General features: G+C 35.5%; 3 protein-coding genes across 9 annotated transcripts in view; 1 reads left to right on the plus strand and 2 right to left on the minus strand.

Annotated features, from left to right (window-relative positions):
- Nucleotides 1–14,881: 14,881 nt before the first annotated feature.
- Nucleotides 14,882–16,006, minus strand: LOC137834084 (uncharacterized). The gene has a single exon (XM_068642149.2). The coding sequence runs from the start codon at nt 16,004–16,006 to the stop codon at nt 14,882–14,884; it is 1,125 nt and encodes a 374-aa protein (XP_068498250.2).
- A 4,462-nt stretch (nt 16,007–20,468) lies between these two features.
- LOC137835249 (putative leucine-rich repeat receptor-like serine/threonine-protein kinase At3g14840) lies at nt 20,469–51,760 on the minus strand. Of its 2 annotated transcripts, none has more exons than XM_068643658.2 (24): nt 51,325–51,760; nt 51,080–51,239; nt 43,026–43,097; nt 42,817–42,885; nt 42,615–42,686; nt 42,450–42,521; nt 42,113–42,184; nt 41,929–42,000; nt 41,761–41,832; nt 41,607–41,681; nt 41,410–41,490; nt 41,044–41,112; nt 39,962–40,042; nt 26,603–26,671; nt 26,483–26,515; nt 26,269–26,309; nt 23,576–23,937; nt 23,047–23,242; nt 22,822–22,962; nt 22,232–22,350; nt 21,898–22,108; nt 21,558–21,795; nt 21,196–21,346; nt 20,469–20,992 (listed from the first exon to the last, which is right to left on the minus strand). In XM_068643658.2, the coding sequence occupies exons 1-24, from the start codon at nt 51,422–51,424 to the stop codon at nt 20,597–20,599; spliced, it is 3,024 nt and encodes a 1,007-aa protein (XP_068499759.2). In that variant the 5' UTR covers nt 51,425–51,760; the 3' UTR covers nt 20,469–20,596. The 2 variants fall into 2 exon arrangements, 1 of the variants encoding a protein (XP_068499759.2); XR_016520889.1 differs by having other exon boundaries at nt 20,854–20,992; nt 21,196–21,393; nt 51,325–51,622.
- A 19,607-nt stretch (nt 51,761–71,367) lies between these two features.
- Nucleotides 71,368–72,089, plus strand: part of LOC137835250 (protein TIC 20-IV, chloroplastic) — a 3,489-nt gene continuing 2,767 nt past the window's right edge. For 2 of the 6 annotated variants that reach the window (XM_068643662.2, XM_090302424.1), the window contains exon 1: nt 71,402–71,481. The gene's annotated coding sequence lies outside the window, so the exon portion shown is untranslated. Of the gene's footprint in view, nt 71,853–72,089 lie in introns of all 6 variants that reach the window. The other 4 variants (XM_068643661.2, XM_068643660.2, XM_068643663.2 and 1 more) reach the window with 4 other exon arrangements.

Consider the following 72,089-nt stretch of genomic DNA (forward strand, 5'->3'; position numbering starts at 1 on the left):
AGAAAATATTAAAAGCAAGAAATCTAAACTGATGTGAGTTGATTAGGAGATGATTCATGAATAAACACTTTCAAGAATTAGGATCAAGATTATCAAGCAATTCAAGAACACAAACAAGAATAAGAAACTGAATTGAAACTATAATACAAACACACTAAACCAAATAGAAACCCATTAACATGAAGATGAACCGATTGGATTGATGTATTGATGCATTTGAACCGATTAGAATAACAAACCAAAAATTTCAACCGATTAAAATAAGAGATAACTACAAACTACCGATTGAAAACAACAACTAAACAAGTTCTACTGATTAGAAATAAGAACAAACAACAAGATATGTTTTAGAGTTTTGATATGGCATGGAAATGGAAGACGAAGATGAAAAGTTGGTGAAAACTAATGTGGTTGTAGACAAGGGAGTGATTCACGTCACTTGGAAGATGAATGGCTCCAAGATGAGTGAGGAATACCGCCACTTGAGAGCTCCCAATGACTCACAAGATAAGATTAGGAGAAGGAGAACAAGTGTCACAAAAAAACCCACTCAATTTGAGGAGAGTAACCTTTCTTTCAAATTCAATATCAATTATTTTTGTGTACAATAGTCAAGCACATCTTTATATAGTGTAGAGAGTTGGTCATATGAAAAGGCATGGGAAGGCAAAGGCATATGAAAATGCCGCCCAACAAGTTACATGCTCCATGGAAAAAGTGACTTTTGGTACTACTCTTCATAAGTCCTATACTCCTATTCATACTTCCCTTTTTATGTTCTATTTTAAATCTATTATAAAGATATTACAAAAAAATATATTAATTGGGCTTGGGCCTCATTTTGAGATGACTAATAAGAAGAACTTTAAATGCTTTGGGCCTTGTCCATTTCTTCTATTGATGAAGTCTTTATTTGCTTGTTGAGATGACACTTCAAGTATAGCATCCTTGGTCATCTTCATGTATTTTTGGGTCACATCATGCCCCCCAAGTTGGAGAGAATTCGACCTCGAATTTAGAACCCCTGCAAATAACATAGTGAGTTTCTACATAGAGAAGATATTTCTAAGATTATGATGTGCAACAAACTTATGTGCATGAAGCTTAGGGATTTCATACGGGATAATTCTATATACATGTCATGATTGTAATGGATGTTTCGGGAAGAGATAATTTTTTTGTGAAAATCCTCTTAAAAGTGGGAAACCTTCAGGAGGTATGTCAATAACATCCCTAAACTTTCTTAATAAAGATGTCAAGTATTTAGAATTATTGGGAAATGAAAATGTAACAACGTAACATAATGCTTTCCTATCAAGCCCCCTTTCACTCGAGATAGGTTTCTGTGAGAGAGGGGTTGTTACAATGAGGTAACCTAAAAGCAGTCTATAAAAGAGACTTGAGATCCCTGGTAAAGGTACACTGTTTCTAAGACTGAAACTGCTTACTTAGTTATTGTACCGACCAGTCCTCGGGCGTCGTTGACTGCTAGTAGACGTGAGGCCACGTAAGCTGGGTCCCACGAGCGGCATGGGCCAGAGCCTTGCAAATGGCACGCCCAGGGTGTCGAGGAGTGGCCAGGCCTCGGTCATGTAAGGTGGGTCCCACAAGCAGTACGCCCAGAGTGCCTCGCAGACAGTACGCCCAGAGGGATGAGGAGTGGTCAGACATCGGTCATCAGGATATGCTGACGTGTCATCGAACCTCGACAAGTCAAACATCATAGCTGGGCCACGAGAGGTGGATCCCAGACAACACACCAGTTACTAGCAAGGGAGAAGCCTAGGTCACGAGTGTCCATGCGTGTGGTGTGGATGACGCTTTCAGGCGTAACACGAGTAAAGGGCCACTGGAAGAGATAAGGCCCGTAAGGGTTACGTTCCAGAGGTAAACTGCATGCATGGCACGTGAACAGCTAGGGCACTCCCAAGACGGATGGCCCCAGAGATTAGGTGCACAAGTTGGTACCCAGGTGGTCATCCCGTCAGAGGTTGCACTCTAGTAAGGGAGCCTTACGCGTTAGATTGCCCTAAGAGTGGGTGATAGCGGCGCTAAGGCACACCCTCAGTAACCCTAATTGCAGTTAGCGGAAACCCTAAAGTATATAAGGGGTAGTATCAAACCCAATAAGGTACGCAAGTTTTTACGCAATACACACACATAATATACACAAAGCTTTTCACAGCTAAGTTTCGGTGTTTCCTAGCCCTAAGATTGACTTGAGCGTCGGAGTGCAAAAGGCCTCTAGGGCGCCCTTTGTCTTTGCATTTTCAAGTGTTTGATCAAAGGAAGGCACGAACGAAGGCAGGCATAATTGGGTGTATGAAGGCAATCGAGTCAACTGGTGGGAACACTTATTGTTTCTATAAGCCCTGAACTGACTTGATCGTCAGATTGCAATCAATGAGTAAGGCCACCTCTGTTTCAACGGATCTTCTTTCAAACATCCAAAAGGAAGCACAAAATCCATCAGAAATAGGAGGAACCACCGCTTGCCTTTGAAGTCAACCGACGACCAGGTCAACCGGCAAGAACAGTTTTTGAAAACATTCTAAACCAAGAATCTACCGGCATTCGTTTTAAAAAACTTTTTATGTCTAAATAAATTATAAACATTGAAGCAAATCAAACTTTTAATATGATTTAATTCATAAAAAAATATTTTGAAATCAAATGAAGTCTTGTAGAAGATATTTCTCTCTTTTTCGAATAGTTTCTTGTTTAGAACATCACTTTTGAAAAACTTTTTCTATCTTTATGAATTTTTAGAACGTTGAAGCATATCATAGTCTTAAATAAGATGTATTTCATTCGAAAAACATTTCATAGTGATAGAATTGAGAATTAGAGTTTTCGAAAGACTTACTTCGTTGAGAATACAAAAACTTTCCATAAACAATTAATCAGTTTCAATAAAAACTTTGATTTATATGAGTTAATATTATATCAAATGAGGTTCAAAATTATTCAAGCAATATTAGAAAACATTTTTAGAACACTGGGATTGAGTTTAGAAACTACCTGATACGTCAAAGCATCTAACACGTAAAAGAAGAATGGACCATCTAACGTATACGTGAAGGCTAAACCGTCTAACATGTTTTGTGCTTTAAGACCATCAAGCACATCTTTCTCTACGAGATCATCTAACACTTTGAGCTCCACTGAGACCATCTAGCGAGTCCAACTTAAAGAAACTGTCTAACATATTTAACATAGTGAGACAATCTAGCATGTTTAGACCAACTTTAAAATCTAAAGTAATTGGTAGCTAATTAGATATTAATTTATAAACTAGTTTATAAATTTATTAATAATAGAAACTATTTTAATACCAATAATTTTTTTAGTCTCTAAAATAATATCTAATTTAGTCAATATAGTGACTAATTACTTTTTGTCTTTAAAATTGATTTCTATTTAATGATTTTCTTGTATTTGAAATTGATTTCTATTTAATAACTTTCTAGTAGTGTGAATTTTTCTATAAAATATGTAAGTGAAATGAAAAATGTTTTATCAATTAGTATTAATAAGGAAAATGATTTTTTTTTATAAGTATGTAAGTTGTTTTTTATTATTTGAGATGAATGTAGGATGCATGTATATTATAAGAAAAGTTCTTTTTCAAAAGTAAATTGTTAGATAAAATTAATCACTAATTTAATTAAAAAAATGAAAATTTAATTTTAATTTCTAATTATTGATAATTAATATTGGAAATTAATTTAAATTTTGATTAAAAAATTAGTTTATGTACTACATTACTTAAGTAGTTATAGAAATCAATATGACATTATTTATAAGTCATATTATTTTAAATAGTTATTCAAATATCACAATTTATTGGACCGGTTAAAGACCTAATTTTGAATTCTGAACACGATTGGTTATAATTTAGTAAAATAACAAGAAGAATTCCGTTAACGGAGAATCGAAATGTCATCTAAGTTTAATTTTTTGTTTAGATATTTTAAAATGAAGGAAAGAAAATTTAAAAATAAAAAATATTATCTTGAAAAAAAAAATTCAAATATAAATATTTTGAATAAAATTGTACAAAAATATATTTAAGAAAATAAAAATTTAGAAAGATAATGATATTGCAGAATAATATTTTCTAAAAATAAATATATTAAAAATAATATTTAGAAAACTAATTATTTAAAATATTATAATTTAAAAAATAATAATTTAGAAAAGTAATTATTCTAAGAACTAATTAATTAGAAATTAAAAACGTAAAAATTTAATTTGATAGAATATTAACTATTTAGGGAAATGACTATTTATTTTGTATTGAATTAAAAAATATAATACTAATAATTATTTATTTATAAATAAAATACAGATTAACTAAATGTAAATGTAAAAATAAATTATATCTTAAAAATATTCTATGTCAATTTTCAATCTTTTATTTTTATAATTGTATAATTTATTTTTAATCTCAGATGTTAAAATAATTATGATAGTAATAGTAGGGGGGGAAATAGGGAATAGTGTTCTTGATAAAAAAAAATATTTTTGTAAACTATGACCTTTTTCGAATAATGATTTACAAAAATAATTATTACATTTATAAATATTTTAATTATTATATTTATTATTCAAAAATTAATAATTTAAATTATTTAAACTTTCCACTATTTTTTAATTTTTTTTATATGAAATTTTGCAAACCAAAACAAAAAAAAAACAATTTATTTTAAAATTTATAAATGTTAACTTTGTTAACAAATTTTTATTATTTATATCTTTTTTAAATAATTATTGGACAGTATATATGTTTTTATAAGTAATTATTTCTTTAAACAATTAATTTTCCAAATTATTAAATTTTATATAATTATTCTTTTAGATATATCATTTTCAAAAATTATTTCCCAAATCATTTTTAAAAAATAATTTTAAAACCCAAAATTATGAATTCCTTTCCTTCATGTTTATATAAAAAAGAAAAAAGAAATCAGTTTCAGAATTCATTTTCTCGGAAATAAATTCTGAATTATTATAACAAATGGTGTTATTTGATAATTACATGGTACTTACTCTATCCAAGTAAAAGATAACTAAAAGTATGCCTTTTTTAAAACAATATCTTATAACATCAATATGTCCTCTGAGACCTTTATAATACATACGACTTTAAATTAGTGAATAATTCTTATATATAACAAAAATGTTAACCAGAACTTTATGAATAAATCAAAAGCCGATCAAAACAAAAATAATATACTTTATATTATTTTTATAATCTCTATTTAGTTATGTACCATGGCGATAAATGCCACTACTAAATAGTAAATCAGAAAAGTAATAAAAGTAAAATTTTCCACTTCAATGTTCTAAATTAATTTTCTGTAATGCTAATTAATAATCGTGAACAATTCTAACCATTCAGAATATATAATGTAAATTAAAGCATTATTATAGCAAGTTGAGCTTGATTTACTGATTAAGAATATATTATAAATGAAATGTGATAACATAATTGTAAATGGTATCAATAAATTTAGCACTATTTTAAAAAAACTTCCTTGTCTTTTTTTACCCTCTTCTATATAGAAAAAATAAACTTTATGTATAATTCTACAGCAAAACCTCGTAGCATTATCATTGCTGTCAAAATATGCCGGTGGATGTTGCAACATCATAGTACAAATTCACGAGAAATTTGACCCAGTGCTACGGAGGTGGGAATTAATTGGCCAACTAGAACAGTTCCAACATTAATTTCCAGAGTACAAATGACCATTCTCTAAGATGATTCCTAGAGTATAGGTGACCACTCCGTAAAATCATGAAAGCCAATTTTCACATGTATTTTTCACTAGTATTGAAGTCGTGCACAACACGGGATATTTTAAAATTAAAATTAAAATATTAACAAATGAAACAGATAACGCAACACAAATACATAGGTATGAATAGTTGTTAAATTTGAAATGTGGATCACATGATAGCATAAGTTAAAACATTTTAAATAAGACAACACATAGAATTTAAACATGAGATTGTAGAAGCAAAGTAAAAAAAAAAAAAAAACAGAAACATAGTTGTAGAAATGTAATTACCAATATCTACATTTGTATTTGCATGTGAAACAATATTACTTTAAAGCATATTATATTATTCAATCAACAAATTTAATCAAAAAATTTAAATGAAGAAATTTAAAATAAGCAACACAATATCAGTGAAACAGTTATTAACAAATTTAATAAGTATTACATAACGATATTTACAAAAAATTGTACTAAGTAAGAGAAAAAGTCAATCTTAATGAATTAGATAGGTTTCTTCTTTTAACTGTCATAGATTGAGCGTTGAACAATATTAAATTATAATGTCAACATATTTCAATGAGCATACCAGATAACTTAAATGTAAAATTGGTGGATATATATGAAAGTAAGCGATTAATTTTGTACCTATCATACTTGTGTTGTCACTGTAAAATTAATCATGAATGAACGTAAATTGAACACATACAATTATGTTCACAAATAGATCTTATTATATCATGATTCTCACACAAAACATAAAGTGAAGAAGAAATAGGCACTTACGTTGATCCATGAGTGATCCTAATTGAGCAGTTACTTTATCTCCTTTATCCCAATCTATCTCTTGCAATTCCGTTCTTGTCACACACTTTCGTGATGGTTAACAGTGAGACAACTATTATTTGCAGAGACAGAACCCTATAGCCTTTAGTACCCAATCTCCATCAGATGTAGGTTTTCATTAGGTATATCATCAGATATATATTTCTCACATTAACCAATGGACCTTTAATTCTATTATTATTATTAAATCATATTTGGGCCCAAAGCCCAAACTCTAAGTCATGTGAGTCACTTTATAGAAATTAATTTACATAATTTCTTACAGTCACGTCTTAGAAAAAAATAGTAAATAAAAGTATTATTTTGTCCAAATGCAAACATATAAATAAAAGATTTTGATAAGACATTATATTTATTACAATTTTGCAGCAGACACACAATTATGATTAGAAAAACTATATTATCCTACAAATTAAGATAAGAAACAATTAGTAAAAAACAAATGTTATACTGACGGGTGGAGTTCACATTGGCCAAGAAAGTCGTCTTTTCAAGGAACATATTCAAATTAGAGAACAGTAGACAACAAAACATTTATGATCCTAAAATGATAATAAATACAGTTAGTAAAAAAATAAAAATTAGATAATTTGAAATATGGTAAATATTTTAAAAGTTCAAATGTTTACCTGTGAGATTCAACCGTGTTTTTCATCAAATGATTAAATGAACACTATTGAAATAAAACCATAAATTACTCCATCATAGTCGGTAATGACTTTTGATTACAAAACATTTTATCATTTCTGAAATTAATAAAAGATATCAATAACTACACCTATTAACAACAAAAGATTGTAAATCCGGATTGCGCAAATACATGCAGAATTAATCCTTTATACTTGTGAAGATTTAAGTATTATCTTCATGAAACAATTAAATAAACACACAAAACTGACAATATATGGTTGTTTGTTGGAGAGAATCATATATGTCATTACAAATTGTTAGAATATATGGCTTTAAACTAGAGGGGGTGAATTGTTTAAAGAGAGTTTTCACAATCTTTTAAGCCTTGAATGAAAATACTTTGCGAATACCTTGATTAAGAAATTAGTTTTTCAAAACACAAAACTTAAAGCACTGCACCAGCAAAACAAATGGTTGTTTACACGAAACAATTAGTTGTTTATACCAGTAAACAAATATCAAACTGAATTTAAAGAGTTAGGGATAGAGAAAATGTACACAGATGTTTATACTGGTTCACTTCAAACCCAGAGCTACATCCAGTCTTCTCAGAAAACCTCTGAGGAAATCCACTAAGCAATCACACCTTGATCACTTACACCACAACCAAGAAAGTGACCTTCATCCCCTCAAGACACACAATTCTTTTGGCCAACACACCAACACTAAGATTTCTTATCTTGATCCCCTCAAGAACACACAGCAAATCTCAGCAAACACACAAACGAAACTTTTTTTACAGAGTACAAGGATTACACTTGTTACAGAAGATAATCTGAAATCAATACAAGCTAAAATCCTATTCCACACACTTTGATCAATCACAAACTCTAAGCAATCTCAGCTCTTTCAAAAACTCAAAAACTCTTATTCAAAATCTTGTTTTTCAAATCTGTTTTTCTAAATTTATTCAAAGATGTTGTTTGTTATCAAATCTTAACAAACTCTTAAATTGCATTTAAAGATTGGTCAAAGCATTTAAATGGAGCGTAAGTATTTAAAACATTTAAATCTCACTCAAAGATAAAACAGTTTTTCTGTTATGGTACCAAAACAAACAATCGGTTGTTTCCTCGAATCAATCGGTTGTTTTGGTTTTAACAGCTTAACCATTTGAAAAACAGTTTTCAATCTTTTCTAAAAACATCTAAGTATAAACAATCGGTTGTTTCGACAAACAATCGGTTGTTTTTAACTTAGTTTGAAAAACATTTTTCTTTCAAAAAGATTGAGAATGCCTATGCTTTGGATTCAATAAAGAGGTGGATTACAATACTCGAACTACCCCAGATCCTAACTAAAGCAGCACAACAACAACAAGCACAACCAAGATTTCAACATCCTTCAAAAGGTTTGGATTCTTCAAAACTTGAACACCACTTGAAAATTGAAAATTGAAATGGTCATAGTCATGACTATAACATTAATGTATAAGTGATTAGTCCAAGATCATACAGGTAAACAATCACACTTACTATCTTGGGTCGAAAAGCACTTGTCATTATAAAGAAGTATTAAATGAGAGTCACACTTTTTATATGTAAAAGAATGAAACAAATCAAATGATTTGAAAATATAATAATGTTCTATGTGTGATGTAACATCATGTTTTAAAGATTTTCAAATACTTCCTTGTAAGTCACATTAGTAGTTGAGGTAGTTTGTTGTCTTCATCTAAAATTAACATTTTCAAACCTTTTTTAGATTTCACTCGAGAAACAACATCATATAACTACCCATGTGTGAATACCGATCTTGGAAGATAAAGCACAACTTTAGAAAGTGTTTGACCTTGAATTTTATTTATAGTCATTGCAAAGCACAAAGATATTGAGAATTGTCTTCTTTGAAACTTGAAAGACAATCCTGAATCTGAAGGAATCAAGTCCATTCTACGATTGAATATTTTATGACCAATGTTTTTGCCTTAATCACAGTAGCACAATTTCTTCCCCAACTCATTAACTTGTAATCTTGTGCCATTACATAGTCCATTTGCTTGATCAATATTTCTTAAAAGCATTATTGGGACACCAACTTTTAGTTTTAGGCAATGATTAGAAATTCCTGAGCATCTAATACCGTTTAAAAACTCCAATGTAAACTACCCAGCTTAAATGTCTTGTTGTTCATCATATTGGAAAGGTGTTTTTGAACTTAAGTAAGTAACTTCTTCCCTAGGCATTAAACATATGATAAATTCATTGACTTGGTCTACACATTTAGTTGTTGGACAAAGTATTGCACCATCATGAAAAAAGTTAGCATTGCTCATATTATGCAAGAATCTAGGATACACAAATTCAGCTAAGTTAAGTAAACGTGAATCATTGTGTTCGATTAGGAGATGTTGAGGTATTTCAATTATGCCTTCAACCATTTCATTTAAGTTCATATTTCCATCTCCAATCTTTAGAATCCAATCAACAAATTCTTTGATGTCTGCAACACTTTCAACTGATTCATGACTTGTTAATCTCATATTCTCTAAAAGTTTAAAAAACTTGCAGTCTTTCCATAATTGAGAAAAGTCTATTTCTTCCTTGACAATGTCGTATCTTGATCCCTTCCTGACAACAAACAAAATTTTCCTAAAATCACCTCGCAATACAACAAATTTACCACCAAAAGGTTTGTTACTGTTCTCTTCATCTACAACCTTCATAATATCTCTTAAAGTTCTGTCTAAAGCCTGACAAGATAGAGAGGATGAAGAAACTTAGGTGAACGAAGAGGATTCAATGAAGGTAGAAGCATGAAGGTAGTCACACCACTTGGAGGAGGGATCCAAGATAAGACTTACATGAAATTTTAGAACACTCAGAAATTCACTCAAGCAGTTTCATTACTCAAAATTCAATGTGATTTATAAAAGAGGGTGGCCACCTATTTATAGTGATAGGTACCATGTGATTAAGGCATGGAGGGAAATTTAAAATTCAAAATAAGCTAGCTTAACTGCTTAAAATGTGTCACTAATTGTGGATCTAGAAGGCGTCACACTTTACACATTTTTTTTAAAAAGGCTATCATATTAGGCATCACTATGAAACTTGATATCTCAGCTAGGCTGACACCTCAAGTTTCAACAATCATTTGCCACCACATGAAAAAAGTATTATTAAAAAAAAGAAAAAGAATGTTTTGGTTGATATTCATAATGTTGAATCAAGTGTGATTAAAAGCTTTGAAGAATCCAAATCCTAGCGTTTGATGGAAGACTGAAGTTGCTTGAAGTTGCTGTTGTGTTTTAGAGTAGGATCTGGGGTAGTTTATCTTTGTAATCCACTCTTTGTTGAATCTAAAGCTTAAGTGTTTTCAAATCTTTTAAGTTTAAAGTGTTTTTCAAACTAAGTGAAAAATAACCTGTTGTTTTGTCGAAACAACCGATTGTTTTATACTTAGGTGTTTTTGAAAAGTTTGAAAACTGTTTTGGTTGGTTGACTTGCTATCAAACCAAAACAACCGATTGATTCGCACTTTCAATCGATTGTTTGTTTGAAAATCCTAACAGAAATAGTTTTGTTAGTTAAGTGAGCTTTAAATGATTTTATAACCGAATACGCTCCTACTTTAAATGCTTTGACCATTCGTTGAATGCTATAAATAGTTTGTTTAAGTTTTATAACAAACAACAAGAAAGAAAAACAGATTTGAGTTCTTCACAAAGTTCTTTCAAAGATTTGAGTTTTCACCTTTGAGCTTTAGTTTATCAAGAGAGAGTGGAATAGGATTACATCTGTATTGATTTCAGTTCATTCTGTAACAAGTGTAATTCATTCTGAATACTTTGTACATTCAGGTTTTGTAAAGCCAACAAGGGTTGTGTGCTCTTGAGGTTGTCAAGATTAACATTCTTGGTGTGTGTGCTGAGCCAAAGGAAGTGTGTTTCTTGAGGGGATCAAGGTCACTTATTTGGTGGTGTGTGTATGTAATCTAGTTTTTATTACTTAGTGGATTCCCCAGTGGTTTCTGGGAAACTGGATGTAGCTCTTGGTTTAAGAGTGAACCAGTATAAACTGTTTGTGCATCTCTTTCTCCCTTAAACTCTTTAAATTCAGTTGTTGTTATTTTTACTGGTATAAACAACCGATTGTTTCTACGAAACAACCGATTGTTTTTCTGGTGCTTTACTGTTTTGAGCTTTGTTTCTTGGCTAACTGAATTCCTAATCTGGTTTCTTGCAAAGAATTTCATTTTAGCTTAAAAGTTTGTGAAAATCCACTTTAAACAATTCACCCCCCCCCCCCCCTCTCGTTTAAGGCCATACATTCTAACAATTGGCATCAAGAGCTTGGTACTTGAAAAATAAGATTAAAAGAAGACATGCAGATAACAACCAAAGCAAGGAAAGCAGATTAAAGGAAGGCAGATTTCATACATAAAATTTATACAACTTATCAAATTGTTCCCAAGTTACAAAATAAGTACAGGAAGGGAGAAGTCACTCAGCATTGACCAGCTTCCCATCGACGATCCTTTTGGTCAGACCGGTTTGAGATAAGTCCACCCAGGATGCACACAGGCAACCTGAGCCATGGCATCCTCAAACCCGGCCCCATAAGCTCTAGTTGCGTCGATGATGAGTTCCTCCTTCATTTCGCTAAAGAGTTCATCCTTGCGGACTAACTCTCCTTCCAACTGGCCAAGACGCACCTCTTGTTGGGTCGCCATCTCCTCCAGCCTGGCCATCTTGGCCTGCACCTCCTTGGCCTTCTCCTTCAGTTCAATGACCTTCTCGAATAAGAGCCTCTTGGTCTCCTTCCTGGATTGGCGAAGATCCGCCAACTCCTGATGCAAGGAACTTTCACGCTGGGTGAACTTCTTGGCCTGAAGGGCTGATTCCTCCCTCAGCTTCGACACCTCAGCCCTCAGATATTGTACTTGAGTTGAGGTGCGGCTGGATGCGATGAGGAAGGCCCCAAGACCTTTGGTTGCATGCCCTCCCAAAGGGTCTTCACCTTGGTCGTCCATTTCCTCGCCTTGGAAGGTTTGGAGAATCTCATGGAGAAAGTCGGGAAGCTCGGCAGCGGGAGGCATTCCAGAATCGCCCCCAGGGACATTCTCCCCCCCCACCTTCGTGCACCACCAGGTCACGAGGAGAAGAGGCGCTCGGGGGGTTATCTCTGAAAGAGGGGGCGCAACCATCCGAAGCTGAGTGCACTGAGACTACAACCTCAGCGCCCCTTTTTCTCTTAAAGACGAGGCCAGGGCAGGTGTCCTCGTCCTCGGAGGCAACGGTCTCAACCACCCCTTTCTGCCTAAGATCTGCGGGGGCAGGAGCAGAAAGGCCTGAAGCCGGAGTAGGTGCAGGAGGGGCTTCAGATGGACCAACACAAGCTTTAAGCTTGGAGGCTGCCTCGGCCAACATCCTCTTCTTCTCCGCATTTAGCATCATATCTACACAAGAGACACAATACATAAGAGTTTGGATCAGCAAGGACACAAGCAAAGATAAGTACACAGAATAAGAGAAAGCAAAGGAAATTGGGGGGGGGGGGGGGGGGGGGTACTCGAACTTGATCAGTTCAGCGGTTTCAAACACCGCCCCCAACTTGGAGAAGAACTCGCAGGTTTTCCGATCGCACGGGGTCAAGTCCTCGAGGTTCCTTGGCTTTTTTAGCCCTGGTTTCTCCACCCAATAGAGTGGGAACCCATCTAGCAGGGTGGGGTCACGCTACAACAAACTTATAAAGAACTTATTCTTGAAGCCTTTGTAGGACTGCTGAAAGAGAGTTAGGAGAACTCTCCCCGTCACTCCATTGAAACTCAGTCATAGTCTCTTGCCAGGATTCTTCGCCTCGAAGAAGTGCAAGAAGACGTCCACTGAGGGCATATGGCCGAAATGGTTGCACAGGATGGAGTGCAGCTAGGCAGGGGCCACGATAACTTATGTGAGGAGTGCGCGCTCTTACCCCGTGAATGGCAACCGGAGCTTGATCCGCTTGAAGATTGTGGAGTACATGAAGAAGAAGGGTTCTTCAGGGCTTGCTCGATCATCGACACATATGGGTTCGCCTTCCGTACAAGGTTGGACCGACACGTATGCATCGTGTTCCCTCCCAAACACATGATGCTTTTCATCAGCCTCACCCTCCTTGTATGTTATTACGTCTTTGTTGGAGGTTATCTTAGAAGTTTCAACCAGGAGTTCATCAGAAGCCCGGTGATAGAGGGTTTTGTAATCGACAAAAGGAGGAGGGTTCGATGTGGTTTTGGTTCTGGCCATCTAATAAGAAAGCTAAAGAGGGAGAGGAGAAAGGAAGAAAAGCGAATGTTTAGAAGAAGATGATGGTGTGACTCAATAAACTAGAAAAACAGAGACTTGAAAACGAAGAACAAAGAAAAGGTAAAATGCAGAAAACATAAACAGTCCCAGAACAGTTATGAGCATCAGAAGCATAAAGCAAGAGCGATCGTGGAGTAAAGATCATACCTTTGAATAAATTAGGTTTCAAAGGTAGAGAGATTTTCAAAGAAGAAGAGAGAGCGTTTCGAGAACGAGAAATGTTTGGGAAATGCTTAAGTGAAGTAATGAAACAGTGAAGGGAGCGTGGGGTTTAAGGGTTTAAACGTTGATCTTGCCACATGTACGCTGATAAAAAGTATGGTGAGATGTCACTTAGGTGCACTGTTCACGTCCTATCACCCAGTGCCACATAGGTCGCCTAGGGCGATCACTTAGTTTCTTCGCTTAAACAAGTTACAACTCGAGACTGGGGGACTTGTGTACCGACCAGTCCTCGATCATCGACTCCAAAGAAGACCTCAGACATCGGACATCAGTGTCAAATAGTAAAGATGAGCCATGTAAGATGGGTCCCACAAGCAATATGAGTTAACATGAAGTTAACACCCAAATACTAAGAAAAAGCCTAAGTCATGGGGGATCCATGCACGTGGGGTGTAAAGCGCATTCGAGTGCGACACAAGTAAACAACCCTTGGAGGCGCTAAGGCCCATTAGGGCTAGGGTTTCCAAGGGAAGACTGCATACATGGCACGTGAATACTTAGGGCACCCATAGAACAGATGGCCCCGCAACATTGGTGCATGAGTTGGTACCTCGGCGGCCATACTGTTAGTCGTTGCACTCCAGTAAAGGGAAGTCTTATGTGCTAGATTACGCTAAGATTGTGTAATAGCGGCGCAAGGACGTTCCCCCAGAAACCCTAGATGTGGGTAACAAAACGAAAGTAAACCCTAACTACAACCTATATAAAGGGTGGTAAGAACCCTAGCAAGGTACACCGTTTCTAAGACTGAAACTACTTTATACACTTACTGTTTCTTTGCCCCAGTACTGACTTAAGCGTCGGAGTGCAAACGGCTGTCAAGGCGCCCTTTTGTCTTTGCAGGTGAGATGTTCTTCAACCCCAAAGAAGTTTGATTCACAGGCGTGCCAAAGACTATCGTTCGAGTTAACCGAAGACCAAGTCAACCGGCAAGAACAACTTTACACAGGGTGCCTACTCTGATAATCTTACCGAGACAGGTCGTCTTACCTCGTGCTAACAAATAAAAAAATTAAAACACCATCTTTCAAAAACAAACTCATTATTAGATGACCTTGTTCACTTTCCTCCCTTCATTGGACTCTTCAATAACGAAGTTCTGGAATCGAGGAGAACTTTCTTGGATCTTTACCGGTATCATAGCATCTGACCCGTATACCAAATTGAAGGGTGTCTCCTTAGTTGTTGACTTAGGAGTGGTGTGATAAGCCCACAGAATTCGAGGAACTTCCTCTGACCAAGTTCCTTTGGCTTTCTCTAGTCTCCTCTTCAACCCTCTCAGCAAGACCCTATTGGCCAACTCAATCTGGCCATTTGTCTGGGGATGTTCTACTGCCACTATGAGATACTTCATTTGCCGTATCTCCACAGGAAAAGGACCTAAGATGTCTATTCCCCAGGTATGGAAAGGCCACGAGCTATAAATCGACAGCAACTCCTCGGCTAGTGCGTGATGCCAATCAGCATGCTTCTGACACTGCTCGCATCGTTGTGCATACTTCACGAAATCCTCCTTCATCGTCGGCCAATAATACCCAACACGGATGACCTTCAAAGCGAAAGCTCGTCCACCTACGTGACTGCTGCAAATGCCCTCGTATAGCTCGACCATTATATGGGTACACTGATCTCCACTACCACAAGTGAGGATAAGGTGGGTATAGCCGTGACGGAAGAGCTTGCCATCTATCAAGGTATACTTTCCCGCGTTCCTCTTTATCATCTTGGCCTCTATAGGCTTGGCAGGAAGTAACCTATCAGTTAGGTAACATTGGTAATGGGTGATCCAAGTCTCCGTGGTGTCAACTTGCAAGACCTCAAACAACTCCTCTCCAAGTGATCCATACGCAGCTATCTTGGGGGCCTTCAGAGTCTCATGAGTCATCGAACGGTGCCTTATCCCCCTTCCTGAGCTAACTCCCAAGACCTTGGCTTGGAGGACATCAAGATGTCTTCCTTCATCCGTCCCAGGCGACTTCAAGGTCTCTTGTATCACTGACCTTTGTCGACTCCTCTTCCCAAAACTCATTATCTTGGACAACAGGTCAGCTTGGGAGTTTTGCTCTCTAGGAACATAAACAAGTTCAAATGCAGAAAAGACTTCTTTGAAAAGCATGACACACCTGAGATATGAGGCTAGCTGTAGATCCTTGGCCTGACACTCACCCATGACCTGCCTAGTGACAAGCAACGAGTCACTCTTCACCAACAGACTCCGAGCTCCTAACTCCTTGGCCAAAAACAACCCTACTATAAAGGCCTCATACTCCGCTTGGTTATGACTCGCTTTGAACGCAAACCTCAGGGCTTGCTCGATCAACAGGCCACTTCGTCCCTCCAAAATGACCCCGACTCCCCTACCCTGTTGATTGGAGGATCCATCTACTGAAAGGACCCACTGGAAGTCAAGAGGATCGGGTTGAGGATCCGCAGATGCAAGCTCTACCTCGAAATTAGCATACACTTAATCCTTAATCGGTCCTCGGGGTTCATACTCTATATCAAACTCAGATAGCTCCACAGCCAACTGAACCATCCGACCAGCTATGTCGGTCTTTTGGAGGACTTTGTGAATGGGCATATTTGTCATCACAACCACAACGAAACTCTGAAAATAGTGGCGGAGCCGTCGTGCTGTGAACACCACAGCTAAAACAGCCTTCTCAATAGCTTGGTATCGCGCTTCTGGTCCCTGTAAAACCTTACTCACAAAGTAGATCGACTTTTGGACCTTATCTTGATCTTGCACAATGACTAAGTTGATTGCTTGATCTGTGCTTGCAAAATAAAGACTAGTGGGGATAGCTAGAAGCTGTTAGAATATATGGCCTTTAACCAAGATGGGGGGTGAATTGTTTGAAAGAGATTTTTGAAAACTTTTGAAGGTTTAATGAAACTCAATGAAGAAATCTAGAAAAGGAACCAAGTTAGCCAAGAATACAATCGGTTTTAAAGTGAACCACAGAAAAACAACCGGTTGTTTCTTCGATTCAATCGGTTCTTTATACTACCAGAATTTAAAACAACTTAAAAACAGAATTTAAAAGAAATCAGAGTAAGAGAAAAACACACAAGCAGTTTATACTGGTTCATTCTTAAGCCAAGAGCTACATGTTGTCCCTAAAACTTTTGAGCTAGCATCAGTCTTGAAGATTAACTTTCATAAATCCAAGCTAGCAGGCATCAATGTTGATAAAGACGCTCTTGTATGCTACACAAAGACCTTGAATTATGTGCAGATGAGAGTCCCTTTTAAATAGTTGGGCCTAGAAGTGAGACGGAACCCAAGGAAGAATCAATTTTGGGAGTCTGTTCTAAACAAGTTAAAAGCTAGACTCAGTGTCTGGAAAGGGAGATTCCTATCCATGGCGGGGAGAATCTGTCTAATCAAATCAGTTATCACTGTTGTCACTTTTCTACCTTTCCCTTTTCAAGGCGCCAGACTCTGTATGTAAAAGTATAATCAGTATTCAACGAAGGTTCCTATGGGGTTGGGGGAAGGAGAAGAGACCAATCTCTTGGGTAAGCTGGGAAGACTTGTGCAAACCGAAAGAGGAAGGTGGACTGGGGTTCAGAGATATACGAAAGTTTAACTATGCTTTCCTAGCTAAGTGGAGATGGCGCCTTTTATCAGAAGAGAAAGGAAGATGGAAAGAGTTGTTGGACTCAAAGTATGGCTTGGATTTAGACAGCTCACATACACTAGTGAAATTCCAAACCTGGTGGTGGAGAGACTTATCTAAAGTATGTAGAGAGGAAGGAGGAGTTGGTTGGTTCCAAGAAGAATTAGTATGGAAATTAGGAGGTGGAGACAAAGCTAGATTTTGGGAGGATGTGTGGGTTGGTAACACTAACCTCAAAAACTTTTTTTGCCAGGTTGCACTCTCTGTCTCTAAATAAGGGCCAAAAGGTAGAAGAGGTTGGAATGTGGGAAGTATCAACATGGAGGTGGAATCTAAGATGGAGGCGTGTCAGATTCGAGTGGGAATCCTTGATGGAAGCAGATCTTATTATGCACATTTCTCGGGCCAATATGTCTAGAGAAGAGAAAGATATTCAGGTGTGGAGGTGTGATGAAACAGGGTTGTTTTCTGTGAACTCAGCATATGAATGCCTAGCTAAGCAAGAAAGAGGTCCCGTCATGATGTGTTCAAGTACCTGTGGAAGACTAAAGTGTTCCCCAATGTGATAACCACAGCATGGAGGGTACTCTTGGGAAGAATCCCAACAAGAATGTGTTTGAGCAGGAGAGGGGTGACGTTGGACACAAATCTATGTGCATTGTGTCAGACAAATGATGAATCATGCCAACACCTATTCCTAGAATGCAAAGTAGCCCAGAGTGTTTGGTCGTTGTGCTTTAAATGGATTGGTATCTTGTTTGTTCAACACAATGATCTATTGACTCACTTTGAGAGTTTCCATTTGACTCAGGCTAGTAGTACACAAAATCTATTGTGGAAAGGTGTTTGGGCAGCTACAGTGAGGTGTAGTAGATGCAATGGTCTGGGAGCATAGAAACTTTATTGTTTTTAAGCAAAGGGTAGTAGATGCAGAAAAAATAAGAGATATTCCAAACGGTCCAACTCAAGGCGTGGCTTTGGTTAAAGCATAAAGTGCACATTTTTAACTATTCTTTTGTGGATTGGGTCTTGAAGCCACTTATATGTATTGGAAGCTATAAGTAAGCGGGGTTAAGAGAAGTATCCAATGGTCCCTAGAGAAGTGGAAGGTTTGGTGGCATATCTGGTCTAACGGCCTTGAGCTCAACTCTAATTTTGGCTTAATAGGAAACAAAGTAGCAGGGGAAGTGTACAAGGGCGGGAACCACTAATTGAAGGGAGTAGGGGGAGGAGTATGGGTTATGATTCTGCTCTGGAGTGCATACAGAGATGTATACCTCATCTATGATATCCAGTTTTTCAGCCTGACTGCACGTGCCAAGCCAATAAGTGAAAGAATCATGGTGTTTGACAGCCAAGCACCTACAGAGTTTTGAGAACTCCTTTTCATTTGGAGGTCTGGAGTTATAACAGAATGATGAATAGCTGCCACTGTACTCTGGTTGCAGACCCAATTATGCAGAGGTTCGGTTTTGGGTTATCTTATGGCATGAAGCATACAGAAGACGTAAGAAGAAGTGAGTGAACTAGGTGTTACTAGTGTGGGGCAGTATTTGACCACTGACAGTATTAGAAAGGTCTCGAGAGCTGCGGGAAGTGAGGAAAAGGTGTGATATAAAGGATTGAAAAGGCTTGAAATGGTGGGCAGTCATGTGAGAGGTTTGGTACCAAGTGTTGGAGATACCAGCTGAACAATCCAGATGGGACAGGTGAACCAAAACCAAGGCATGATATGTAGGAGCAGGTGCTGAAACAAGTCTAAATGGGGTTATCTACACAAAGCACAAGGTATTGCTTGGATGAGGGGTGGGAAATGTAATCAAAGGGTAGATTACGTGAAGGCACAGTGGTTAGATGGAAGGAAGCAGGAAAGGGAGTAGTCATGGGTATCTAACTTTAGTCCCTCTTATCACATGCTTTTGTATGTTATGCTGGATGGTCACACGGTGGTGATGCAGATATAGACTAACAAGTATATCTAATAAACTGGTTATGCAGGTAGCAAACAAATTGAACCTGTACCGTGAGTAAAACAGGTATATGGAGTAAGGTTTGGAGGGATAAGTGGGGGTTGTGTCAGGAATGTGAGTGCAAACTGTTATAGTGTTCTATCCAATATACAACTCAATTTAGAGGGCTGCTGGGGTTTGGGGGCTAGGCATTGGTGTGTATTGAGAGTCCACCCTATAGTTGGAGCAAAACCAACCCGTGACAAGGCTCTGTGTAACTAGAATGGAGCTTGGTGTGATTGGGACAACACAACATTGGTTCGCACGCATCCTAATTTGTTGGATTATTGGGCAAGGAATGAAGGACCAAGCGGGTGCTTTTGGCTCATGAAGTGTGAAAGTAAAGGGGCATGACACGGATGCAGGTGTTGGTGGGATAGTAATTTTGTAGCCCATCTTTTTTTGATTTCTGGTATCCAAAGCTGCACAAGTATTTGAATGTAAAAGATATAATGCTAGTAAATGTGTGAGATGAAAAAATGGAGGAATTTTTTTTATAAGGTTTGAAATATCCTTAAATGTCTTATTTTAATTTAATTAATTATTTGTTGATAAAGAAAAACAACTTAAGTTAACTTAAAAGGCTATGCTTATAAAAAAATATCTAATTTATTTCACTTTTGAAAATACTTTTACTCTAATTTTCGATTAAATTTAACCGGATTAAACTAAAAATATATTAATTTTCACATAATTCAAGTCATTAATAAAATTTACGGTAAGAAAATTATTTTAATCTTTTTAAATTTGGACTTTAGGGATTATAACCCGATTTAAACAAATTTAAGGACTAAAATAAATTTTTAAAATTTGGAAAATGAAACCACATTTATCGTGAACTTCATAAATTAAAAATATAATGACGCCTATACAACTTTTACCATAAATGAAAAGTGATTAATATTAGTTTGACTTGTTAAATTAAAATAAATAAATAAATTAACACCATCCACCATTTTTGTTATTGTTGTTGTCCTTTTTATTACTACATGGTTGGTAAAGAGTGTAACACATTATGTTAACCAATTATTATAGTAATTATGGTCAACCTTATGAAAACTTATAATATCACAATTATGGAAAAAAATATGGTTTAAAAATAGTGTGAAAGAACAAAAATACATCTTTCTAATTTCTTTTCTCCCAATAAGAAGAATCCATATGGAGAGGATATAGGTCTGCAGCTGATGAAGATGAAGCAGTCCATGGCCCATCTTTTGATGAACTATGAGTTGTATGTGTTTCACTTCTCTCATTTTCTTCCATTTGAGAGTAATATTGTCTCATAGCCTCTAGCTTCATTTCATCCATTACTTCAGATGAATCTGAAATAAATTCTGGAATCACAGTTTTTCCTTCAAGCATGCTAAGCACCGATGACATGCTAGGCCTAAGGTTTGCAGTGGTATTTGTGCACAGAAGACCCACTTTTATCATCATCATTACCTCTTTTTCATTGAAATTTGATCCTAACCTTCTATCAACTAGCTCCATCAGATTCCCTTTCTCTTTCACTAAATGTGCCTGTTAAACAAAAGGCAGCATACCAAGCATGTGAAAATACAATAAAAGTATAAAATATCAAAATACAAAACAAAATTATGAGATGACACAAGTTGAATGTAACACAACATGTAAAATTATCAAATCTAAAAGTTGAATGGCACAACATTAGTATGCAAGGAATAATTTGATTCACACAAACAAATGTAGAATATAAAAGTTACCCAATCTAAAAGAAGCAATGCTTCTTGCTTCGGTCGATGGATGGTATTGGTCTTTCCAGTCACAATTTCTAAGGCAACCACTCCAAAACTATACACATCTGCTTTATCAGTTAAATAACCATGCATGGCATACTCTGGCGCCATATATCCACTGCATAATTGAAATACATACTCATATCAAATATGGCCATATATCCACTGCATAATTGAAATACATACTCATATCAAATATCTTAAATTAAGTAATGCTTAAATTTTGTTATTTGTACTGTCATTATAACTTTATTATGTAAATTTTCTTTCCTTGGTTTTAAATAAAATTCACAGAAAAGAAAATTTTTGGAAAACTTCAATCGACTTACTAAGTCCCAGCTATTCTTGTGCTTATGTGAGTATTGTCCTCATCATCAAGCTTTGCAAGACCAAAATCGGATATCTTTGGGTTCAAGTCTTTGTCTAACAACACATTAGTAGCCTTTATGTCCCTATGAACAACTTTTAATCTTGATTCTTCATGTAGGAAAGCCAAACCTCTAGCAATACCAACACAAATCTTATACCTGGTTGGCCAATCCAATTGCAAACAAGATTCTCCATTTCCTTCATATTAGACATCAATACCATTTAGTCATATAAATATTAAATATAAGTTATAGTAAAATTAAGGAACCATACTAGATGATCATGTAAACAAATACTTACTAAATAAAGCATGTGCAAGGCTATTGTTTTCCATATATTCGTATACCAGAAACAACTGATCTCCCTCAACACAACAACCATAAAGTTTAACAAGACAAGGGTGTTGCAAAGCTGAAATCAACCCTATCTCATTTATAAATTCACGGTTCCCTTGCTTTGACTTTGATGAAAGCATCTTAACTGCTATTATTGTGCCATCTGATAAAGTACCCTGCAATTGAGAAATAATACACAATTTTTGTGAGTTTTCTGTATTATTTAATAGGTTATTTATAAAATTGCAATAGATGAACCAAAATAGTTATGAGAAGTTATGTAATATATTGAAGGATACCTTGTAGACAGGACCGAAGCCTCCTTCTCCAATCTTATTGGAAATATCCAAGTTATTTGTTGCAACTTTGATTTGACGCATAGTAAACATACCCATTTGCAAATTTAAATGCTTTAACTCTGTCAATAGAGTAGAACTGAAATTAGATACCTAATACATCTTAATAAAATGCTGTGTTTTATCGATTTGTTGAAAGAGATAGATGTTATTTTAAGAGTTTAATTATGATACATTGTTACCAAATTATAAATCACTATTTTATGTTACAATTTTTTTCTCTGATTTTAATTACCAAGAAATATACCAAGCTGGAATCCATCCCATGGCCAACAAGCTTGAAGTATGCCTATAAGCTTGTTTTCTTTTATTTAATTTATTTATTGGCCATAAAAAAAATGTTTCCTATGACTTTTTAAAATAATTATCTTCAAAATCAACAAATTTATCTTTCAGTAGTTTCTGATAGAACAACATTATAAAAACATTTCATACTGTAAAGACTTTTTAAGGAAATGAAATGTAAAAATTTATTTGAAATCTAGGAGAGAAGAACAAAATAGACACATATATTTCACCATCAATAGAATCACCTTTTGCCAATGAATTTCTTTTCCCAGTATGAAGTCTCCAGCCAAGTACAATAAGGATGACAAATACAATTGTAGCAACTGTTATCCCAATTACAACCCCTATAGCCATGCTACCTGAATCCTCTCTGTTAGTAGTGTTTACTGATAATAGCACAAGAGAATACATGTCATTTGACACCTTAAATATATAAAATTGGAAGAATAAACTCAGACAAAGTGACTCACCTCGAGTGACAAATATAGCTGATATAAGAGGGCCATATACTGATTTATGTGGGATATCAGTTGTTCCTTTTCCTGCCCAATAAAAACGAATCTCTAAAGAGTTATTACTCACAATAGTTGAAATTGTTTTTGTAATGTTCTTCCCAACTCCTCCTGCTTCATTTGCAATATTGAAATCCTTCAATTCTAGCTTTCCCTGCAATAGTTCAAATCCAAACCTAAATGGATTTTGACTTCTGTAGTTCTTAATATATGCAGTCTAAAGTGTATCCAGTAATTCTACAAGTGAAGTCAAATGCACCACAAAGAGCCAATTCTATCATGTAATGTGATATTGTATATGTTTAGCCTGGCAAATTAAACCTGGTTTAATAGGGCAAAGAATACAAAATTAAAGTTTCACGCATTCTATATCACAATAGGTTTCTTAAGTCAAATTCCAATTGACTTAAGAATCTAAGTATCCATTCTTTATGAAATTCTTTGCTAACCATAATTGAAACATAATTAAATTAACCATATATACTACCTGAACGTAAACATCAAATATGCGTCTTCCTACGCTGCTATATGTGTTATCATCAGTGAACATGATCTCTGCAAAATGCAGCAATACCGTGTAGTCTCCATTTTCCAGACACCTTCCATAATAAGTCAAAGAAATGGGGGATACACGTGCAGTCTGATACAATTCAGGCAGAGAAGTTTTAATTTGCGGGGTATACACTCCTGCAGTAACAGAATTATCCAAGAAATGACCGGTATTGCTAATTGCCCAGTTTTCTGTGTACTTGGATGTTGCTGCCCCTGATACATCTTTGTCAGCATCATACACAAAACCTTCATTGGTCACTCGTTCACCACCACAATTTATATGGAAAGATTCAAAGGCTGTTACAAACAAAAGTCAGATTTTTAGGAATGCAATACTCATTTTTTTTATTTATGAAGCTTAAATGTTATTGTTAAGTATTGGTTGTGTTCAAGAAAATGAGATCTTATTTGTCCTTCGTTAGTTGAGTGAGAATGTTAAAGTCAATTTTAACTATTATTCCACTCGATTTTTTCTTTCCTTTCTTTAAATACCGATTTTAGTGTGAAAGGAGATTAAGAGAATCTAGAGATATTTTCTGTGGGGATGGATAACGAAGGGAGATGGATAGCGAAGGGAGGAAAATGGCTTGAATAAGGTGAGAATCCGTGTGTAAGTCAAAATAAGATGTTATTAGATCAAATGTTTATTATTAGGCCAAAAGTTATAGTTGATAATAGGTGTAACTCTTTCTAATTAAGAGCGTAATAATCAAAGTATCATAATTCGATTGTGCACCTTGTCCAGTCAACGAGATATTTGATGTATCCTGCAACAATCTCTCCTTAACAATTATCCCACTAAAAATCAAACACTTCAATTGTGACTCGGCTAACTTGGCTTACGTCACTAAATAATTGATGATTGTACAACATGCAACAATCTTTCCTCAAACAATACAATTGCTCCATTGAGAATCAAACTCGTGACATTGAATCTAATACTAATTGTTGGATTGAGTGTTTACCTCTAGGTTAAAAGTTACAACTAATAGATAAGGTACAACTCTGTCTACTTAAGACCATAACAACTCAAGCGTCATAGTTCGATTGTAATTTAACCCACTTGGCATGTCATGAGATAATTTATGTATCTTTCAACAAGGCTTTAGGAGTAATGAACATTTATTTATGCAATGTTAGCAATAGATGAAAAACACTATTGGAAGGACTTTGTGGAGAAACCTAATGGAAGGTAATGAGTCAGCTAAGGAGTCATGGTGGTTGAAATCAAGAGAATCAAGGAAACTAGTTTGATGCAAATGTCTCATGAAATGTTGGAGATGACTTTTCAGAGGAAAAAATGGAAGGGAGACATGCCTAGAATGTATGACAATGCAGTTTCAAAAGATGCAAAAGTGGAGGAGTTAAAAAGATGGGAGTTGAAAAAGAGAAAGGATTGGTTTACTTGGGAGCTCCCTCAGGTTTTTGCCCTAATGCAAAGTATGAAGGAGTGTAACCTGACTCAAGCAGGGGATGACGGGTGGGTGGAAAGGTTAGGAAGCAGGATGTTGTTGGTGATCTCTGCCTATTATATTTTTGAGATAGCCTATGTGGGGACGAATCCAATTTTTACAACTTGCTATGGAATATAATAGTTATTCCTTCCACATCCCTCATAACTTGGAGGATAAAGCTTAACAGAAAGCCTACTAAAGACAATCTGATAAGGAGTGGTATCACAAACAATAATATAATATGTGCTTTTTATATGGGAAAGAGGAGCAAACAATGAATAATTTATTCGTAGGCTAAAGGGTAGTTTGTGCTGTTTGAAACCTCTGTAACAAAATGGACAGACATAAAAGCAGTGCCACATTACCTCCCTAAACATGATCTAGATCAGTTATGCTTGAGAAGTACAAGCAATGAAAGGAATCAAAACTGGAGAAGTATGTGGTTAACAATAGTGTGGGACATCTGAAATCACAAAAACAATCTAGTTTTTAGAAATGTAAAGGTGGATGGGTATGTAATCTTTGGATTGGCACAGCTAAAAGTGTAGGCATGACTACCCAATAAAGTTTCAAAAGTTTCACTCTCGTATTCAGATTAGTGTTTTTGTACTATAATTTGCTTATAATCTATTTAAATTTTGTAGAGATAGGATGTGTAGAATCTAACATTTGAAGCATAATGAGCTCTGAAGTGCAATAACATAAGCAACAAAGTATACGAGGGATTCGGTGTTGTTAGCAGTGTGGGTAAGTAGGAATAGTAGGAAAAGGCTTCCATGGAAGGAGAAACAGAGGAGTCAAGGTGGGAGTGCACACAACGAAAAGAGGCAGAAATATAGGGAGTAAGGGTTACAAATTTACAAATTTGCGCTGATTGTAGCTTAGTACATGGTTGCATTATTTTATATTAGAGGTTGTGTAGTAGAAGTTAGAATGAACCTAAAAAATCTTTAAAATGCCAATATTACTAATAGGTTTAACTATAATGTTCTATTTAATTCGTGTTTTGTATGTATTATCATATATATATATATATTCGTTGCCGACAAAAACATAAACATGCTTGGAGGAAATAATTCTCCCCTTTTGTTTTGTACCACATAAATATTGATTGGTTAACATGTCCAATTGCTTAATAGCAACAATTAGTTTGAAAAAAATTACTCAAACTTACTTTTTGAACAGTTTCCAGTTGTCAGACAAGTAACAGGTCCCCTGTAGGAATATTAAGAGGAGACCAAAAACAAGTTAGCAAAGAAGCATTGAACCACAAACCCTTAAAGCCACTTTCAGACTGATTTATGAAAAAAAAAAATCCAATTATTTTCTAAAAACGAACTGGATTTTTATCTCAAACCAACTTTATATATATGTGTATATAAACTTACATTTTGCTCTTTGGGAAGCTTGCAAATAAGTTCCTGGAGCATTAAAGATATGATTAACACTAATACAAATATCTTGATGAATTTAGAGATAAAAAAGAAATAAAATATTTCAGTTCTTACACTTTTTCAGTGTCAGTGTATGTGCATGCATCGGAACTTTCTTCGGTGAAGTTGTTATATGAAAGATCTCTATGAATAAAAGTAAAATGCAATTCAGAAACTAAGGCCAATTGGAGTCTAGCAAATTAGAAGAAATCCATTCTTTCATTCCTAGATTTTTATTCAAACAGTGGTAAAGCAAGAAAGGTTTATATACATGCAACAGATTCAACAAATGTATGACAAAATAAATCATCATAAACAAATGAATAGTTGTTAGATATTATGATTTTGTAACTGCACATAAATGCACATAACTGCATGTGACTCTTTATTGGAGACAGCTATTGGAAGTATTATAAATGTAATGGTTAGCAAAGATAATAAAATATCTTGCTTTGTTTTATTCCCTCAACACCAACAATTGGTATGAGAGCTATTTTCTTGAGGGATTTGTGAGGTTAGTAGAGTGCACCATGGAAGGAGGATCAAATTTTTCAGCAATGGCACCACCTGTCTTTGATGGAGACAATTATCAAATGTGGGCTGTTCGTATGGAGACCTACCTAGAAGCATTAGATTTATGGGAAGCTGTAGAAGAGGACTATGAAATTCAGTCCCTTCCAGAAAACCCTACTGTGGCACAAATAAAATCACAGAAGGAAAAAAGATGAAGAGATCAAAGGCAAAAGCATGTCTATTTGCAGCTGTATCTCCTATGGTATTCACAAGGATAATATCCTTGAAGTCAGCAAAAGAAAACTGGGATTACCTCAAGGCAGAATATGAAGGTGATGAGAGGATTCGGGGAATGCAAGCCCTGAATCTAATCAGAGAGTTTGAATTGCAGAGAATGAAGGAGTCGGAATCCGTAAAAGAGTACTCGGACAGACTTCTAACCATTGCCAATAAAGTGAGGTTGCTTGGATCTGTGTTTAAAGATTCAAGAATTGTGGAAAAACTGCTTGTAACAGTTCCAGAGGTTTGAAGCCACCATAACAACCTTGGAGAATACGAAGGACCTATCAAAGATTTCTCTCGCAGAGCTCTTAAATGCTTTACAAGCACAAGAACAAAGGAGAGCCATGAGACAAGATGGAGTAGTTGAGGGAGCTTTACCAGCCAAACATGAAGGTGGCTGGAAAAACAAAAGCAAGTAGAACTAGCAAGAAAATGGAGAAGTTGCTACACACAATAACAACAAAAGGAGAAATTATCCTCCTTGCAAGTATTGCAATAAGTTAGGTCATCCACCATTCAAATGTTGGAGAAGACCTGACACCAAATGTTCTAAATGCAACCAACTTGGACATGAAGCAGTGATATGCAAAAACAAAAATCAGGTGGAAGAGGCAGATGCTCAAGTTGCTGATCAAGAAGAGGAAGATCACTTGTTCGTAGCCACTTGTTTCTCAAGCAGAGAATCAAGTGAGAGTTGGCTGGTTGACAGTGGCTGCACCAACCACATAACACATGATAAGGAACTCTTCAAGGAATTGAGAACCACTGATATTAAAAGGGTGAGGATTGGAAATGGTGAACACCTGGCAGTAAAAGGAAAAGGCACAATAGCTATCACAAGCTATAAAGGTACAAAAATCATTACAGATGTTCTTTTTGTGCCAGAGATTGATCAGAATCTTTTGAGTGTTGGTCAATTGTTGGAAAAAGGCTATAAAGTGATGTTTGAAAATAAACATTGCTTAATCAAAGATGTTGATGGCAGAGATTTGTTTAAAATTGAAATGAAGGGAAAGAGTTTTGCTCTCAATCCAATGGAGGAGGAGCACATGGCCTTTAAATCCAAAGAAAGTGTCACTGAAATTTGGCACAAAAGACTCGAGCATTTTCATCATCGAGGGATGCTTCAAATGCAATCAAAGAAGTTGGTAGAAGGACTTTCTGATCTTGATGATGAACTGACCAACTGTCGAGCATGCAAATTTGGGAAGCAACACAGGCAATCATTTCCTAAACAGGCTTGGAGGGCTTCGAAGAAATTGCAACTCATTCACACTGATCTTTGTGGTCCTCAAAGAACACCATCATTAAATGGAATTGAGCATCAATTAACAGCTCCATACACTCCACAACAAAATGGAGTTAGTGAGAGGAGAAATAGATTTATAATGGAAATGACTCGTTGCATGCTTCATGAGAAGAATCTCCCAAAGAATTTTTGGGCGGAAGCAGCAAACACTGCTGTATTTTTACAAAATCGAATTCCAACAAAGGCAGTGAAAGAGCAGACACCATTTGAAGCTTGGTATGAATACAAACCATCTTTAAAATTTCTTAAAGTGTTTGGTTGCTTGTGTTTCACTTATATTCCACAGACTAAACGTGATAAGCTTGACAAAAAGGCAACAACTGGCATTTTTGTTGGTTATAGTACCAGTTCCAAGGCTTATAGGGTGTTTCAACCATATACTGGACGTTTTATTGTGAGCAGAGATGTGTATTTTGTGGAAGATGAACAATGGAGTTGGGAAGACTCAAATAAGTCAAATCAGATTCCTAGTCAATCAAGGGATTTATCTATTGTCAACACTCTAGAAGAACATGTAGATGAAGAATGGCAGAATGAACTAACAGATGATACACCGATTAGAGGAACAAGATCACTCTCTGATATATATCAAAGATGCAATGTGGCTGTTTGTGAACCTGCCGGATACCATGATGCAAAAAATAATAAACATTGGATGGCTGCAATGGAGGAGGAGTTGTCAATGATTGAGAAAAACAGAACTTGGGAGCTGGTTGATAAACCACATGACAGGAAAATAATAGGAGTGAAGTGGGTATTTAAAACTAAGTTAAATCCCGATGGCTCAGTCAACAAGCTCAAAGCAAGGCTAGTAGTCAAGGGATATGCTCAAGTGTTTGGAGTTGATTATTCAGACACATTTGCACCTGTTGCTAGGCTTGACACAATCAGATTGCTTCTCGCTCTCGCTGCTCAAAATAATTGGAAAGTGTTTCAGTTGGATGTCAAATCAGCATTCCTAAATGGATTTCTTGAAGAAGAAATTTATGTTGAGAAACCTGAAGGCTTTGTGGACAAAGGAAATAAAGACAAAGTGTACTTACTGAAGAAGGCACTGTATGGCCTGAAACAAGCCCCAAGGGCCTGGTACAGTAGAATAGATGATCACCTAATTAGTCTGGGGTTTGAGAAAAGTTTGTCTGAACTTACTCTATATGTCAAGCATGATGGTACAGACATTTTGATCATCTCTCTCTATGTAGATGATTTGTTGGTCACTGGAAATAATCTTGATCAAGTCAATCAATTCAAGTTGAACATGAAGAAGGTCTTTGAAATGACAGATCTTGGTCTGATGACTTACTTTCTTGGGATGGAAATTAAGCAAAGTCAGGATGAAGTATTCATTTGTCAGAAGAAGTATGCAAAAGAAATACTTAAAAAATTTCAGATGGAAGATTGCAAGTCAACAAGCACTCCCATGAATCAAAAGGAGAAGCTGGTCAAAGAAGATGGATCTCCCAAAGTTGATGAAGTTGAATTCAGAAGCTTGATAGGATGTCTAATGTATTTGACAACAACCAGACCTGACATTCTAAATGCAGTAAGCATTCTATCCAGATTTATGCATTGCCCAAACGAGACTCACATGAGGGCTGCTAAGAGAGTCATCAGATACATCAAGGGAACTTGGAACTTTGGAGTTAAGCTCTTGAAGCATAAGGAGTACATCAGGATTGGGGAGGTTCAATTGATGACATGAAAAGTACATCAGGATATTGTTTTAGCCTTGGATCAGGGATGTTTTCATGGAGCTCAAAGAAGCAAGAAACAGTAGCTCAATCCACTGCTGAAGCAGAGTTTGTTGCTGTATCAGCTACTGTGAATCAAGCTCTCTGGTTAAGAAAGATCCTGACTTATTTAAATTTGGAGCAAAAGCAAAGCACAGAGATTTTTGTTGATAACCAAGCTGCTATTGCAATCTCTAACAATCCAATTTTTCATGGCAAAACTAAGCACTTTAATATCAAGTTATTTTTTGTAAGGGAAGTGCAGAAGAATGGTGATGTGTCTCTTTGTTACTGTAAAGCTGAAAATCAACTTGCAGATTTGTTTACCAAACCACTTCCAGCTAGCAAGTTTGAATACTTAAGACAGAATATTGGAGTTTGCAGTTCAAAAATCAAGGAGGAGTGTTAGATATTATGATTTTGTAACTGCACATAAATGCACGTAACTGCATGTGACTCTTTATTTTTCTATTTTAATTGTTGAATAAACATTTCTAAGTAACTGCTCATAAGCATTTAGGAGACAGCTACTGGAAGTATTATAAATGTAATGGTTAGCAAATATAATAAAATATCTTGCTCTGTTTTATTCCCTCAACACCAACAATAGTGTCAATCCTCTTAGCAGTTATTGAAAAGTAAGCAATATAAAAAGATAATAAAAAAGGGTGGTGTAAAGATATGATTAACTCAATTATTATTAACTCAACCGTATGTGTTTAGTGTATGATAAGGAGAAAACATGTCAGTACTTTTTTATAGAATAAATTGCTCAACTTGTTTGGATTCTATGCTCAATTGGTTAGGCATCAAGTTTGTACAACATAATGTCCCAAAGATTCATTTCGTAAGTTTCCACTGTACTCAGGCTAGTTGTAAGTAAAATTTCGTTTGAAAAGGTATATGGACCGCGGTGTATCTGGGACTAGAGAAACTCTATCTTATTTAACCAAAGAGTAGTAGATGCAGAAAAAATCTTCCAAATGGCCCAGCTTAAAGTGGTCATGGCTGAAACACAGCTCCAGCTCCTTTGACTTCTCCTATGCAGACTGGATTCTTAACCCGTTAATATGTATAAGTAGCTTCAAATAATAAGAAGTGAGTGGCAGAGGGGCAGGAGGAAAATTTAAGAGCACTTATGAACCAGAATAAGGGCAAGAGGGGCCCCGGGTGCTGGTTTAGGAGGTGTAGAGGGTTGGTCTCAATGTTCAAAAGACCACAAGTTATAGGCAAACTTGGAGTTTTGTGGACTTACCTAAGTATGGTTGGGATTAGGAAAATGCAGGTTACACTAGCCTATGGAAGGGTTCGGATCTGGCCTATGGAAGTGATGAAGATGAAGGTGAAGGTACATGCTGAGCAGAAAGTGTGTGATAGCTAAGGAGGAATCCAAAGGAGAGGAGGGATGTTGTTGCTGGTTTGAAAGGATTAAAGCAGGGACAGTTTTGGCAAGTGCAGGACTGTCCTATCTCCCCTCACATTTTCTGGTTGATTGGCTGATGCTGCTGTAAGTATTGACAATGAGGGCTTGGCTGGAAAAAGCCTAGCAGTTTGACAGAACGAAGTCTGGCAGGAGCTTGGTTGGCTGTATGAAGACAGGACATGCTCATCAACGTGACAGATGCAGGGCAGAGTGCACACAACACAAGCATTGGCAGATAAGCAGTTGAAGACGTAATCTTGTTAAAAGTGTGTTGGCTCTGGAGAAAGAATTGTTGGATGGTGGTTATAGATGGAACTCAAGGCCAAACAACTGGTTTCTCCAGTGGCGTTGCTGGTTCTAGTTTGGTAGCCACATGGTGCAGGTTGGGGGAGAATCATGGGTCTATGTTTGAAGTACAGAAGGTAAATTTGTCTGGCTGGTTTAGATAAAGTAATGTGGCAGTTTTCTATTAGCTGGAGTTCAGTTTGGTGCGCCAGGAAGGAGCTGAAGGAATGTGAAACAGGTGGCATGTACTTGGCTTATTGCAATTAAGGCAATCCAAGTGAAGTTCTGGCTGTAGACCCTGAATAGAAGCTACTTTTCTGGTTTTGGCATGCAAGGTGGCACAAGGTTTGTATGTAAAAAGGAGAGGTTCAACTCAAGTGTTGTGGCTATGTCTTTGAAGGGAGCTCCGTAAGGTGCAGCTGAAGGTGCTGTAATCATATGGTCACCATATAATCTGATACATGGTAGTTGCTTGAAGGGTGGATACTCTGATTCTCTTTGTTGAGTGAAGAAGGGGAGTAAAACTTGGCCAGGATTATAATTCTTAAGGGATGTTGCGGTGCTGTGTGGTGTGATGCACCCATTTAGTAGGTGCAGGTTAGGATGTTTTTCTGCTGTCACAGTCTTTTGAAGAGCAGATGGAGTGCCTGACTTGAAGGTGCAGTTTTGTTGGTTTTTTGTGATGTTTTCTCAGCTTTCAAGCTCTTGCCTATCTATGAATAGGGAAGCAAACTCTTTGTTATGCGTTATCTTCTGTACCATGCTTTTCTATTAATTCTGTTTTTCTCTTGTAAGCATGAGGAAAGAGCGCTAGTTCTTGTATAAATGTTGGAAGATTCCTAAAGTGTCCCATAAATTTAATTATTTTTTTCTGATAAAAATAAAATTGAACTATAATCTCTTTTTCTTTTGAGCAACCTTACAAAGCCTATGTATTAAAGCTTTAGTGGACCTTTTCCTCGTTTAAACTTTATTTTTTATCTTATATTTTATTGTTTAGTTAGATATAATTAAGAGAGAGAAAGTTTTTCTTATAGTTACTTACTAATGTTCTTTCAAAGAGAACTAGTTTATTTTATTTTTTAGTAAGTGAAATTTGATTTTTACCTATTTTTCAGTTTTGGTTTTCATTTTTTATCTCTTATTTTACCTGTAATTTAAAATTTTGTTAGTTCACGTCACCTAAGTTATTGATATTTTATTGTAAATTACTAAACAGTACACAAGAAATGTTGATGAGGAGTTGTTTCGATTCATCACCAATCTCTATTCAAACCAATGAAAGTTCTAAAACAAAAAAACTCATTAGGAGTTCAAACCAATGAAAGGTATAAAACAAAAAATTATTAGCTCCTTTTAAACATTTTGTAGTTGCTCAAAGATTATATCATACACAGACAACTAGAAAAGATATATAGGTTGAAAGAAGTAAAGGTGGAAAACAAAGAAATCACTATTAATATACTATAATACACTGAAAAGGTGTAAGGGATGTCAGAGCAGTTTTGTGTTTAGGGTTCTTAGCATAAGGATCTAGCATAATACTATGATGCTGACACCTTGGATCTAGCATAAGGATTCTTAGCAGATGAGAGGAGGCAGTGTGTATGTGAGGGGAAAGCTGCACTTTTATAGCTGAGTTCTGGGTTAGATAGGCGTAAGATGCGGGGTTGTGGTGGAGTCAATGGCAACACGGTCAAGGTAAATGTTGTGATGCTCTGTGTATGTTGTGCAGAGCTGGTTTTTAGGCTGGTATCAACCAAATTTGCAGGGCAAGATGAAATAGTCCATAGTGCAGACAAAGTGACCAGTAGCTGGAGCGCCAGAAAGTCTCTGTTGCAGGTTTCTGTGACTCGGTGAGGACCAAGCTGTCTATAACAGACTCAGCTGATGTTAATTCAGACAAGTGAAAAGCAGCTACTCAGACATTGTGAAGAATGGTGATAATTAGATACTCTAAAATAGGGACGACAGATCTTGGTTAGATAACAATGAGGTGGTAGTTGTATTAAGTCCAGAGTTCACATTAAGTGCAATTCTGAATAGACCATGCTTCCTAGCAATCTAGACGTGGCAGGAAGCGTGAAGGAACACGTATGGGAAGGGTGGTGTGATAAGGTAGCATGGAAATTTTTTTCTGAAGCTGCAATAGGTGGTTCTGAGCTAATAATGTGGGATCTTTTGTGCTTAGCAGCTTGTAGCCATCTGTTTCACTAGGTGTGATGATTTTTATGCAGAACATGTTTTGGGGGCATGGGACTTATGGAGGTCCAATAGTAATGTCTATAGAAGCATGTCTTCTAGATGTGTAATGCTCCTTTGTATGCTTATGTTGATGTATCCTGGGTTTAGTACACCCATAAAGTGTTCATTTAATATTAAATTAATTCTTTGTCGATAAAAAAAAATAATACACAAGATGCACGATACACTTTTCCTATGTGAACCAAACACCCATAATGTTTTGAACTAACTTAAAGGTACATTTCTTTAAGAGCAAGTTAGGGGATGTGAAAGTAAAACTTCACACCATTAATAGTTTCTTGACAATCCTAAACTACAATACTATGAATATACCATTTATATACTTAGAACACCATTAGGAGTAGTCTTAGAAAGTATCACTTATGGAAGGGCATCAAGGAAAAAATAAGAAAGAAGCATATAAGATGGAAAGGAAGACATTAATTTTTGCATCAAGAGTAAGCTTAGTAAAATCAGTTATCACTACATTACCTCTTTCTTTTTATCTTTCATTGGTAAAATGCCAACAGACATGGAAAAGGATATAAGAAGAATTCAACAAGATTTTCTATGGGACTCGGGAAACAAAAGAGAAAGAAAGCATGGATTAAATGGAAAAATGTAAATAATCCAAAAGTAAATGGTGAATTACGAATCAAAGATTTAAATTATTTAACATGTCTCTCTTATGTGAAAATGGAGGTTATGAATGAAAAAACAAGAACTTTGGAAAGATATTAGATTATGGATCATGGTAAAGTCTAGACACGATAAATTATGCTAGATGCGATTTATGGTGGTGAAGAAATATCAGAAACGCAAGTAGAGATGGAGAATGAAAAATTGGTTCGATGAAAATGTTTATTGGAACAAGAACTAATATTATGACCTAAAAATCTAGAATAGGGATGTGTTTGGTAACCTGGACACCACAAGAAAAGGATTCTACAGGAGATAGAGGACCTGGACCGCCTTGACACTAATGGTGATTTTTCGGGAAGTGCTAGGTTGAAAAGTATAGATCTTGTAAGCCGGTTAAGAGAGACTGATAAAAAGATAGAATTGCTCGTCTGCCAAAAGGCTAGAGCAAGTTGGCTCAAGTATGGGGACTCTTGTACTAGATTCTACCATTCCACTCTAAGATGGAGAAGACTAAGGAATGAAGTTAAGGGAATAGAGGTTGGGGGCCTATGGTGTGAGGAACCTAGTACCGTCCGAAGAGAAGCGAAGAAGTTGTTTAAAGATAGGTTCAAGGCAACAAAAGACTTCAAGGTAAAACTTGATGTAGTAGATTTTAAAACCCTTTCTCCGGAAGATAATTTAAGCCTCATATCCGGGTTTTTTGAGGAAGAAAACAGGGATGCGGTGTGGCAATGTGAAGGATCAAAGAGCCCTGGACCTGATGGGACAAAGTTGGGATTTTATAAAAGACGAGTTTGTAGCAGTATTGTAATGCATCCTTCATAGCATTAGTACCTAAAGTAAGGAATCCCTTTAAGCTTGAACAATATAGGCCCATCTCCTTAGTGGGTGTTATATACAAAGTTATATCTAAGGTGTTGGCTAGCAGAATAAAGAATCTACTAAACTCAGTTATCGAAGAAAGTCAATCAACATTCTTAAAGGGAGAGGGATGCTAGATAGTGTGCTTATGGCTAATGAAGTGGTAGAGGATCTCAAGAGGTTTGGGAGGAGTGAACTGTGCTTGAAGGTGGATTTTTGAAAAAACGTATGACTGGGTTAGTGGGATTTCCTATATGAATTCTACATAGGATGGGTTTTCATAGTAAATGGATTTGAGGTTGTATCGAATGTGCTACAGTCTCTGTGTTGGTTAATGGATGTCCTACAGAGGAATTTAAACCAACGAGAGGATTGAGACAGAGTGATCCTTTAGCCCCTGTCCTCTTTATAAGGGTGATCCTTTAGCCTCTGCCCTCTTTATAGTGGTAGATGAAGGCCTTGCTGGGTTATTGAGACAAGCTCTAAAGGCCAATTTGTTGTCTGGTGTAAAGGTTGGATGGAATGAGGTAGAGGTGTATATTGCAATTCGCAGATGACACACTCCTCCTGTGCAAGGAGTCATTCAATAACGTGGTGACTGTAAAGTCCATTCTGAGGGGTTTTGAGCTAGCCTCAGGCTTGAAAATTAACTTCCATAAATCAAAGTTAGTAGGCATCAATGTTGACAGAAACGCTCTTGCATGCTATACAAAGACTCTGAATTGCGCTCAGGTATAAGTACTTGGGCCTAGAAGTGGGAGAAAATCCAAGGAAGAAATAGTTTTGGGAGCCTATCCTAAACAAACTGAAGGTTAGACTCAATGTGTGGAAAGGGAGATTTTTGTCGATGGTAGGGAAAATAAGTCTAATTAAGTTTATTATCACTGTTGTACCTCTCTTCTATCTCTCCCTATTCAAAGCGTTGGGTTCTATTTGCAAAAGCATTATTAGTATACAAAGGTGGTTCCTATGGGGATGGGGGAAGGAGAAAAGGTCGATATCATGGGTAAGCTGGAAAAATTTGTGGAAACCGAAAGAGGAGGGTGGACTGGGTTTTAGAGATATTCAAAAGTTTAATTATGCTTTCTTGGCTAAATGGAGATGACGCCTTCTATCGGAAGAGAAAGGGAGGTGGAAGGAGTTATTGGTTTCAGAGTATGGGTTGGATTTAGAAAGCTCCCAAGTACAAGTGAAATTCTAGTCCTGGTGGTGGAGAGACTTATATAAAGTATGTAGGGAGGGAGGAGGGGTTGGGTGGTTTCAAGAAGAATTAGGTTGGATATTAGGAAGCGGAGACAAAGCTAGATTCTGGGAGGATGTGTGGGTTGGCAACATTAGCCTCAACTATGTTCCCCAAGTTGTACTCACTATCTTGATATCAGGGACAAAAGATGGAAGAGTTAGGTGTGTGAGAAGAATTAGTATGGCGATGGAGTTTAAGATGGAGGCGTGATAGGTTTGAGTGGGAATCTACAATGGAAGCAGAACTTGTAATGTATATATCTAGAGCCTATTTGAATAGGGAAGAGAATGATCTCCAGGTGTGGGGGAATAAAATATTAGGGTTGTTCTCAGTGAATTCAGCATATGAATGCCTAGCTAAGCATGTCAGAGGTCCTCATCACGATCTGTTCAAGTGCTTGTGGAAGGTTAAACCGTTCCCGAACGTGATGATCACAGCATGGAGGGCAGTTCTGGGTAGAATGCCAACAAAAATATGTTTGAGTAAGAGAGGGGTGGCGATGAACACAACCTTGTGTGCATTATGTCAGACTAAGGAAGAATCATGTCAACACCTTAGAGTGCAAATATGCTCAGTGTGTATGGTTGTTATGGATTGGTATCTTATTTGTCCAACACAATGCTATAAGGACCCACTTTGAGAATTTTCATTTGATCCAGGCTAGTAGTAATCAAAATCTGGTATGGAAAGGTGTCTGAGCAAGGTGTATTTGGGAACAAAGAAACTCTATAGTATTTAAGCAAGGAGTAGTAAATACAGAAGAGATATTCCAGACGGCACAACTTAAGTTGTGGTTATGAAGGATGCATAGGGTGCAAACATTCAATTATTCAATAGCTACAAGACTCTTTCAAGAGATACGTTCTGCAGAATTCAAGGCCACAGGATGGATATGTTGAATGGGAGGGTAGTTTGAATGAAGCTTTATTTTTCTGCACAACTTATATGAGGCAATTCGGTGCTACTAACCCAATGTGTACTGCATAATCCTGCAGCTTGGTGTGTGTTGGATGCTGGTGCAGGAGAAGAACGTTTTGGAGGATAGGAGGTGAAGGAAAAATGAATCACATAACAAATGTCTTTGGCAGTAGCTATTGTACGTGTTTTGGAGCTGCAGCCAAACTTTTAGGTCAAAGATGAAAAAGTGAGCTTGTAGGAAATGCTCCGAAGGTGTTACATGAGTAATATCAATTGGAAAAAAAATCAGAAGGACAAAGCTTTGTGTGGAAGGAAGATGCAGGACGTATGAGTCCAAGGAATTAGGTTAGAGATGCTGTCTTTTTTATGCAGCAACAGGAGAATCACATGTCATAGTGGAGGCATTGCTTTGATGATTAGTCTAAATGGTATTGGACCAAAGTCGTTTTATCCTTGAAGGGGCACGAAGGTCTAAAGTTGTGACTCGAATGTGAGCAGGTCATGGTTGTAGTTAGAAAATCAAAATCTGGTGTTTTTTCTTAATATTGCAACAACCATGTTTCTGCATAATTGGGCGGCACAAGAAGTAAGTTTCATAATTCAAGCTCTTTGCTGCATAATTGATGCTTACGTGGGGTGCCTCGAGTATTTGCTTGGCTTTGCTATATCTAGTATAAGCTGGACCAGTAGTAGTTTTTTCAAGTTGAGTTTTGTGAAGATTGTAACAGATTTTATCTTAGGTTTTTAATGTTAGAGCTAAGGTAGTTTAGGCCTCTGCTCTCTTGGTGGGTAGTATATGTGGAAATAAGTCATGTATAAGGATTGAGACACCTGAAGTGTCCCTTTATTTATTCATGATAATAAAACTTTTGGAAAGATAAATGATTCGGTGATTTGCCTCTAATTCATAAAGTTGGAGGGGAATGATAATAAATGGGAGAGACGTTTGGAGTGGAGGATGGAGTGGTTTAATGAAAAATTCCAAGTATCCGTTTTGGTAGAATTACAATGAATAAAAAAATGAGAACATATGGATATGGAAAAATGATGAAATGACAATACACTTGTAGCTTATCAAAAGTTACAATATATATGGCATTAGGGAGGAAGACAATGAGGTATACGAGGTGTTTAGGAGGACAATAGAGGGTGATTCAGAATAGAGTGACTTTGGAGGCAGGGATAGCACTAGATTTGTGTGGTGTTGCTGAAAATCATGCTAATACAATAATCTGTTTTATGTGCTAATTTTTATGTGATGATGACTATCTGACAAAAGCAGTTGTTGATAATAATTCGAACATGGAATGGTTTACCACAAACCAAGAACATGTAAAATGAGACACATATGCTAACTGAATAACAACAATACAGGGTAGGAGATTTAATGATTCTAGCTGCAAGCAAACACTCAATAGAGCTAGTACGAGCTATGGTAAACTCTGTTTTTACCAATTGTATATAACTCTAGTTAATGCTGTAATCTTGGATTCAAAAAGTGAAAGGATATCTTTGGTAGATAAGTTGCAATTTTTAGGTAGAGGGAAGGAGGGATAAGGTTTGAATGCAACGTGATTGTTAACTGTTAATGTCATTGGATTAATAATTAGTAGGCCAAGTTAAGTATGAAATGTTGATGGTGGGATCCATAGGTTTAATATAGTTGAATTAACCTTCCAGCTATGGGAATTTTATGTAGAAGGAAGATGAGGTAAGATATGATGATAAAATTCAATGTAAAGCATCACTACTTATGTATCAAACCACGTGAGGGATGTACATAAATAGATACTTTATATCAATGGCAAAATTTGCATTAATGTGTGGTGTTGCATAAGGTTTGAACTACCCAAATCTTTCATTATATATTTAAATTATTTTTATTCATAAAAAAGTAAGCTAGTATACACAATCTAATTAAAAAAGAATGCCTAAACTATTTAAAATCAAGAAATCATAAATTGGGGTTTGAAATAGAACTCACCTAGCTTTAGTATTAGTAGCTTTAACTCCTTCTGCTACCCACGTAGGTACCGGTCCAGTAAAAAGGTTTTTAGTGAGATATCTAAGAAACAATTAAAAAAAGTCAATTATGTACTAGTCAAACTTGAAATAATGCTAACCTAATCATCATTAATCTCGTAATCTTTCCATTCTCCTTTCCTTAAAATTAGTTATGTTCTTCAAAAATTAAGAAATTGTGTTATTAAGATACTGTTAAAAATGCCCAAGCTGAAATGAGCACCATATCCAAAAAAAAAAACATTGTCCGTAACACATTATGGGTAAAAAGGTAATAAAAGTTATGAAATGTTAATTAATGAGTAACTTGAATTGGGTATCCATTTGAATTTACTGATAGTATGGTCACACATCATAAAAAAAGGTGATGATAGTTTAACACCTAATACAGTAAGAAAACATACATTTAACAATTAAATGAATTAATATCTTAATTATCTTATTTTATTTTTTAATTTAAAATATTATTATATTATTATAAATAGTTGTAAAATGAATGTGAGTTAGTGTTTGGGGTATCAAAGAAATTTTATTTTTAAAAAAAAGTTATCTAAATTTGGAGGGATAACATTTGAAATGTAGACGAAATAATGTAAGCTAATTACAGAAATGCCAAACCAATAAACAAATATACATTTCATGTAATGTCATCCAATAAGTTTCAATTTTGATCATGAAAATCTATTTATTAGGGTAATTACAAAAACACAACTCGATAATCTTTTTTTTATAAAATTTTAAAATAACAAATAAAGTTAAATATGTTTTTCTTCCTAATAAATTATCATATTTTCTTGTCTTCTTTAGTTATTTGTTGATTTTTTAAGTCTCAAAATAGTTTAGATAACACTTTAAACAGTAAAATAAAGTTTTTAGATAGTGGTTTAATGAAAATAATTTACAACTTTATTAGGTTTAAAAAAGATAAAAGAAAATTAAGAATCATCACATAAATATAATCATTACAAAATAATATATTTAACCCTATAAAATAAATAAAAATATAGATTTTTCCATACCAACCAACAACTAAAATTAACTTACAAATTAGTCAGTTTTGATAGGTTTCTAAAAGTCGCAAGCTCTCCGCTTATTTTGTTAAAGCTTAGGTCCCTGAAAGAAATATCACCCAAAACAAGTTAAGAAGTGCTAAACAAAAGATAATAAAGTATTAAGATTTTTTTTACTGAACACTAAGATGTTTGACGAATATAACTCAATTAAATCTGAAGAAAAATTAAATAAACTATATTCTTGGAGCTAACTTAGCTCAACTATTCTTTTCAATTACTTTGATAAGTTAGTTTTCCGGTAGATTATTTCAAATAAATAGCTAGTATTATAACATAATCAATACGAGAAAATTAAATTGAAGAGTTCATATTGTAAATAGATTGCATGAATACTTACAAGGTTTTCATATTGTTAATGCTAGTCATGTTCGCAAGGTATGGAGGTAATGTGTCATTAATTTGGCAGTTCCTTAGTATCCTAAGAAACAATATCAAATTTGTGAATTTTGCAGAAAAAATAGTTTAACACTCAATTTTTCATTTCAATGGTGTACACGTAAAAATGAAAGTAATGGAAGCAATTAATTAACTCACAGTGTTTCCAAGTTAGTCAAATTATTAATTTGTGGGAAAGTAGAATCAGATCCATTAATCAAATCAGAAATTCTCCTGCATTTAATATTTTGATGTAGATAAGAAAATGCTTTAACATTAAAATCATGATTACTTTATAGAACATGATACTTACAGATCCTTTAAGTTGTGCAGAAATGAAATTTGAGAAGGAATTGGCCCACTTAAACCACTACCTTGAATTCCTCTGTAGAATAAAAATGCAACTGACACATTTTTAACAAAAAAAATGGAAATATATCAAACATTACAATTTTTTGTTCAAATAACAAATTGTTCTTACAGATTTGTAAGATTTGTCAATCTTTGAATAAAACTGGGTATCGTTCCAGTTAAGTTATTGTCATTAAGACGGCTGCATGTAAACAATGGAAAGTGTGAATGAAATAAAATTCAAAAGTAGCTAAAAAACAACAAAATTTTAACAAAATTCAAATTAACTAATGACAATAAAACGGGAAGCTTACAGTTCTTCCAACGATGTAAGTTTAGCCAAAGTTTCAGGAAGCTCTCCAGTGAAATTGTTAGAGCTGAGATGCCTGTAGGGACAAAAAAAATAATATAAAAGCATTAATGAATTTGTTCATAACATTGGTATTCAAGATAGGTAAATATAAAAAAAAAAAAAAAAAGATAAGTAAAAAAACTTGGAATGAGACATTTTTGGATAATTTTTATAAAAAATATCTTAATATGTCATATTATTGTAATTTTTATATTAATTAATCGTATCCACAACTTTGAAAAATATATATAAAAATTACAAACATAATGAAATTTGTGTTCGGATAATGCATGACTTACAATCTTTTCAGGTGAGAAAGGTTCCCAAGTTCTGGTGTAAGATTTCCAGTGAATTGATTGAATTCCAGGACCCTATTCAGTAGTAGTAAGTTATAATGAATGAACAATAAAAAAATTGTGTAAAGGGAAAATTTGTGATCCATGCTTGGATAGCCAAAAACTCACAAACTTTCGAGGGTTGTGATGTTTCCTATCTCTTTTGGGATGGGACCAGTGAGTCGATTCCCAAGAACAGAACTACCATGAAAATGGAAGACATGAATTAGGTCAATGTTTTCATGAATAAATACTATATTTGTAAGTTATATATTACAAAATACAACAAAAAGTATAGAGCAAAGAAGAAAAGTAGAGAAAGAGAGAATACATTCTGCGAAGTTTGGAGGAGCCCCATGCAACAGGTATTGTGCCATTAAGGTAATTGCGAGTGAGGTCACTATCAAAATAAAGAAAATCAAAGAAAGTATTTATATATTCATTCAAATTGCATACACAATTGAGCAAAACTATAAGAAAAAGTAAGATAGTAGAGTGAATGAAGCATATGTTCTTCAAATAAGATTGATTGTTACATACATTTCTTCAAGATAAGGTAGCCTTATCAATTCAGGTGGGAGCGTGCCTGTAAGATTATGTGATTTCAGGAATCTGCCAATTATTTATGCAACATAAAAATTGAAAATAATTAGAAAACATTATGGAAAAATAATCTTTTTCTTCAGAGGGTGATCATAGTATAACAAAGAAGGTTTGGTAGTTGAAGAAATGAGGTTGCAACTAAATCTAGAAGAAGAAAGAAAAGAAAAAAAAAGGTGGATTTGGTTACACTAAAGTAGTTGAACATCAAACTAATTTTTTTGTCCCATGAATCATGAATAGTAATTTTGCCTCTGATTTGTGAAGAATCGGATGAAAATTGAACTCTTTACATGGAATATTACATATTTCCCTTTCTTCACTTATGTGAAACATGTGACTTTCCACAAAGTGATAAAGTGTATCTGCTAAATTGCCTTTCGAGTGTGTAGTAAAAAAGGTAACAAAGGCTGAAGAGAACTAAGGTGGATCTATGAGGTAAGCTTCTTTTGTCATTATCCATGGGTTAGTCTAATTTGAGATTTGCTCAACCCAACTTAAGCTTGGCCTAGTCTAATCCGTGTTAACCTAGGCTAGGCCCAACCCAATCTAACTTAGATTAACTATGTAAGAATATTAGAAGAAAAACTCACATTTTGAAAAAAAAATATCTTGAAAAGAGACATATAAAAGTAATTCCTAGAATAGATTATTTTAGGTTAGATTAAGATTATAGAGACGTGTTAACACCTTAGATGTGAATTCAAGTCTCACAATTGTAATAATGCTTGAATGTTCATGACCAAAACCTTATAAATAGGAAGTCATATGAGCTTCTAAGAAAAAAAAACATTGAATAAAAACCAAATTGAAAGTTTTTTTTGTGTGTCTTTGTTGTTTGATTAGTTGACTTTTCTTAAGTGACATCCACTCCTCTTTCCTTTTTTATCCACCAAGGAGTATAGCCAACTTTATGTAACTTGGTAATATACTCACCACCCTTACTCCTTTTCCATTTACTTTTGTCATCTTGCACAATCTTCTATCGTTATTTTTCTCCATTTCTTGCATATATCTTATGTTTCCATCCTTTACCTCCCAACCACCGAAAGTATGATAAGAAGCACCAAAACATATAAGGTTATATACTAAGCCTAAAAACCTCCCACCGCCTAGCCAAGATTTCTCCAAGAAATCAAACAAGAAACCTCATAAAAAAACCCTATCACTTTAACTGCCAACCATTACCATTAGACTATTCCAACTGTACCATAATTAATCAAAGCTAAATTGTTGTATCTCTTTATAAGTCCACAACCTAACCCCATCTATAACTCTCTAAAAAGACTAAAAAAGATAACCAAGAATCACCACCCAACTAGTTTTCTCTAATATTTTCCTCTAAGAACCTACATAAGACCCACCCTAATACATTCAAAAACCATTCTAAGCCAATCTAGGATCATACTCCTCCACTCTTAAAGCTATCCGAGACAAAATTCATTCATAAAGAAATTAGAAACAAACCAGGAAACCTAGCCTTGGAAGCTTAGCTTGTTTTGACATCTTGTTGCATCATGAAGCTTGATTGAGCTTTCCTTGGAAATCTTGGTGAACCCATCTTCGTTTCCATCATCATCATAGAAAGAGTTTAACACACCAAAATCTTAAAACTCCACCTTAGGACCACAATTTTCTTTTCAAATTACTACCAAAAATTCGCATTCAACAACTTCCAAACAAAACATAAACTTGATCTTGAGAATGGACTTTGTTAAAACATTAGCATGATTCTCCTTGATGTCGATCTTCTTTATTTTAATCTTCCCTTAATGTGAAGGAAGTGACAATCTGGTGTCAATATGCTTTGTACTATGTTTGCACATGATCCTTCACCAAGCATATTGCACTCAAATTATTGTAGAATATATCTATCTTCCTCCGAGCATTCCTCTGATCATCCATCAAACCCTTTAATCATATCCCCTTTTTAGTTTCTTTCCTCAATGTCATATACTTTATCTCCATGGTTAAAAAGATCACTTTTGGTTGGAGAGTGACTTTTCAACTAACCAAAGAACCAAAAAGCCAATTGTGAATGTGTAGCATGTAATGGAGCATCTAACATCTACAAACATCATGCAAAATGGATGGAATTTCTTGAACAATTCCCTTATGCTATCAAATACAAGAAAGGCAGTACAAATATTGTGGTTGATGCTCTCTCAAGGAGACATGCCTTATTTTCAAAACTTGGAGTCCAAATTCTTGGATTTGAAAACATAATTGAACTTTACAAAGAAGATCATGATTTTGCATCGATCTTTGCTAAATGTGAACATAGAGCACAAGGAGGGTTTTATGTGTCTGAGGGGTATCTTTTTAAAGAAGGAAAACTTTGCATACCCCAAGGAACACATAGAAAACTTCTTGTAAAAGAATCTCATGAAGGAGGTCTCATGGGCCATTTTGGAGTTGACAAAACTCTAGAGCTTTTAAAAGGAAAATTCTTTTGGCCACATATGAGAAGAGACGTTCAAAGACATTGTTTTATATGCATATCATGTTTAAAAGCTAAATCTAAAACAATGCATCATGGACTATATACTCCTTTACCTTTTGCAAGTGCTCCGTGCGAAGACATTATCATGGATTTTATTCTAGGACTTCCTAGGACAACAAGAGGTTTTGATTCCATTTTTGTGGTTGTGGATCGGTTTAGTAAAATGGCACATTTTATTCTATGCCACATCTCTAAACTTTTCTTTAGAGACGTGGTAAGACTTCATGGGCTACCTAGAAGCATAGTTTTTTATAGAGATCCAAAATTTATAAGTCATTTTTGGAGAACCCTTTGGGAAATACTTGGAACCAAATTGAAATTTTCAACTTCTTGTCATCCTCAAACGAATGGTCAAACGGAAGTTGTAAATCGATCTCTTGGTACTATGCTTAGGGCAGTCATGAAAGGCAACCATAGATCTTGGGATGAGTATCTTCCCCATATTGAGTTTGCATACAATAGAGTAGTTCATAAAACTACTAATATTTCTCCATTTGAGGTTGTTTATGAGTTTAATCCTCTTACTCCTTTAGATTTGTTGCCACTTCCTAATCCACAAGAATTTATGCATAAGGAAGGAGTAACAAAAGCTGAATTTGTTAAGAAAATGCATGAAAGGGTTAAAGAACAAATAGAGCAACAAACAAATAAATATGTAAAACATAGCAATAAGGGGAAGAGAGAGATAATCTTTGAAGAAGGAGATTTACTTTGGCTTCATCTTAGGAAAGATAGATTTCCAACTAAGAGAAAGTCCAAACTTAGTCCCCGAGGTGATGGACCCTTCCAAGTTCTCAAAAGAATCAACAACAATGCATACATTCTTGATTTACCTTAAGAATATGGAGTTCATAATACTTTTATGAACCTAATGCCTTTTGCAGGAAGTAATGAAGAAGAAGAAGTGGAAGCATTGGATTTGAGGACAAATCCTTTTCAAGAGGGAGGGGTTGATGGAAGAGGTCCAAGGACAAGCCCAAATGCAAGTCCAACAAAGAGAAGATTTGGGCCTACCACTAGAGTCATGGCCAAGAAGATTGGAATACTGCTACTGATGGCAGAGAAACCTTATTGTACATGTTTAAAATGTCATAACTCTAGTGTAGATTAGGATTTAAGTTTTGTCAAAGTAGAATAGGAAATTTTATTTGTTTTTTTTTTCCTTAGATGAATTTTGGCACCTAAAAACCAACCTAGGTTAAATTAGGGTTCCTTAAATACCTAATTTAACCAAGGTCGGTTATGACTACGCCATGGAGAAGAGTGCACATGTTCCACATGTTTTACATGTGCTAAAAGCTTTCCAACACATGCTCCATGTGCTATGTCCAAAAATAGGCGCCAAATTCAAATGCAAATTCCATTTGCATTTAGCTTTCATTTCACTTGTATTTGGCTTTTCAAATTTCGGCCCTCCGTAGCTATAAAAAGAGGTGCTTGGTTCATGAATTTCTCAAGATTAATCCAGAGTGAATTGCTGCCAAAATTGTGTCAATTTTGCTCTTTGTCTCTCCTACCTCCCTAAGATAAACATTTTAGTCTTCATTCTTTACCTATTTCAAGTGAGATGACCTCACCACTCACCCTCCACACCTAGCATGCACCTTTAAGGAGTCCAACTCTCTACGTGAGATCCTTGTTCATTCTCCTCCATGAAGCTTTCGCCAATTCCTCCAAAGAAAAGCTAAACGGATGAAGGCGCAACTCCATTAGTCACACTCAACAACTCAATCCCAAATTGGAAGATCTCAATGGACACTTTTTCAGACACCCTATTGAGTGAAGACTCCAGAAGGAAAGAAAGAGTTACAAATTTTCAATTTGAAGTAAATATGATTGAAACTGTGGGAGAAATGAATCGTGTGGAAGAAACAAAAGCAAAGCCAAAGGTCGTTCTCAATCTCACACAAGAATAATATGTCATTATTATAGAAAAGAAGGTCATAAGAGATTTGAATGCAAATTTCTGAAGAAAGATCAGAAAGCTGAAACTGTCCATTTGGACTTATTTGATCCAAAGAAGAAGGATTGTACTCCAACCACAACTGTCGTTGTAGACAATGATAGTTTTCTTATTGGAGAAAACAATTACCAAAATGTTGAATATAGTGATTGCTCTTGGATCGTTGACTCTGGTGCCTCTTTCCATGTAAGTCCACATAAAGATTTCTTTTTAAATTATGAGAAAAGTGACTATGGTACTGTGAAAATGGGAAACCATGTTACAAGCAAGATTTTAGGTAGTGGTGATATCGTGTTATTAATCGACACAGGAAACAAGCTTGTACTGAAAGAAGTGAGACATTTTCCTGAAATGTGTGTTAACCTCATCTCAACGGGTAAGTTGGATGATGTTGGTTTTATAAGCCACTTTGGTACTGGAAAGTGGAAACTAGCAAAAGGGAACCTAGTCATTTCTAGAGGTTCAAAGGAAGGATCCTTATACATTATGCAAGGAAGAACTTGTTCTAGAGAAGAAAATGTTGCTACAGACTCCAAATATCTTTGGCATAGACGATTGGGGCATATGAGTGAGAAAGCACTCCAGATGCTCGCCAATAACCACTTGCCAGGTATAAAGGGTCAAATATTGGAATCATGTACTGGTTGCATTTATGGTAAACAATGCAGAGTCAATTTTCAAAGATTAGACTATCCCTCAAGCAAACCGGAGACACTTGAACTTGTAGGGGAGTTGAATTATTGATACCCCTCAATTAAGTCGAGAAGGGTGAGAATTGTTGGGAATCCCACCTTAATTTAGTGGAAGATTATGACCAATGAATATGGGTAACTGATCCATTGAATATATTCAATGATGATCATTCAAAAGTGTTTTGGAATTGTAACTCTCTCTTGAAAATGTAATGAGTATTAATCTCTTTATGAAGAAGTCTTCCTCTCATTCTTTGTATAAAGGAAACTTTTGAGGAAGAGAAAAAAGCAAGCAAGTGAGAATAGAAACATAAAGAGTATAAGAGAGAGTTAATATCCACCATAATGGTGAGATTAGAAATCTTAGTGAGATGCTATAGAGACTTTGTATTTCATCCTTATTGGGTAAGATTAGAGAGTAAATGAGAGAATAGATAACCACCATAATGGTATTATTAGAAATCCTAGTGAAAGACTAGAGTGACATTGTATTCCATCCTTGTTGAGTGAGATTGAGTGTTATCCTCACAGAGTGAAAGAAACAAATATTGTAATCCTACTTTTCATAGTGGAGGCATTTTCAGGACTAGGTCCCGTGGGTTTTTATTTCTCAAGTTGAGAAGGTTTTCTCACGTTAAAAATTCTCAGTGTCATTATTCTATTTTGCTCTATTTTATATTAATTGCTTATTGCTTCCGTAAGTGTCCATTTTGTATCTACACTAAAGAGGGAGAATGTTCTGATATTTCCCTACAACATCCAAGTCTGTAGCAAAGTCAGAGCAAGAGAATCTTTTCAAATTATATTGTGAGTTATCCTTGAAATAATTCCAATGTTATGTATCTCAAGATTTGGTTCATGTCTTGTTATTGATCCTTCTTATGTCTGCTCAAATACCTGCACACGGATTGACTGTTTGGGCAAGGTTCGATCTGGTACACATCATCACCTACATCAGACTTCCCATTGCACTAACATAAGAAACACAAGACATGTATTCCTTCTCATCAAACTGAGAAATATTGAGTTTTGAAAAATATATAGACATTGCCAAAGGTGTTCTTACGACACTAGTACATTTTATCCTAAAATGTCTCAACACATTTTGAATATACTACCTATGACACAAAAAGAAATTTCTCTATGTGCGATTCCTCCTGATCTCCATTCCAAGAATTTTCGCATATGCGCCCATATCCTTTATCTCAAATTTACGACTCTTTAACCTTCTAATCTCAACCATGTCGCAAGATGCAATCAAAATGTTGTTTACATACAAAAAAATAGGTAGTCAAATTTAAAAAAATTTACATTCTTATAATAGACACAAGGATCATAAGGACTTGTTGCCCTTAGGAACTATAAATTGATCAAAAACCTCTTATACTATTATTTTAGAGATTTGTTTCATCCCACACAATGAACTCTTTAGTTTATACACATAATGACCTCTTTAATTTATACACATAATCGTCCTATTTTCCACCTCAAAAACTTCAAGTTGATACATCAAAACATATTGCCTCATGGACAAAGATTGTTTTGATGAAAGGATTTATTTATTGTATGAAAAGTTGAATTTAACTTTTTTTTTCTTTTCTAGAAGTCGTTCTTGAAACATAATAAGTTGAATAGATATAATTTAAAAAAAAAAATAACTTAGGGACAAAACGGTACAATACAAAAAAGTTTTCTTTTTCTTTTCTTTTTCAAACCAAATACCTTTATAAGTCATCATCCTTTTTTTTCTTCTTTTTTTTCACTTCAACCTAATGTCATTCACCCTATCTCTTATCTTTTCTTCTCTATTCATTTTTATCCTTACACTTCTTCCCCATGTAACAAATAAAGACTTGACATAATTGGAAGCTGATTTTGTAAACTAATAAAACTTAAAAAAGAAAACATAAAAGAAATCCAAAAAATGAGTGAAGTAACATGCTCTTACTAAAGTAAGTTTTGCATAAATATTTACAATAAAAAACAAAAATTACTTTTTGCATATAAACTCAATTTTTTTCAAAGTTAGTTTAATAAAACTATGAAAACCAATTTTAATTCATAATATAATTTCGTTTTTTTTTGTCTTATAAATTGTTTACAAGAGCATCATCTACACATATCACATATTCCTCTTCTGACCTTTTCACTACATTTATTCTATTAACTTGAGAAGACAAAGTTAAGCCATCCATCACTATCATAGAAGACTTTTGGGACAGATTTACGCATGAGTCTCCTCTGTATCCTTCTCAATACATTTATTATAGTAACTTAAGAATATCAAAACAAATCTATCAATAATTATTGTTAGAGAATACTCTTTTGGGACTAATAGGGGATAACAATTTATCATCAGTAATTTACCTTAGAATATTGTAACTTCAGTTAATGGATCTCCATCTATTCCTATCATCTATTGAGGAGAAACATTTTCTTCTTCGTAATGAGTGTAAACAAAAATCATTCACCTTATGAGTCTCACTCGGTTTACAAGATAAGCATCTGAAGAGGGACTGAATTCAACTTTTTTAAAGGAAAAGTTATTATCCAATCTAACATGTGATGCTCCAGAACTGTTTAATACAAAAGGGTATTCCTTTACACAATCCAAACCATATTCTGGGCTCTCCAAAACAGAGGAGAAAACACCCAAAGCAAGGAGGAATTTATTGTGTTTTGCATAACTAAACCCTATACCAGCAAACACTCTACTTCTATTGGACAGCTGGTCTGCTACTAGCATCTAGTTTCATAGTTGTTCTAACAGATCAAAGTTGGGGAAAATATCTCCAAATTTCACAGGAAAGGGAACGCATTAAATAAAGAAACTTACATTGAAACAACATGGCAAAAGGTGTCAGTGGGGATAGAACAATTGCAGGTGACATTTATATCCTTACTCACAGTCCAGGGAGGTTGATTACTGCATGGATCTATATTTGTGTCCCAATTCTTATTACCAAGGGTGTTGCCTATATCTTTTAGAGCTTTCACTGTACATAGGCAAATTTCAAAGGAACTCTTAGTTATCTTCCAAACTTACATACATCTTAATATTTATATATATATATACAGTACCTTCTTCTGGGTGAGTGGTATTTTCTCCAAAGGCAAGGGATGTGAAGCATAGCAGAAGGAGTGAAAGGAAGAGAAATTGAGAGGGAGAGATGTTCTTCATGCTGATTGAGTATAGAATTAGGAATAGTGGAAAAGAAAGCTCAGATGGGTTGCATATGAAAAACTTTAAGGTAGATAATACATGGAGTATTTGTGTTTGCAATTTGAGAGAGAACGTAGTTTCATTGTAATTTCGGCAATGAAAGGGAAAGCGAAGAAAATGACTTTGGATTAATAGTAGGAATAATCAAAGAAGACCACAGATCAAACTACTGTTGCAGTCATCTATACTGGTGTTGTGGAGTGAAAATATAAAATATGGAAAGTAAAAAGAAGATAAAATTTAATTTTTAGTCGAAGAAAAATAGATAAAATTAGAGTAGATAATTTTGTCATAGTAGACCATGAGAGATCAAGCTGCGGTTTTAGATACTAAAGAAGGAGAACTTTGGAAAAGTCCAGGAAAAAAAAAGATAAAAGGGGAAAGGATTTAAATATAATTTTAAATAAACTTCTTTATAGACAATTATAAAAATTATAAATTATAAATTAAAACTAAATTTACATAAATTAAATTTAAAAACAGTTTAGGTATTTATTTTTGAAGTGTTTGTTAAGAAAAATATCCAAACTCATTTATTAAAAGTCAAAGTCTACCTTGTCTGGCTAATGTTTTAAATTCAATTATTGAAGTGCCTTTATTTGATGTACCGGCGACGAGGAAAGTGAAAAGGAAGCTAACAAAGACTTTTCCACAAGCATGAAATTAGAATGGAGATGGCTTGACTTACCAATCATTAGACTATTATATAGAGCAACTTTAAAATTAGGTTGGCTAATGTTTCCTATTTTAATAATAAAATATTATATTTTTTTAATAAAAATTAACATAAATAAAATAATATTATAGTTAATTCTTAAGTGAATTTAAGTCTCTAAGAGTATAACCTATCCCTTCTTAGAAATTATTTTTTTCAAAATTATCTTTTTCATGGATCACTATTGTATATGTGTGAATTGAGGGGTCAGATAGTACCTGGACGTACAATTACTGACGTGTCGGTGGTCTTCTTGTTTAAGGTCTTCTTCCTTCGATGTTGGTGCTTGGTCGGTCGGGGGATTACCTGCAAAAGGTACTTTAACGCTCAAGTGAGTAATGGCTCTGAGAAGTGTTTTTAGTGAATGGAAGAAACGTACCTTATTCCTTTCTCGAGAGCTTTATTTATAGTATTACTTTGTGGGCTTTGACCCATATGGTCTGGACATCAGTTGCTAACAAACGTGTGCAGTGGTTCATTAATATCAGGGAACTGTATCTTCGATTTAATCTATTTTATCTATTAAATTGGAGATATTTCCTGGATATTTCGGGATGTGCATTGACTCACTCAACGCTAGTTGTAACTTTTATTTATTGTATTCATTATGTATGTTATATGTTATTTGACTCAGGCGGTTGGTCACCGAGATCGAGACTGGCTCGTCCGGTACACTTGCCCCCTAGGCTCGAAGAAATGAATTTCTAAAGAGTCGGAGATGACCGTTGTAGTTCCTGAGGTGTCACAAGACCGCAAGAGGTATTAAATGCGTTGCAGAGATGTGACATTTGCTTTTTGGAAAAAGGTCGTCATTATGATGCGCATTGTTTAATCAGATGTATTAAATGGTTGAGATCATGTGTCATTTCGTATGCCGAGTGATATTAACCATTGGATGGATGTAGATATAATGGTTTCGAACGGGTGACGCAATAACCTCTCTCTTGTTTGATTTCCTATAAATAGGGCGTCACTTGCACGTGGTAGGATTTACGCTTTCTTCGTTGCTTATAGGATTTGTGTCGTGTGCTCCGAGTGTCGAGTCTACTAGCTTTCTTTTAGTTGTCACATACTCAGGTTAGAGATATCTTTTAGCTTTCTTTAAGTAAAACAATTTCAGTCTTAGAAATGGCGTACCTACGTACCTTTACTAAGGTTCTCATTAACCTTTTATAGGTTGTTTTTAGGTTAACTCATTGTCCCACCTTTCTCTCACTAGAGCCTTACCTCTAGCGAAATTAGGTTTACGAGGAGGACCTTCCTTTTCTGGAGTGCAGAATCTAACAGTATGACCACCAGGGTACCAACTCATGTACCAATCTACCGGGTCCATCTGTTATGTAGGTGTCCTAATTCTTCACGTGCAATGCATGCAACTTTCCCTGAAAACCCTAGTGCTCTTGGACCTTGGCGCCTTTAAGGAATATTTACTTGTGTTAGACCCGAATGTACTATACACACCACATTCATAAACTCTCCCGCGAATTAGGTCTTTCTTATATCTAGTTGCATAGCCTAAAAAAATGTAACAAAATGGAACCTGCTCCGTTGCATAGCCTTGATTCTGAACGCATAGACCATTTTTGGAGGTGCTTAGTCATAATAGAAGCACGCAAGAGATGAGAAACGAAAAAGATCTTCGGATGATATCCAAGAGCAGTGATATAATAAAATGGTAAGAAAAAGAGATATTTTTTATTCTCTTGTGTGTATTTACATCACTCAATGTATAGCAAATATATATAAGTGTATGGAGACTTTCTCTCTCCAAATCACAAACTAATTAGGTAAGGATCCACTAATCCCAGGATTCTATAATTATTAAATTAATTACATATAATTGTGTACAATATCACACAATATCGCACAATATCATACAATACTTGCATACAATAATCGTGTATAATTTGATAGTTATTATTTCCTTAATACTCCCCCTCAAGTTGGTAGGTGAAGATCATGAACCCCCAACTTGTGTCGTAGCGTCAAAAACTGTTCCTTGGCCAGTGCCTTCGTAAAAATATTTACGAGCTGATACTTTGTCGGTACATATGAAGGACTAAGTATCGCAACTTGTAATTTTTCTCGCACAATATGACAGTCTATTACAATGTTGTGCACTCGTGAAATACTGAGTTTGCTGCTATATGTAATGTTACTTGATTGTCACAGAAAAGTTGAGCTGGCAAGTTACATGGCACCTTTAAATCCTGCAACAAATATCGCAACCAAACTATCTCCAAACAAGTATTGGTCATCGCGCGGTATTCTGTTTCCGCAGATGATCTTGATACGTTTGTCTGTTTTTTTGATTTCCATGAGATAATAAAGGAACCAAGAAAAATACAATACCCAGATACTGATCTTCGAGTTGTCTGACAACCTCCCCAGTCTAAGTCGCAATAAGTTGTCAATGTCAAATTGTTCTCAGATGGAAATAACAATCCTTGTCCTGGTGATCCTTTAATCTACTTTAGGACTCGAATTGCAGCATCCCAATGAGGTTTCCGTGGAGCCTGTATATACTATGTCAGGCCGAGTAACCGTGAGGTATATCAGTCGTCTCACAAGTCGTATGTATTTGACTTGATCATTTAACAACTCTCCACCGTCTGGTGTGAGTTTTAAGTTTTGCTCCATTGGAAATTTGTCTGGACGAGCACTTGTGAGTCCCGTATCCTGCAAAATATCAAGTGCATATTTTCTTTGTGACATGTAAATACCAACTTTGGAACGGGAAAATTCAATCCCTAGAAAATATTTTAAGTCTGCAAGATCTTTAATGCGAAATTGTTGTAATAGACAGTCTATAACACGCTGAATTTCTGTCAAATCATTTCCTGTCAAGAGAATATCATCCACATAAATCAAAAGGGCAGTAAATGATGAGTTATTTTGTTTTGTGAATAGAGAGTAATCTGTCTTGGACTGTTGAAATCCTGCAGATTTAATCACATGAGAAAATGTTGAAAACCATGTCCGGGATGCCTGTTTGAGACCATAAAGGGATTTGTTGAGTCAACATACAATGTTCTCCCCCTGTCGATGATGCCGGGTGGCAAGTTCATGTAAATAATTTCATGCAATATGCCATGTAAAAAGGCATTTTGCACATGTAGCTGGTGAGTAAACCAATTTCTAGTTGTTGCAATGGTGAGGAGACACCTCAAAGTTGTTAATTTTGTTGTTGGTGAAAAAGTTTCAGAATAGTCAACACCTTCAATTTGAGTGTACCCCTTTGCAACAAGGCGCGCCTTATATCTGTCGACGTTGCCATCTGAGTTGTACTTTATTTTATAAACCCATTTGCATCCGATGGGTTTTTGTCCAGTGGGTAACGGTGTCAAGGTCCACGTTTGATTTAGCTACAAGGCGGAAAGCTCTTCGTCCATTGCTTTTTGCCAATTTGGATCAAGGATAGGTTGAGCATAAGTGTGAGGTTCTTTGGTGGTTGTGATATTAGCAAGATATGCATTATGTGTAGAAGAAAATCATGAATTAGAAAGAAAATGATACATAGGATACCTGGTTCCATTCAGCCGGTCTTGGGCAGTGGTCGAATGATTGGCTTGGGATCCCGTTACGTAGTCTTGAAGCCAGGAAGGTTGGGTTGATGTACGACTTGATCGTCGAACATGAAGGTTGGCTAGAGAAGGTTCGGTAATGGGTACAGGACTTCTTGGCGTAGGAGAAGAAGGTTGATATGCTGGAGGTTTAGTGGGAGAAGATGGTGGATCAAGTGAATGTTGGACAGAAGTGGGTAAGTCAATGTCAATGGCGGGAAAAATATCTGGTAATGGATGTGAGGATTGCGTCTGAGAGTGTTGACAAAATGGGAAAACACTTTCATAGAAGGTGACATCCCGACTTGTAAAAACAATACCTGCATCTATATCAAATAATTTGTATGTTTTTTTACTGTGAGGATAACCAATGAAGATACATTTTCAGGCGCGCGGATCAAATTTTTGCTTAGGTGAAACAACAGTTGTGTAACAGAGGCAACCAAAAGATTTTAGGTGAGAAAGTGAAGGTGGTTGATTATATAGTAGCTCAAAAGGTGATTTATTTTTTAGTAAAGGTGATGGCAAACGATATATGTGGCGGTTAAAACACATTCCCCCATAAATTCTAATGGTAAATTGGGCTTAAACAGGAGGGCTCGTGTTGTGTTTAAAATGTGTCTATGTTTGTGTTCTACTACTCCATTTTGTTAAGGAGTGTAGACGCAAGTGCGTTGACATTCAATACCTTTTTTGAGAAAAAAATCATGCATTGAAATAAATTCTAATCCGTTGTCAACGCGAATGGTTTTAATAGATGTCTGAAATTGATTTTGTGCAAATATAATGAATAATTGTAAGAGATGTTGGGTTTTAGATTTGTGATTCATAAGAAATAGCCAAGTACATCTAGTATAGTCATCGACTATAGTGAGAAAAAAAACGTTTTCCAAAATGAGTAGGGGTTTTATGAGGACCACAAATGTCACAATGCAATCAATTAAATGGAGAATAAGATTTTATTGTGCTTAAAGGAAAGGGTATCCTTGTTTGTTTAGCTTTGGGACAAACAATACAATTATTATGAATGGAAATGAGATTTTTATTGATAGGTAGTAATGAAGATGCAAGTTGTAGACGCGCCGGAGAAGCATGTCCGAGGCGCTTGTGCCATAAATCAGGCTCAGTCAAAATTTGAGATGTGTGGGCTTGGTTTGGAAGAGGGGACATGTAGTATAAGCCTGCGTATTGTTTACCCGAGCCAATCATCCTCCCTGTGGCCAAGTCCTACAAGATCCAACCATGTGGAAAAAGAACGGCACAATTTGTGCACTAGTTATCTTACTAAAAAGGAACACAAAGAACATCTTTGATAGTGATATTGTCATTGAATTTAATTGTGCCTGTAGATGAGATGGCCGCAGTTGAGCCTGTGGGTAGATTAACATTTGGAATAAATGATGATGAAGTGTGTGTGAAAAATTGTGAATCAGATGCAATGTGATCGGTTGTTCTGCTATCCAAAATCCATGGTTTTGTAAAAGCATAATTAATATGAGTTATGAGCAAATAGACCTGCAGCGTTTATAAACGCTTCACTTTTACCATTATTGTTGAGCAAGTAAACAGCCTTTGCCAATTGATGAATTTGCTCGGCATTGAACCCTTGTACAAGATTTCCATCGAACTCATTGTTGTCATGTGGTAATGAAGAGGAATCTGCCATGTTTGTTGCTGATGAATGGTTTATGATTATAAAAATAAGAAACAAATTTTTTTGAACCAGTAATGAAAAATATTTGTCTGCTTCCAAAAAAATATGAAACATACTTTTGCACATAAATATTTATTTTCAATTTATATAATTCAAAATTATATAATATATAGATCCGTGTCCCCGTATCTTACATTTTAGAAATTATACGTATCTCTGTGTCAATGTTCATATCTGTGCTATATAAGTAAAATTAGAAACATCACCATCTTGAGAAAGTGAGAGAGAGAGAGGTTGATGGTTTCCCGGGTGGTTCGTCAGATGTTGAGAAAGTGAGAGAGAGAAAGGTTGATGGTTTCCTGGGTGGTTCCTCAGATGTCGTGAGAAGTATGTAAGTTCCTATTTTTTAAACAAAAACTAACATAATATCTTGTTTATTTAACTTAATTAGATCTTTTAGTCAGATTTAGAGAATAAAATATAATTATTTTATAAAAACAAAATAAGTTGATATACAGAAAAGAAAAGGAAAAAAAAAACTAATAGCTAGTTTAACTTACTTTTTAAAAGTTTAACTTTAAGTTATTTATAAATGTATAAATAAGAATTAATTTATTTTTATTTCATTCTATACTTCGTCTTTTATGCCCGAGAATTTTTTACGAAAAACGATAAATAAGAAAAAGTGAAAGAGTAAAAGATGATGTTTTATGTATGAATACTTTATTTTTATTTTTTTATTTTTATTATTATTATTATTATTATTATTATTATTATTATTATTTATTTATTTTACTTCTATGGTAACCCTTTTCCTTCATTCTTGTTATGATCACTTACCACAACTGCTTGTTCCTCTTAGTCTCCATGAAAGTCTGATCCAGCTTTGCACGAATCACGAGAAACTCCTTAGTCTCTTGGATGCTCCATGGGGGAAACCTATCAGTCACATCCACGTTGGCACTCGTATTCTGAGGCTGAAGCCTTTGTTGTTGTTGCCCATGGTGGCGATGGAGATGATGACCCTCCATTCAAATCGAAGAAAAGTGTGACTTTGATCGAATCTAAGTTATATTCTAGAAAGAATTGAAAAAGCAATCACTTTCAAGGATAACCCACTCACCTCTAGAGGAACATATGGGGAAGCAAAGGGAAGCAGAGCACACGCTACGGTGAGACGCGGAGGGCATGGTACAAGCCGTAAACCTCCTCTTATGTCTAACGATTTTACAACGTTTTTCTTCTCAAACTTTTCTAGTGACTTCGGAAAAATGGATATGTTAAAAAAATTTTAAAGATGGGCAAAGGTGAAAGAAGTCTTCATTTCGCGCAGATTTAATACGTGGGGTAGAAGATTCGGGTTTGTGAGGTTTTTTATGTGAGAAATGTGGGGAAACTGAGGAGGGAGTTTGATCAAATTTACGTAGGGAATAGAAAACTCAACGTGAACATTCTGAAATACCGTCATCACCAAGAGGAGTGTCCCAGGGTGGAGAGAAATGATGCTCGTCATCTGAACATGGAGAGGCCCAAGTATGAGAAGATGAAGACAAATGATACCTTTGAAAACATGCTCAAGAAAGGGAAGGAGGTCTGGGTGGAAGAAAGGGAGAAAAAATCTTTTGCGGATGCTGTTAGAGGCTATGCACGAAGGGACTGGAAGGAAATAGGCTTTAAAACACAAATGTTGTCCTTGCCATGGATGGAGAGTAGTGCAGTAGGTCAATACAATGCTGGTCTGAACTTCGATTAGCTGGGAGAAGAATTAGTAAGAGGAGGAATGAACATGGTAAGAGTTAGATCTATGGGGGACAACCTAGCACTTCTAACACCTAGAGAAGGAGAAAACATGGAGGAGTTGATAAAGTTGAATAGAGAGTGGTTTGATAGCTTTTTTGTAAGTATCGAGCCATAAACAGTGTCACGGGTAGCGAGCCACAAAGAAGTTTAGGTGATGTGCTATGGTTTACCGATCTCCCTTTGGAGCAAAGACTGATTTGCAAGAGTGGTCGGTGAAGCAGTCACTTTAATCTCTGTTGTGGGAAAATTTACAGTTCGCTCATCTGAAAGTTCGTCTAGAGGTTGATCGCTATGTAAGGGTGGCAAAGAAGATGAAGGTTAATGACCATCTGCTAAGTATTTCTATCGTAGAGGAGCTTCCAGTCTCCATAGTAGACCATTGCAAAGGGTGCCATCACAACTATGAGTCCTCTGATAGTATTTCTTCATCAGAAACCTATGTTGAAGTATCTGTCTTCTCCGTGGAAAGTGGTAAGGAGGAGCATAGTCACAGGGTTGGGGAGGAATTCCAGTTAATCGGAAAAGAGGTCGCAGAAGGGAAGGGGGTAGGTGAAAAGAAGAATAAGTCAAAGGTTCTAATTGAGGAAACCTCCTCAATTAGCAGAGTGTGTCAGAGGAAAGGTGATAAACCTTTCATGGATGAAGAAACGCATAAGCAGAAGGAAATTGTGGAACTTGGGCTTGTCAACGCTTTTGATCAAGCCTGCGGTTTTGCTTCTAATATACCCTGTACACATGCTGACCTGGCAAGAACTATGATGGACATAGAAAGAAGGAATGCCTACAGAGTTAACGAAGCGGGTATGGGCCTAAGCAAGAATATGGAGGCCCATGAAGCGGAGGGTCAGGCGGTAACGTCAATTGGTGGATCCGAGTCAGGCCCAATGCAGATGGATTATGGGTCGAAGTGTGAGGAAGGAAGCAGTTTGGATGGAAATGGTGGTTCGCAAGGCGAACTGATTTTGAACTCCTCCCGGGAAGAGCGGAATGTTACGAAGGAGAAAAGCAGCATTGGCAACACCGGAACGGAGAGTGGGACGGTGAAGACGAAGTTGCCACAAGTGGAGCTGCAAAACTTTGGTCACCCTTGCGAAGCCAAGAAAGATGCAATCGGGCTAGGGGTGATGCACGAAGGTGGAGGTCACTTGTCAAACCTAGAAGAAGGTGAAGCGACTGTGGGGAAGCTTTTAAAAACCTCTCAACGACGGCCCAAAAAAAAGGTCTTCTGGAATTGGGAGTGTCAAACTCTCCCCCTAGGCGTTCTGCAAGACTAAACGCAAAATTCTCCCAGGCTGGTAATACTTCTCAATTCAGACAAGGTATGTTCTCAATGTCTCTCTCTGATGGGGATATTGATAATTGCAACCAACGGTTGTTTATATTTGACTCGATGGTGGAACCATCTAGCCTCTGGGAGATCAGTAGACGTGTAGGGATCACATGTCGTGGGGATGAACAGGAGGTTGTCAAGGAATATTCGTGCCTGGAAGCAAAAGATTTGGAGTTTATGGGAAATATTGAGGAGGGTAAGAAGGATGGGTTTGTATGATCATAGTAAACTTAAACATAAGAGGTTTGGGGGGTGGTACTAAAGCAAGGTATATGAGACAAATTATAAGAAGGGAGGGAGCAGATTTTGTTTGTGTGCAAGAAACTAAGTCAAAAGAGTTCTCGGATGCAAGATGTTTTTCTCTTTAGGGGGATAATAAAGTGGGGTGGATTCATAATAAAGGAGACGATGGAAGTGGAAGTTTGTTGTCTATGTGGCATAAAGAAGTCTTTGAGTACGAAAGTCATTTGATGGGAACAGGCTTTATTATCATATACGGCCAGTACACAAAAACTTACTCTAAGTGTGGTGGTAAATGTCTACTCTCCATGCTCGCTGAATGGTAAAAAGATTTTATGGGAGGACCTATCTAAAGCTAAAATGGCATCCCACAAACCAGCTTGGTGCTTCTGTGGTGATTTTAATGTAGTAAGAAGCAGAAGTGAAAGGAAAGGCATCAGTGGTAAGGGAGAGCAGACAAGTGAGTTAGTTGGCTATAATAGTTTCATTGACTCCATCTTTTTAATAGAGTTACCTCTAGTAGGTAAGAAGTTGACATGGTTTAAACCTGATGGAACGACAAAGAGTAGAATTGATAGAGTGTTTGTAACCGAAGATTGGTTACAGCTTTGGCCCATGTGTAAACAATATGTCCTGCGAAGGGAAGTGTCAGACCATTGTGCTCTAGTGGTTAAGTCTGTGGAGAAGGACTAGGGTCCTAAACCATTCAGAACCATTGATGCTTGGTTCTTGGAGTTGTACTTGTACTCCACCCTTCTCTTCAAGGCTTCATATTTGATTCTTGCCTCCTCCCTGACTTCATCCAGTAGGTCCAGGTTCACCTTTCTCTCTTCGTTGGACTCTTTAACCACAAAGTTCTGGAAGTGTGGCGAGCTCTCCTGAATCTCTACGGGAATCATCATGTCCGACCCATACACCAAGCGGAAGGGTGTCTCTCTGGTGGTGGACTAGGGAGTGGTGTTGTAAGCCCACACGATTCTAGGTACCTCCTCTGCCCAACTCCCTTTGGCCTTCTCGAGCCTTCTCTTCAGACCTCTGAGCAAGACTCGATTGGCAGACTCGACCTGCCCATTTGTCTGGGGTGTTCGACTGATGCGAACACCTGCTTTATTCCAACTTCCATGCATAGCTTGCCCAGCTGTTGGCTTGCAAACTGTGTGTCATTATCAGACACCAAACGCTTCGATACGCCGAAGCGGCAGACTGTGTTCTTCCACACAAAGTGGTGAATCTTGTGGGTCGTGATTTATGCCACTGGCTCAGCCTCTATCCACTTCGTCAAGTACTCTATGGCAACCACGAGGTACTTCATCTGTCGTATCGCCAAAGGAAAGGTCCCAGGATATCGATTCCCCAGGTATGGAATGGCCAGGGGAATCGACCTGAGTTCTTCTGGTGGCGGCTTATGCCAGTCAGCATGTTGTTGACATTGCTTGCATTGTTGTGCGTACCTCGTGCAGTCTTCTCTTATGGTTGGCCAATAGTATCCCGCACGAATGGCCTTCGATGTTAGAGATCGACCACCGATATGACTCCCGCATATCCCTTCGTGGAGCTCTGCCATTATTCGTGCGCATTGGTCGCCGCTTACACATACCAAGATTGGGTGGGTGAACCCGTGTCTGAACAACTCCCCGTCGTTGAGAGTGTACTTGGCAGAATTTTTCTTTATTTTTCTGGCTTCTGTGGGTTCCAATGGAGTATCCCATCATCCAGGTAGCGCTAGTAGGGCGTCATCCAGATTTCTCTTCCTTCGACTAGGCCGATCTGCAATGATTCTTCCCCAAGAACCGAATATGTACTTATCCTGGGCGTTTTCAGTGTCTCCTGAGTCAGTGACCGATGACTCCTCGCCCTCCTCTCGACGTGCTGACCTGATGGAACCCCACCAGATTATCTGCTGTGAAGGTTCGAGATGTCTTCAAGGTTTCCTGTATGACGGTCCTTTGCCTACTCCCCTTTCCTGAACTGGCGAGCTTAGCTAGCAAGTCAGCTCGAGAATTCTGCTCTCTAGGGACGTGTACCAGCTTGAACACCGAGAACAATCCCTTTAGAACTTGGACGTACCCTAGGTATGCGGCCATCTGAGGGTCTTTGGCCTGGTATTCTCCTGTCACCTGACCCGTGACTAGTAGGGAGTCACTCTTCGCCAACAAACTTTGCACACCCATCTCCTTGGCTAACAACATGCCAGCGATGAGGGCTTCATACTCCGCCTGATTGTTGTTGGCCTTGAAGGAGAACCATAGGGCCTGCTCGATCAATAGCCCGTTCGATCCCTCCAAGATGACGCCAGCTCCGCTGCCTTGCTAGTTAGAGAACCTATTTACAGAGAGCACCCATCGGAAGTTGGCTTCCTCTTGGTGTGCATCTGCCGAGGAGAGCTCTACCACAAAATCTGCATAGACTTGGCCTTTGATAGGACCTCGGGGCTCGTACTAGACATCGAACTCTGATAGTTCCACTGCCCATCGTACCATCCTTCCCGCCACGTCCGACTTCTATAGGACCTTGCAGATAAGCAGGTCCGTCATTACCTCCACGGTAAAACTCTGGAAGTAGTGGTGAAGTCTCCTTGCTGAGAACACCATTGTCAGGGCTGCCTTCTCTAGGGCTTGGTATCTTACCTCAGGCCCTTGCAATACTTTACTCACAAAGTATATTGGCTTCTGCACTTGATCCTATTCCTGCACTAGGAGTGAATGGATCACCCGTTCTGTCACTGCGAAGGGCATGCCGTTTGCGAGGCAGTGACCCATGCCGCTTGTGGGACCCAACTTACGTGGCTCACCATTACCAACAGTCAACAACTGATCGGTACACCTAGTAAAGCATTATTAAATGTTCTAATATCTTTTACCCCTAACTGTCGTCCTCTTTTGAATAGCATACCCTTTCACACGCAACCCAAACTACCTTTCTTCCCCCATCCCCGTATGAATTTTCTTTGAATGCTCTTGATAGTATTTACCACTACCACTGGCACCTTGAATAAAGATAGATAAAATAGGGGAAGGGAGGTTAGAACTGATCTAAGCATACAAATACTTCCTGCCAAAGATAGAAACTTCCCCCTCCATTTGTCCAGCCTTTTCCTAATCTTATATATAACTCCATCCCAGAACCTGATCCTCCTATGATATCCACCCACCACCATACCCAAATATGTAAACGAGATTTTCACAACTTCACAATTTAGCATAAAAGCTTAATAAAGCATTTGGGCATGTGATGATTTTTTACGATAAGTGCACTGGGTTGTCAGAAGTAATAATGTGTCCCCAATGAAGAATATCAAACCCACAAAGAATAGTTGAATTTTCAAGTAGAAGATTTGCTAAATATAAAACAGAATAATAAAAGTTTGTTGAGAGTTGTTATGATGGAAAGAATTAATAAGAAAACAAGTCACAAAGTTGTTGCTTCAATTGGAAAAATAGGGATTGTGTTTCATTTTTCTCACTCTTTTGTATTTTGATTAGCATGGTAATATTGTGCCCTTAGGTTTGATATTGATGCATGTATAAGAATCATTTATATCTATTCCTTGCATATAAAATTATTAAGATGCTTCCTAAATATCAATTCCTTGCATATTTATAAAAACAACTTATTATTAAGATCAGGCGTTGATAGCAATTAACATTTCAAGTCTATTCCTAACACTCAAATATGTTAAGTATTATTGATTAGGCAAGAACCCTAAAAGTACTTTCCAATCAAATTTAAGATTCTAGATCAAGAATTAGAAGCAAAACAATAATACCAATAATCAATCAAGAACAAAATATTATATTCATATATCATCTCAATACATAAGAGTTTGAACATATTACTCTCAATTCCAAATGGTACAATTAGTCACTCATGATGACTATTACACGCAAGGAAAGAATGAAAAAAAGATCCAGGATGGTTTTCCTTGACGACTGCCTCCTCTAGTGTTTCTCACACCTCCTATTCTCCCAATTGGATTACAAGTCACTCAATGGTATTTTCCTTTCAATCTTCACACTAGGGTTATGTCTCAAGACCCCTATTTAACCTAATTTTCATGGGCTTAAGTGGATTCTCGTTCAAGTGGGATGGCTGACCTTAGGCACTAGGGATACAAAAGAGGCATTTGTTCCCTTAGGCCACTTCCCATTCTCCGCAAAATTCTCTACTGCTATGTCATCCTTTATGATCTCCCAACAAAATTTGATAAACCCAAAGTTTTACCCATCTGGTCCTAAGCATTTAGAGCCTTCATAGTCCCATATTGCTTCCTTTATTTCTTTTACATTAATAGCACCTACTAATAGTTTTTTGTCCTCTTTCGTTAGAACATTGAAGGTCACATTATCTAATTTAACCTGCAAATCGTCCCCTCCTTTATATCTAGATTCAAAGAAGTCCTTAACCTTTCCTTTAAGAACCTCAGTGTCCTCGCATCACTAATCATTTTCTATTAGGTCATTTATTCCATTCGTAGCCCTTCTCCACTTTTATAATTACATCTCTCTTGTGTTTAACAATAAAATATTTTTCCTTTATCTCATTAGATCCATCTATTGACTTAAAAAACATTGGTCCACTCTCAATGGTAGCCAAAAATTTTATAAGTGGTCTTATTTGGGAATCACTCCACTCATCACTAACAATTATCACACCTTTCTGATTCCACGAGTTTTTTTATAGATTATAGAGGGTTTTCTACATGAATTCTTTCTTTTGAATGTAAAGGACCTCTCAATTTATTATATGTTTGGCGGTACATATCCACTAAGATTAGAAGTATTAGCTACATAAGAAAATGCACTTCTATTATAAGGATTTCTTGTTAAATGAAATGGTAGTCCTGAAGAAAAAAACATTCTTGCAATTTCACAATCTAGAGTATCTCTCACTTGAATATTGAAAGAAGCTAGTAAAGAACCTTTGAGTTTTAGGCTAACACCATTATTTGTTTTATTTCCTTCATCAGATACATGTGATTGAGGGACATTTTTTTTCTTTGAATAATTTTCTATTTTTAATGTTGCTTTGTCTAATTTTTTTAACTCAACAAGTTTTGACGTGTCACGCTTGGACAAATTCTAAGTCCTCCTCCCTTAATTTTTAATAAAATGAGCTCTTATCGAGTTTAAGATGCATTGAATGAAAAATCACAAAGACTACATTTGATCATATTATTTTCACCACTAGGAGTTTTTCTTAACTTTGGATATATCTTCACAAAGATTTTATTTCATCTTCTTGTTCGATAGATTGACTAGGTATATTCTTCTTAATTTCATATAACAAAATAAATTAAATATAAAAATTTACTTAAATATAAAAATGAAATAAATTCATTTAATAAAAATTAACTTATGAATATAAAAAAAATACTTAATTCATCTTAATTTCATATAAAAAAATAAAATAAATATAAAAATTTACTTAAATATAAAAATGAAATAAATTCATTTAATAAAAATTAAATTATGAATATAATTTTTTTTTACTTAATTCATCTTAATTTCCTATAACAAAATAAATTAAATATAATTTTTTTTACTTAAACATAAAAATCAAATCAATTCATTTAATGAAAATTAAAAAAGAAAACATTTAATTAATTCATCTTAATTTCCTATAACAAAATAAATTAAATATAAAAAATTAATTAAACATAAAAATTAAATAAATTCATTTAATAGAAACTGATTTATAAGTATAAAAAATAAAAATATAAAAATTAAAAACTAATTATGATGATAGCTTATTCATTATTTTATTTTGGTTGTTCCAATGTACGCTCGGATATGATATGGTATTTGGGGCACCGTAAAGTTTTGAAATATGTCTTAACCTCTTGGATTTAAGGGAACTCCTCTCAATCACTATATTTGTAAGTATAAAATAAATTTTGGCTTTATACTATTTTAAATGTTGATTTTTCTCCTTATTATTAAGGTTTAAAAATTAATTATAGTATAAATATATTATATATAATAAAAACAAAAATATCAGTGTTTTCAAAAGTGTAAAGGATAATATGTTAATCAATATAATTAATTCATCTAATAAATATAGAAAAATTAGTTTTCAGACGTGTGCATTAAATCACTAACATTTCGTAGCAAACTGGGTAGTGGTACAATTTTGCGTGCTTTTACAATTCCAAGACTTGTTTTGTCATTTCAATTTGCATAAAAAATATTTTAAAACTTTCCTTACCTTCTGTTATTGTTCTTTCTCCTCTAGAAAGTGCTTCTCAAACTTGCACTCACTAGGTTCCTGCTTCTAAAACTTTTGCTCACTATGTTGTAAGCATGCAACTCAACATGGTTTTCTTCACTGCAACTCAACAAGTGTTCACGGTGATGCAACTCAACACAATAGAGGTTTTTTTTTTCTTTATAATTTATAGAGTGTATATACACTCGATCTTCCTCCTAAAACGAGAGTTTTGTTAGTTGAAAATATGATGTTCCATCATCTAAATCAACCTTTGATTTTAATGTTTTGGAGTTTATAAGTGTTTAGTGTATAACTCACATGTTTTGGAGTTGATAAGTGTTATGTATATGGATATACAAGAAAATAAAAATATTTAAAGATGTTACTTGAGTCACTAAGTGTGTTGGTGATTCACTAGTGCAAAAAGATTAAAAGAATACTTCTTATTAAGTGCGGATTTGCGTTTAAACGTATTCGTAAAAAACGCGGTGACATTTTTGAAATTATGTTTATTTACAAATGCAGTTATTGGTAAGACCGCATTTGTAAATCAATGCGCTTTGATTTACAAATGCGGCCTTACCAATCACCGCATTTGTAACTAAACACGCTTGATTTACAAATGCGGTTTTCCCTTAAAACCGCATTTGTAAATGTTTTTTTACCCTAAATATTTGGAACGCACCACGGTTTAAACAGTTTCTCTTCACCGCCTTTCCTTTTCACTGTTGCTGCTTTGTTCCAGTTCGCGTTTGCATTGTTCCCACATTCCCGTTTGCCTTCTTCTCATACACATGGCGTGGATATAACATCCTAAAAGGTCGATCCAGTTCAAATAATTTGAACTGGATAAAAATAAAGGTTTGTAATTTTTTTCTTTCTCTATTATCATTGTTTATCAATATACTAACATATTACTTTTTATTGAATTATAGTGTAATAAACAACCAGGAAGCTATGAGTGTGGCTATTACATTATGCAATGGATGATTACCATTATAAGACTATGTGTTAAAATTGGTTGGAAAGAGGTACTATATGTTAAATCATTTTTATAATTCTTGAACATATATATATCTAAAAACTAATTTATGTCAACTATATTTTGCAATGCAGTTATTCACAGAAGAAACACCAATGAATTCGGAAGGCATTTCATATGTTAGAGAATCTTGGTCCACATATTTCATAAATTTTTATAACTCTAGAATAGGTAATCAATAATGGTTTTATTATATGTAATTTGATTACTTGTAAATGTACATTTTGATGATCTCAATTTATATCTATATTTCTGTATTTGTCTGGCTGGGTTTGATCATTATACAGGTTAATTTATATGGTTTAGGGACAATACAAATTGCACTTAAAAAAAAACACTATTTACAAATGCGGTTATTTACCAAAGCCGCATTTGAAAACCAAAAAATAAGATTTACAAATGCGGCTATTACCAGAGCCGCATTCGTAAATCTTAAACCCCTAAACCCTCACCCCTCATTCAGAAGAATATACAAATGCGACGGTTATTTAAAATAACCGCATTTGTATCTCTCTGATTTACGAATGTGTGCTGATCAAATGCGGTTCTATAGCCGCATTTGTAAATGTAAAATTGCCGCATTTATTTTACATTTCTGCACTAGTGATTGTATGTGTATCATTATTATTGAGACGTTGTGCTAGTATTAAGTTAGGAGATTTGACAAGATATCCAAACTCTAATGATACATTGAGTACCATGTGATCAAGAGGAAATGGAGGTTTCATATGTTAAATTGAGGGTGAGGGACACTAATATTCAATTGGATTTGTATAAATCATTTTTATCGTTAAAGGTTATTTAGGGTTGCTAGATGAGATCTATATTGAGTAAGGTAGATTTATAGACATACTACGTATTGACAATTGATAGTATCTAAGTCCAAACTTGATTGTAGTCTTCCAAAAATATTTCGTAGTTATTTATGCGATGTGAATGTTTGATGTGGCATTTGGTAGATGATTAATAAAGTCTGTTGAGATTTGGACGATCTGGATTGTTTGCTTAGAAAATTTAATAAGCCCCTATACAATCTCTTGCCAACTACACGGTCTATGAACCATATGAATATGATGACCAAAATATCATATGTGGTGTTTATGTTCTTATGTTTTGATTATAAAAAAACTAATAGAAAGTTAAATCTAGTTCACGTAACATGCATTGAATTTGTTGAGACCTTGGATGATCTAAGACTATATAGACAATCTATTGAGACACTAGACGATCATTGACCCACTAAAAAGTCTGATGACAAGAAGATCATATGAGGAGTTTATGTTTTGATGATAACAAAAAACAACCTAAATGGTGTATTTGTATTTTGAAGGTTCTAACAACGTTTTGTATAATTGCAGTACACAATAGACTCTTTGAGTGTCTATAGCATGTGTGTCATGATAGATGGTTTGATAAAACTTGTTAATTGCATAACATGATTCAAACTGAATGTCTTATTTGTGATTTGAATGATATACAATCTATAATTTAAATGATATAATAGTGGTTTAGAATACAGTAAACCGTTTAAGTGTCTACAGGTTTTTTCATGTTAGGCGGTCTAATGAATGTGTTCAACAAGTAACATGTTTTTTCTGTTATAAAAGTTAAATGGAATCTGAAATCATATATTTGCTAGACAAGAATTCAATAAAAAAAGATATTATATCCAAAAATGAAAATATTTCAATCTGTTAGAAAAAAATACTTTATTTGACCATTTTTTCATATGTATCTAAAATTTTTCTTTTCCTAAACATATTTGTTTAAATTAATTCTTGAAAATATTTTTTAATATATTGTGAATATCTTTTCTAAACAAAAACAATTTGAAAAATTGAAAATCCCAAGTACTTTGTTTTTAATATCACGTATTATCTGAAACGAAAAGATTTTTTTTATTATGTTTTGATTTGTTTTTACTAACCTATATTGCAAATACTTTCAAATTAGTTTCTTAAATAAATTTGAAGCAAAAAATAAATTCAAATATTGTAAACCTAAGCTTTCTATTTTGAGCTTCTAGCACCAAAAAGATGAAAATGTTGATAGCATCCTCTTCATCTGGTTTGATTTTCCTTGGAGATTGGTGAGAGTTTGTGGAAGCTAATGGGAGGAATGTGTCAAGGGGAGCTCCATTGAAGCCATGGATTCCTTGGAGTTGTCGTGAGGTCTGGGAATAGTGATTTGGTTCAGCCAAATCACTTGGAGAATACGAGAGAAGAAACCAAATGTGTTTATCCTAGAGAGGCTAGACAAGAAAGTGCTTAGGCTTTCAATTTGACAACATAACTCTCATATATTTCATCTAATAAAACATGAGCCAAGCACCCCCAATTTATAGGTTAGAGGGCCAACCAAGTTACAAGCAAAAAAAGTGGGAAAATTCAAATGAAAAATGTTTTGAATTAGGCACCTAAATCAAGTCACAAGACAAACATGATCAAGGTGTGCAACATGTGACCTAATTATTAGGTCTAATGATTGACATAGAGTTTAATGTGGAATGCAATTAAGCACAAGTATACCTTAGGTAGGTTTTAGAAACCTAACCCTAACCCTGATCTATTAAATGCCAAAATACAAGTCAAAATCCTACTGTACTTTTAACAAAGAAAATTTAAATCCTACTCTAGAATTTACATTAGGTTATGACACCTTCAAACATATATAAGAGAGTGTCTCTACCATCAGTAGCAGAGTCTCAATCTTCTCGTATCCTCCTTGTCATAGCTCTAGTGATTTGTCCTAAATTGAGGCCTCTACCATCAGATGTAAAGATATTGAAATATCCAAACTTAACTAATTCAAGTATCAAATAATAGATTTGAAAAACTTACTAAAGAGATTGAAAGTGAAGAATGAAAGCAATGCAAGATAAACAACAAAAGTTATACAAATGATTTTGCTAAGGAACTTCAATGAGCATCTAATCGAGTTATTAGAGCATCTAGTCTTTTTGTTTAATAATAAGTAAATAATTTTAAATATAAACATTTTTTTTATCAATATTTAAAGATGGAAAAGAGAAAGTTCATATAACTTAATTCAGTTAGATTTAAAACTTCTTATTGATTATAGAAGATGAGTGCTAACAACACTAATTTTTTATCATTAGTTGAGAGTTGTTTGAAATAATTTCTAAACCGAGACATTTATTAAATAAGAAGTAAAATCACAATTTGTAATTTTTAACGAAGAGAGTTTATATTTTACCGAGATTTTTATAAAGAGAATATCATGATAGGATTCTTAATTTTTTTTTCTAATAATTAGTTTGAAAATTAATTTATGCTGAAAATACATGAAAGTCTAAACCCAAATAAAAAATTGAGGATGAATAATATATATGGAAAGTATCAAAATATATTAGCTATTAGCACATTGTTAATAACGCGTTAACGATAAGTCTAGAACAAAAGTAAATACAATAAGGTGCTCGTTCTTTTTCTCTCTCTCTCTCTCTGGTAATTTTCTCTTCAATTTGGGGTTTTCAGGATTTTGTTTTGTTGTTTTAGTTATTTTTACTGAATTTTATTTCGCGAGAGTGCTTATCCTTTTTGCAGATATAAGAAATTTCGAATGAGTGTTGGAAAATTTTGTGTTATGTTGTTAGGGTTTTTTACTTTTCTCTTTTTAGTGTTTGATTCTGGTGTATTGATATATGTGATTGTGAACTGTTCCCAATCACGATCATTTTCTGTTATTTTATTGCTAAGCCTTATTCCGCTAGGTAAGGTTCAGAAATGTTATTACATGTTAAGTGCAATACTATGCGTGCATAAAGTTTCCACCTTGCCGAGGTTTTTGAATGGGGTGATGACAAAAGTTGAATGTAAATTGCTTCCTCTGGTTCTGCAATTTCTGATATTATTACTTTTTAAATTTCAATTTGATAGTTTTGTGTTGTAGTGGTAAGCGATGATTAAGATGCCCAGTTTAAATTATTGCGTGGATGGTAGTTGAAAAGAAACCAAATGATTTATCATGTGCGTGCTATGATTTCTCTGCAAATTTAATTTCTGGAATGGACAAATATAATAAATTTTGACTGTCTTTGTTTTGACTGTCT

The sequence above is a fragment of the Phaseolus vulgaris genome, chromosome 5, assembly GCF_051622355.1.
Source record: "Phaseolus vulgaris cultivar YP4 chromosome 5, ASM5162235v1, whole genome shotgun sequence".
Lineage (NCBI taxonomy): Eukaryota > Viridiplantae > Streptophyta > Magnoliopsida > Fabales > Fabaceae > Phaseolus > Phaseolus vulgaris.

Excerpts from the sequence above, each read along its gene's own strand:
- LOC137834084 (XM_068642149.2), bottom strand. The coding sequence starts at position 16,006 with ATGGGTGAGTGTCAGGCCAAGGATCTACAGCTAGCCTCATATCTCAGG.
- LOC137835249 (XM_068643658.2), bottom strand. The coding sequence starts at position 51,424 with ATGAAGAACATCTCTCCCTCTCAATTTCTCTTCCTTTCACTCCTTCTG. Across the intron at positions 51,240-51,324 it reads TACCACTCACCCAGAAGAAG|TGAAAGCTCTAAAAGATATA; the intron begins GTACTGTATATA and ends GCCTATGTACAG. Across the intron at positions 42,886-43,025 it reads CTACCTTATCTTGAAGAAAT|TGACCTCACTCGCAATTACC; the intron begins GTATGTAACAAT and ends TTATTTTGATAG.